This window comes from Hordeum vulgare, chromosome 4H (genome assembly GCF_904849725.1).
Source record: "Hordeum vulgare subsp. vulgare chromosome 4H, MorexV3_pseudomolecules_assembly, whole genome shotgun sequence".
In the NCBI taxonomy this organism is placed as follows: Eukaryota; Viridiplantae; Streptophyta; class Magnoliopsida; order Poales; family Poaceae; genus Hordeum; species Hordeum vulgare.
The window spans coordinates 413,225,914-413,298,002 of record NC_058521.1 but is presented as its reverse complement, the minus strand read 5'-3'; the positions used below and the strand labels follow the sequence as shown (position 1 = coordinate 413,298,002).

Sequence of the window (72,089 nt, the reverse complement as noted above, 5' to 3'; positions counted from 1 at the left end):
CCTATCAGATGGGGAGTTTCGGAACACTGGGTTAGAGAGATCAGAGGCACTGAACAAAGATCTGAAATGGTTCAGCGAACAGGGTCACACAATTCTGGAACCATCTGCTGCTGACACTAGATATGCTTCCTATTTGTAAGAGTTGTCTGAGAAGGACCAGCATGCATTTTCTGTCAGTTCTATAATATGTACTTTGGGCAATCTGCTGGAGGTCGATTTACAGGCAAAAAGGTACCACTTTTCAGCACAGAACCTTATACCAAAACTTTCATGTGAGGTCAAATAGTGTGTGTGTTCGAATGGCTTCCCATGTTGTTGTTAACAATCTGTTGTTGGCTCTGGTTCTTCTGATTGAAATTCGAAAAGAAGATAGCAGTATGTTATTACTGACTTATGCTATGCAGTCCGTAGAGGGTCACTTTATATACAGATATGTTTCATATCTCGTTCTTCTGCTATGCAAATACTTGTACATTCATTCTATTGCTGGCCATTTCGTTGTGGAGGATGAATCCTTATCTTTGCTTATCCAAAGTAAATCAGGCCGGCATCATCGGAGACTATAATCTGTGCTTGTGGTGTGAGCAAGAGTTACATGCTCCTCCATTGATAAATATTGTAATCATGTTCTCTATTCATTTTAGATTGCTGACAAGATTCTGTACAAAAAAGAGCTGGAATTCTACAAGTGGGAAGGTACCCTGTCCGATCTGCTGCAGAATGTCCGCGAAAAACATAACCAAGTTGCTTCTGTAAGTCCAAAAGATTTTTGTTGTTGTTGCAGTGGTTCAAAGGATACATGCCAGGCATTGGACGAATGAGTAGACCATCCTCGAGCAGAGCTCTCAGCAACATCCTTCCATGTGTGGACGCAACTACAACCAACCGAAGCATAGAAGCAAGTCCTCCTTTTGATTTGCTTCTAGCCAAGTGAAACATTGCATGTAGTAGTGTCAGTTTACTAGTTTATCAGCCATGCTGGTGTTGGTTCTAAAAGTCTGTATTTTGATTGTGCAAACTTGGGAGATGTATTATGTGATGTTATATGATGGATGATTTTAATTCAACTTGGAGTTTTCTTGATTTGAATATGAAATAGTGTTGGATTTAATATTGGACAAATAATTTGGTTGAAAATACCCAACAAATACAAATGAAACCAAGTTCTGGAACAAAAAGCTGCTGAATTCAAAAATGAAAAAGGCCAAAACTGAAATTGGATCAAATGTATTCGGGCACTAAAAGGCGAGTGCCCAAATTATAATGATAAAAAAATTCGAAAAAAATACTAAAGTGGCTGTAAATAGGCTAAGGCCCAAAAAGAAGCCCAATAAGAAAAGGCCAAAAAAATAAAACCAGCCCATGTGATCAATTGAAATGGGTTGGGCCGATTTCAACCATGACGTTTTGATTTCGTCGTAATTTTGCCACGTAGGACTGCCACGTAGGACTGAGTTTGATTGCCAACGATGATTTAGGATCGTCGTAAAGGTTACGACAACCCAGGAATCGTCGTAAAAGTAACGACGATTTTGATCAAAACGTCGCTGCTGTTCGTTAGACTGATACTTTCTGCATCTATTACTATTACTCCACACGTCGACCGCTATCCAACATGCATCTAGTGTATTAAGTCCAAAAGAACAGAGTAACGCCTTACGCAAGATGACATGATGTAGAGGGATAATATCAAACCAATGATGAAAACCCCATCTTTTCATGCATATAAGAAATTAGCAAAGACTCAAATATATATCATAGATAATCTGATCACAAATCCACAATTCATCGGATCTCGACAAACACACCGCCAAAGAAGATTACATCGGATAGATCTCCATGAAGATCATGGAGAACTTTGTATTGAAGATCCAAGAGAGAGAAGAAGCCATCTAGCTACTAACTACGGACCCGTAGGTCTGAAGTGAACTACTCACGAGTCATTGGAGGGGCGATGACGATGATGTAGAAGCCCTCCAACTCCAAAGTCCCCTCTGGCATGGTGCCGGGAAGGGTCTCCAGATGAGATCTCGCGGAAACGGAAGCTTGCGGCGGCGGAAAAGTACTTTCGAGGCTCCCCTGTTTTTTGCTGTATTTTAGGGAATATATAGGCCAAGGATCTAGGTCAGGGGGCGGCCAGGGAGGCCACAAGCCCTAACACTGCCGCCTCCCCCCTGGTGGCGGAGTGGGAGCTTCTGGGCTCCCTGGAGCCCACCTGGCTTGGCCCACAGGCCCCCTGATCTTCTTCCGTCAGGAAAAAATCATTTCGGGGATTTTATTCCGTTTGGACTCCTTTCCAAAATCAGATCTGAAAAGAGTCAAAAACACAAAAAATAGGAACTCACACTTGGCACTGGATTAATAAGTTAGTCCCAAAAAAGATATAAAAGGTGCATAAAACATCCAAAGATGACAAGATAATAGCGTGAAACCATCAAAAAGAATAGATACGTTTGAGACGTATCAGTCCCTCAAAATGTTTTAACAATCCTCTGGAGTCTTGGCGTCTGACTCCTCACATTCTGCATACTAACTCCTTTGGTGATGCTCTTCCGTTATATTCGTAACGTTTCCATCAAAACGAGGGTTCTTTTGTTGATATAAGCTTCTTCCGTCATTGGGTCTTCTTAACTGAAAAGTCTCGTGATCATCCTAAATAACATATCGATGATTCTCATGGTGGTCTACCATTTGTAGTTATCCTGCAGAGAGAAGGGGTCTTGGCTTCATCCTCACCGTACAATTTCCTACGCGTGACAATAGGTGCCATGTACATGGGTCTTCATTATACCATTATGAGGCTTAAACAAAAGCTTCAAAGAGCATCATCTCTCACTATGGGTAAGGCTCTCAGATTTCCATTCCGAATAGCAAGAGAATGATAAGAGTAAGTTGTCATGGTGACCAAGCCATGTCGCACTAAAATCATTACCTTGTATAAGGTTTATTAAATCTCGTATTCTAACACTTGGGCATCCTCACAGCGTTGCAGAATTTGTATTTTTCACGAACGAAGTTCGGATAAATCCAATGATTCTGCAAGCTGAACAAACATCTATCGTTTCTTCACAACTCTCGGGTTTCCGTATGCTCCTAAGAAAACGTTTGTTGATCCATCATAGCTTCTTCCAAGTTTCTTTCTTCATAAAGTTAGTGCTTGATCCTTATTAGTCCCGGGGTCAGTGGGTTGCAGGCGTACTTTAACTCATACTTGGAATTACCCCGCCTTTAAATCCTATAGTGTTTCGTTCCATCATACTCTTGGGGTAACCATCATATAATAATAATCCTCAGACTTATTTTTGGTGCACACTCCACTCTGTGTGATACTTTTTTTCCATTGGTGTGTTTACCATTAAAAGGTATTGGTTCATCCATAAATCATATTCATTTCATATTCAATCCTTTATTACATCCTTAATTTCTTCTCAAAACTCCAATTCAAAAGTACTTTATTACAAATGCTTCCATCCACATTGTTCGGTATGGTCAAGCATTTCTGCCAACTTTATTCATTCGTCTTCCTTGGAGATACTTTAGTGCCACTGGAACTTTCCGAGGTGTTCCTTGAAATCATCCATCTTTTGTTTTATCATGTTGGCCATGAGCTTCATCTCCATCATCTTCGCATGCACTTCACTCAGGTATTCCTGGGTATGACGGAGTCTTGCTTCAAGTATTTCTCCAATCTGACGTATGTCTTCCATGGCAGCTTCACGAACAACATCAAAGAAGGTTGCTCGTGGTACACGTGAAATGAAAAAGTATTGCCCCATAGTCTTTGGAGAAACTCCTTTCACATGGTGGACGTGTACTTCCACATACCAGAGTTCCACTCCACTATCCATGAATGGGTAGCCTTTGTAGACTGCATCTCCTTCAAGATGAATGTGCTTCATCATGTCCTTCAGGATTTTTGGGTAATCATGATCACTAGGTAGGGTCATGTTCGTTTCTGGGCCCTCAAGGAAGGACTCGTAGAGGGTTTTCATCTGCACGTGTGAGAAAATGAGTACTCAGAGGAATGTATGTGTCTCCTTGGTATGCATGGTACATTCATACTCATTGGATCCTGTGGGTTTACCGATTACTACCACACTTAAAATGAAATATACTCATGCCTGCATAGACCATATTTTCTCATATCCTCATAAATGTTCACAGATCTTTGTTTGTAGAGAAACAACGCATATAGTTTCAACATAGGCAATCATGACACAATAAATTTTATTGATTCATGAACTTATTACAATCTCAGAGACTTCCGTTACAAAATTTAACTCCATAAACTCATGATAACAAGAGGGCTTCATGTTACACTTATTGCCATTGTCAAAACTTAACTACTCCATCTTTAATTTTCTTCCCCTGTGGACAATTACTATCATAATGCCCTGCTTCCTTGCAATGAAAACAAATGAGTTCTGACAATTCCCGGGGACTCTTGGTGTTTTCTATTACTCCTTGGTTTTCCTGGTTCCTTCTTGGGCACATATTGTTGTAGTGTCCCAATTCCTTACTCTTAAAACATCTGATATGACTCAGGTCTTTATATGTCGGGATTTGACTCTGGCTGGTGTACTTTCTCTTCTTTCTGGACTGCTTCATGATGGTTAGTACTTCCATTTCATGTGGATCAAACTCTACTTTTTTCGTCAGGAAGTTTCCCAGATATTTATGGCTTTCCTTCGTGCAATCCTTTGAGAAATGTTCTTCTCCACATGAGTAACAGGCATTGGAGAAAAATCTGGTTGGGCCTTGTCAATCAGGGTCTTCCAGATTTTCCTTCATCACATGTTCTTCAAAAATCTTGTTCTTCAGCATTTCCCTCATTACTTGTTTCTGCTGCTTGACAACTTGTTGCACCTTGGGGTAAATTTGACACTGAGCGGGGTAGTGGGTGGTTCCTTCACACAAGAAGCAAGTCACCTGACTAGTTGGGCATTCCTCCGCTGGGTGATTTTCTTCACAATGGGTGCATCCATCCTTGTGTTCTTCCTGGGTGTGTCCTATTTCTCCACAGATCTTGCTTGCACAAGGCTTATTCATCGGGATTTCGTAGCACTTTCGAATAAGATGGGATCTTAACATAGTCTTCTTGAACTCGTCCCAGGTTTCTGCTCCACTAAATCCTTGTATGGCATGATGCATATTCCACCAGATAGCAACACCTTGGGTAAAGTACTGGAGAGCGTGTGCCACTTCATATTTCCTTGAAATCAAATTGCTCCCAAAGTGGTTCTCCATGTTCTGAATCCACATTTCAGCTTCCAGCTGGGTCATTGGTCCAGAGATTACAAGTCCATCTTCATACGCCATCTACTGGGTCCAAGGTTTTTGGGATGAGATGGGTAAGAGAGAGAGGGAAAGAGGGAGATACACACAATACAAACAATAGTTTTGAGAATAGGTTTTATTTGTGGCTGTCGGAAAACGCACACAAATTTCGCCTCACAAATCATCGTATCTAACGTGGGTATATAAAAGGGGTTTGGACTTCTAATTGCCATATAAATATCGGAACACTTCAGGGTCTTTGAATTTCTTCGGGTCTTCAGAATCTTCAATTGGTGCAGCTTCAATTCTTCAAATGCATGGTGAAGTCCTCTTTTCTTTGAAGTAGAACTCAGTTGATCCTTCATGTGGTCAAAGGGGAAAGGATATTGTCTAACTATTTGAGGTGAGAGAGAACATTTGATGAAATCAGAAGAGATGATAAGTAAAGGATGTTCTTGGAAATAAAAATTTAGAAAGATCTTTTCCTAAGAAATTTCCAGTTTCTAGGGTCACGTCCTACAGTCAACATGTGCTCTGATACCATATTTGTAGCGACCCGACTCAAAATGAGTCAAGCCTCTGTATCTGTGCCATCAATGTATATATCAAAGTGCAATCACATGTAAATAACGTAAAACAGATATATACCTCAAAATCTCAGCGGAAATAGTGAAAGGGAGTGGAGTGCCAATAAACACCAACGGCAAGTTGAGTGCAGACCGTAAACCTAAATCGTACTCTTACTCGTCGAAGAAAGTATCTGCAACATCAGACGTTGCAGCCGTGTAGGTCAGCATATTGAATATGCCGGCAAGTCACAAAAGAGAGAGGTGTAAATATCATCTATACTATATGCATATATGGCATGTGGGGATGTAGTTTAAGTTTTGCGTAGAAAATTTTCCTACAACAAGAGAGAGGGTTAAAACAAAATTTACTACATTGTTGGTTGTTAATGAGAAGGTTCCACTAAAAGTTTCTCATACCCAAGTTAATATTACCCACATCAATAATTAATGGTGTTGACAATTCCTGATAACTTCAGTTCCTTCGGCTCAAGTTGTCCATGACCGTGGACACGACTAGTCGATTAGGTTTGAGTACTCTACACAGTTTTGCACACGTTCCCCATGCTACGGCAACAAAAGTTCTTCTCCGGCAATGGTGCCAGAAATCCTTCTGTCGTCTCTTGAGCTTGCGTTGGTTTTTCCCTTGAAGAGGAAAGGGTGATGCAGCACAGGAGCAGTAAGTATTTCCCTCAATTTGAGAACCAAGGTATCAATCCAGTAGGAGAATATCATCAAGTCCAGAGTACCTGCACAAACACAAAGAGCTTGCACCCAACGCTATAAAGGGGTTTTAAATCCCTTCAAGATTGATTGCCAAGTGAGATCTGAAGGCGGAAACTGCAACGAAGAAAAAGTGTAAGGCTGAAAATATGGTGTGGAGTAGACCCGGGGCCATAGTGTTCACTAGAGGCTTCTCTCAAAATAGAAAATATTACGGTGGGTGAACAAATTACTGTTGAGCAATTGATAGAACCGCGCAAAGTCATGACGATATCTAAGGCAATGATCATACATATAGGCATCACGTCCGAGACAAGTAGACCGATACTTTCTGCATCTACTACTATTACTCCACACATCGACCGCTATCCAGCATGCATCTAGTGTATTGAGTTCATCACGAACAGAGTAACGCCTTAAGCAAGATGACATGATGTAGAGGGATAAACTCAAACCAATGATGAAAACCCCATTTTTTTACCCTTGATGGCAACAATACGATGCGTGCCTCGCTACCCCTTCTGTCACTGGGTGAGGTCACCGCACGGTATGAACCCAAAACCAAGCACTTCTCCCATTGCAAGAATTATAGATCTAGTTGGCCAAACAAAACCCACAACTCGAAGAGAATTACAAGGATATTAAATCATGCATAAGAGAGATCAAAAGAAACTCAAATAAGATTCAAAGATAATCTGATCATAAATCCACAATTCATCGAATCTCAACAAACACACCGCAAAAGAAGATTACATCGGATAGATCTCCATGAAGATCATGGAGAACTTTCTATTGAAGATCCAAGAGAGAGAAGAAGCCATCTAGTTACTAGCTATGGACCCGTAGGTCTATGGTGAACTACTCACGCATCATCGGAGAGGTCATGGTGTTGATGTAGAAGCCCTCCGTATCCGAATCCCCCCTTCGGCAGGGCACCAGAACGTGCCCCAGATGGGATCTTGCGGAGACAGAAGCTTGCGGCGACGGAAAAGTACTTTCGATGATCTCGTGATTTTTGATGGAATATTAGGGAATATATAGGCGCAAAACCTAGGGCAAAGGAGGCTCAGGGAACCCACAAGCCAGGGGGCACGGGCCCCCTGGCCGCGCCATGAGGGCTTGTGGGGTCCGTGGTGGGCCCTGCCCTGATTCTTCAGCTTTCCGATCTTTTTCTGTTCCGGAAAAAATCTTTTTGGCAGTTTCATTCCGTTTGGACTCCGTTCAAAATCCTCCTCTGAAAGGAGTCAAAAACATGGAAAAAACAGGAACTGGCACTTGGCACTGAGTTAATAAGTTAGTCCCAAAAAATGTATAAAAGGCATGCAAAACATCCAAAGTTTGACAAGATAATAGCATGAAACCATCAAAAATTATAGATACGTTGGAGACGTATCAAGCACCCCCAAGCTTAACTCCTGCTCGTCCTTGAGTAGGGAAGTGATAAAGACTGAATTTTTGATGTGGAATGCTACCTAGCATAATTTTTGATGTGAATTTTTGAAACTACTTTCACGTGACATGAATGTTCAGGTCCGTAAGATTCGAAACAATAGTTTGCTTTTGACATGAAAACAATAATACTTCAAGCAAACTAGCAAGGTAATCATGAACTTTAAAATAACAAGGCCAAGGAAAGTTATCCCTACAAAATTATATTGTCTGGCTATGCTCCATCATCCTCACACAACTAATGTAAATCATCCACAACCCCGGTATTGGCCAAGTAATTGTTTTCACACTCTTACTTTCTCAAACCTTTTATAACTATCACGCAATACCTGAGAGTGAGCCATGGATATAGCACTATAGGTGGAATAGAGTGTGGTGGTGGTTGTGAGACAAAAAGGAGGAGATGAAAACATTGACTCGGCGTATCAAAGGGCTACGGAGATGCCCATTAATAGATATCAATGTGAATGAGCAGGGATTGCCATACAAGGGATGCACTAGAGTTATAAGTATGTGAAAGCTCAAAAGGAAAACTAGCGCGTGTGCATCCAACTTGTTTGCTCACGAATACCTAGGGCATTTTGAGGAAGCCCATCATTGGAATATACAAGCCAAGTTATATAATGAAGATTCCCACTAGCATATGGTAGTGACACAGCAAGAAGCTCTCAATCATGAAGAACATGGTGCTATTATGAAGCACAAGTGTGGAAAAAGATAGTAGCATTGTCCCTTCTCTCTTTTTCTCTCTTTTTTTTATTTGGGCTCTTAGGCCTCTTCTTTTTTTTCTCTTCTTTTTTATTTTTGGGATCTTTGGCCTCTTTTTTTCCTCACATGGGACAATGCTCTAATAATGATGATCATCACACTTTTGTTTACTCACAGCTCAAAGCTTAGAAAGATGATGACTCTATAGGAAATGCCTCCGGCAGTGTACCGGGATGTGCAACGATCTACCTTGGCGTAGGACGTTGGAACATCTCTCTAGATATCTTACGATCATGCAATGGCAATATGAGAGTGACGGCACAAGTCATGAGACGGAACGGCGGGAGTTGCATGGCAATATATCTCGGAATGGCTATGAAAATGCCATAGTAGGTAGGTATGGTGGCTGGTTTGTGCACCGGCGAAAGTTGCGCGGCACTAGAGAGGCTAGCAAAGGTGGAAGGTGAAAGTGCATCTATACCATGGACTCACATTAGTCATGAAGAACTCACATACTTGTTGCGAAAGTTTTTATTAGTAATCGAAACAAAGTGCTAAACGCATACTCCTAGGGGAAGGGTTGGTAGTGTTAACCATCGCACGATCCCGACCTCAACACAAAGGATGACAATCAATAAATCAATTATGCTCCGACTTCCTAACATAGCGGTTCACCATACGTGCATGCTACGGGAATCACTAACTTCAACACAAGTATTTCTAGATTCACATTACCCTACTAACATAGCTCTTAATATTACCAAATCCACGTCTCAAAACTAATTGAGAGGAATCAAGACTTCTCTTTCTACTCAATGCACATGAAGATTGAGGTTTTTGTATCCTCTTTGGGTACCTATAATCTTTGGGACTACTTTCATAGCATAAGCCAACTACCAAGTCACGTATCGCCGTGCTCTAAAAGATATAAGTGAAGCACATAGAGCAAAATTATCTAGCTCAAAAGATATGAGTGAAGCACTATGAGCATTCTAGCAAAATCCCGATGATTGCATGTCTCCCTCTCTAAAAAAGGTGTGCAAAAAGGATGATTGTGACACAACAAAAATAAAATACGCCTACGATACAAGACGCTCCAAGCAAAACACATATCATGTGGTGAATAAAACTATTGCTCCAAGTAATATTACCGATGGATTGGAGATGAAAGAGGGGATGCCTTTGCGGGGCATCCCCAAGCTTAGGCTTTTTGGTGTCCTTGAATTTGGCTTGGGATGCCTTGGGAATCCCCAAGCTTGATCTATTTCCACTCCGTATCTCTTTGTCCATGAGAACATCACCCAAAGCTTGAAAACTTCACAACACAAAACTTAAACAGAAACTTGTGATAACATTAGCACAAGAAAGCAAACTACCACTTCTTTTGGTACTATAGAAACCTTGAATTCTATCTATATTGGTGTTGGTCTACTGTATTCTCACTTTTCCATGGCTAGTACCCCCCGATACTATCCATAGTTTCATCAAAACGAGCAACCAACTCAACAAAAACAGAATCTATCAAAAACTGACCAGTCTGTAGCAATCTGTATACTTTGTATACTTCTCGTACCTCAAAAATTCTGAAACATTACGACTGCGTGGGAAAAAGGCATATCAACCAGAAGAAAAAATAATCAACTCAAAATCTATTTCTGAATAAAAATTAAAAATCATCTCGTGAGCGAAAAGTTTTTGTCTTTTTCCAGCAAGATCAAACAACCATCACCAAGACTAGTCATAAAGGTTTTGCTTGGCTCAAACACAAAAAGAAACACAAAAAACACAATCACAACAGAATTATGATGGTGTGGATGCAAAAAATCAGAAAGAAAATGATAAATTCATTGGGTTGCCTCCCAACAAGCGCTATTGTTTAACGCCCTTAGCTAGGCATAAAAGCGATACAATCACGTATCGTCGTCTTTGGTGCTCAAACCATAAGTGGCCCTCACCATGGATTCATAAGGCAATCTTATATTCTTTCTTGGAAAGTGTTACATGCCCTTCTTTAAAGGAAATTGAAATCTAATATTCCCTTCCTTCATATCGATGATAGCACTCATAGTCCTTAGGAAAGGTATACCAAGAATACTAGGGCATGTAGGATTGCAATCAATGTCAAGCACAATGAAATCCACGGGTATATAGTTCCTATTTGCAATAATAAGAACATCATTGATCCTTGTCGTGGGTTTATTGACAGTAGAATCCACAAGATGCAAATTAAGAGAACACTCTTGAATCTCATTAAAACCCAGAACATCACATAAAGACTTTGGAATAGCAGAAACACTAGCACCCAAATCACACAAAGCTTTGCATTCATAGTTTTTGATTTTGATTTTGATGGTAGGTTCCCACTCATCATGAAGCTTTCTAGGGATAGATACTTACAATTCAAGTTTCTCTTCAAGAGATTTTATCATAGCTTCGACGATATGATCGGTAAAGGCCTTGTTTTGACTATAAGCGTGTGGAGAGTTTGACATGGATTGCATCAAGGAAATGCGTTCAATCAAGGAGCAGCTATCATAATTGAATTCCTTGAAATCCATGGTAGTAATTTCATTACTACTCAAAGTTTTAATATCTTCTACTCCACTTTCAATGCTTTTAGCATCAAGATAGATGGAGTCCGAATTATTGAGGCACTTTTCAACCAAAGTGGATTCATATCCAGCCCCATAATCATTAGGTTTGTCACAAGGAAAACAAAGATTCAATGGGAGTCACACCAAGAACTCTAAGATCTTCATGATTCTTATCACGAGAACACGCCTTTTTAAGCCATTTATGTCTAGCATGAATTTGGGCGGTTCTTTCTTTTCTCTCAATCATGGAAACACGCATAGCTTTCAAAGTTTCATCCATATTGATCTTGGGAGGAGCACATCTAACTTTCAAAGCATCAACATCATGAGACATTCTATCAACGCTCTTAGCCAAATCGTCAATTTTGAGTAGCTTTTCCTCTATGGACGCATTGAAAATATTTTGTGAATTGATGAACTCTTTGATATTACTCTCTAGATCAGAGGGTAATCTATTGTAATTTCCATGAGTATTGTTGTAGGAGTTGCCAAAGTTATTAGTGGAGTTACTAGGAAAAGGCCTAGGAACATAGTTTCTTCTAAAAGCATTGTTGTTGCCAAAATTATTCCTACCAACAAAACTAACGTCCAAGCTAGCGTTGCTACTCTCAATCAAGGAAGACAAAGGCATATCATTAGGATCTAAAGGAGCACTTCTACTAGCAACCAAATTCATTATCTCATCCATCTTAGCACTCAACGAGTTAATTTCTTCTATAGCGTGTACCTTCTTACTAGTAGGTGACCTTTCAGTGTGCCATTGAGAGTAGTTCGTCATGATGTTGTCTAGGAGCTTTGTGGCTTCCCCTAACGTGATTTCCATGAACGTTCCACCTGAGGCAGAGTCCAAGATATTTCTAGAAGCGAAATTCAAGCCAGCGTAGAAGATCTGTATAATCATCCAAAGACTCAAGCCATGAGCGGGACAATTTCTAATCATCAATTTGATTCTCTCCCAAGATTGTGCAAGATGTTCATGATCAAGTTGCTTGAAATTCATGATATCATTACGGAGAGAGATGATGTCTTAGCCGGCGGCAAATACTTGGATATATAAGCATCTTTGCACTTATCCCAAGAATCGATACTATTTTTGGGCAAAGGAGAAAACCAAGTTTTTGCGCGATCTCGCAAGGAGAAAGGAAAAAGCTTCAATTTAATCACATCATTATCCACATCTCTCTTCTTTCGCATATCGCAAAGCTCAATGATGGTATTGAGATGGGATGCGGCATCTTCACTAAGAAGGCCGGAGAATTGCTCTTTCATAACAAGATTCAGCAAAGCGGCATTGATTTCGTATGACTCCGCACTAGTGGCGGGAGCAATCGGAGTACTAATAAAATCATTATTATTAGTATTTGAGAAGTCACAAAGTTTGTTGTTTTCATCCATGGTGACTTCGGCAAGCAAGCAAGCACACAAGCGAACAAAGAGCAAGCGAGAAAAAGGGCGAACGAAAAGGCAAACGGAAAAGGCAAACGAAAAAGGCAAACGAAAAAGACAAATTGTGTAGTTGGGGAGAGGAAAATGAGAGGCAACTAGCAAACAAAGTAAATGCAAGAGATGAGTTTGCGACACCTACTTGGATGAGTTCTTGACTTGATCCTCCCCGGCAATGGCGCCAGAGATTCTTCTGCTACGGCAACAAAAGTTCTTCTCCAGCAATGGTGCCAGAAATCCTGTTGTCGTCTCTTGAGCTTGCGTTTGTTTTTTCCTTAAAGAGGAAAGGGTGATGCAGCATAGGAGCAGTAAGTATTTCCCTCAGTTTAAGAACCAAGGTATCAATCCAGTAGGAGAATCTCATCAAGTCCAGAGTACCTGCACAAACACAAAGAGCTTGCACCCAATGCTATAAAGGGGTTGTCAATACCTTCAAGATTGATTGCCATGTGAGATCTGAAGGCGGAAAGTGCAACGAAGAAAAAGTGTAAGGCTGAAAATATGGTGTGGACTAGACCCGGTGGCCATAGTGTTCACTAGAGGCTTCTCTCAATATAGCAAATATTACGGTGGGTGAACAAATTATTGTCGAGCAATTGATAGAACCGCGCAAAGTCATGATGATATCTAAGGCAATGATCATACATAGAGGTATCACGTCCGAGAAAAGTAGACTGGTACTTTCTGCATCTACTACTATTACTCCACACATCGACCGCTATCCAGCATGCATCTAGTGTATTGAGTTCATGACGAATAGAGTAACACCTTAAGCAAGATGACATGATGTAGAGGGATAAACTCAAACCAATGATGAAAACCCCATCCTTTTACCCTTGATGGAAATAACACGATGCGTGCCTCGCTACCCCTTCTGTCAGTGGGTGAGGCCACCGCACGGCATGAACCCAAAACCAAGCACTTCTCCCATTGCAAGAATCATAGATCTAGTTGGCCAAACAAAACCCACAGCTCGAAGAGAATTACAAGGATATGAAATCATGCAGAAGAGAGATCAGAAGAAACTCAAATAAGATTCAAAGATAATCTGATCATAAATCCACAATTCATCGGATCTCGACAAACACACCGCAAAAAAAAGATTACATCGGATAGATCTCCATGAAGATCATGGAGAACTTTTTATTGAAGATCCAAGAGAGAGAAGAAGCCATCTAGTTACTAGCCATGGACCCGTAGGTCTATAGTGAACTACTCACGCATCATTGGAGAGGTCATGGTGTTGATGAAGACGTCCTCCGTATCCGAATCCCCCCTCTGGTAGGGCACCAGAACGTGCCCCAGATTGGATCTTGCGGCGAGAGAAGCTTGCGGCGGCGGAAAAGTACTTTCGTGGCTCTTTTGATTTTTTCTGGGATTTTAGGGAATATATAGGTGCAAAACTTAGGGCAAAGGAGGCTCAGGGAACCGACAAGCTAGGGGGCGCGGCCCCCCTGGCCGCGCCATGAGGGCTTGTGGGGTCCCTGGTGGCCCCCTGCCCTGATTCTCCGGCTTCCCGATATTTTCGTGTTTCGGAAAAAAATCTTTTTGGCAGTTTCATTCCATTTGGACTCCGTTCAAAATCCTCCTATGAAAGGGGTCAAAAACATGGAAAAATATGAACTGGCACTTGGCACTGAGTTAATAAGTTAGTCCCAAAAAATATATAAAAGGCATGCAAAACATCCAAAGTTTGACAAGATAATAGCATGAAACCATCAAAAATTATAGATATGTTGGAGACGTATCACCCCACAAGATTTGATCTCCTCCGTTGGAGTCCTTGCACTTTAGGGTGTTTGAGAACTGGATGATCAAAACATGGTCTTTCAACGGGATCCTTTGAGCCTCTGTCGGTGCCCATCCAATCCTACCGTTCTTCTACATCTCGTAGCACCGCCCGTCCAGAGTCACCACGTTTTCCAACCAAGCGAGAGCCCATAATGACTTGTGGCTGTGCAGGTAAGCCTTGGGTCTTGAAATATCCATCCATCTCTTTGAGCCTGGGTGAAGCTTTCCACAAGATGTCATGGCGCTTCTCCATGCATCCCGGGTCCTCCGCTGGTTTATCCCAGGGAGCCCATCTGAACCGTCCTTCACCCAGAGGTATGTTGCATCACGAAGTCTCGAAAGTCTTGGAATATCCGGTCTTGATTATTATATTCTCATAACACTCGTGAATAACACTCAACCATAACCCCGTCTACTAAAAGCATAGCAAAATAAAATTCATCATCCCGGGCCAAGTAACAAGGGTGATGGGTGCCTACCACATGATACTACATCAAGATCCAAATTTCCAAGTACCTACTTTGCATGCAATTTGGGTGAAGAATGTAGAGCTACAATGCATATAAAACATAGGTAAAAATATGATCAACGTGACTTGCCTGGTAAGGTTGATGGAGATAGATATCGCTCTCAATAAATAACTTGATACAACTATTCATCGCTCTCCGTTGAAATCTATATGATCAAACATAGTATTCCTATAAGCAATCATACTAGCATTCATCTTAGCAATCAATATAACAAACAACAATAAAAATTGATGCAATAAAATCAATAAGAAAGATCAAGAAGAAATCCAAAGGAAAACTTCAAAGAAAACTATGGAGTCTTCTACTACAACAATCACTAAATAGCTTTTGTTCTAATTACACTTAACAGAAAAATAAACCACTAGAATAGTAAAATAACAGAAAATAAAATATAAAATTCACTAAGATAACCGAAAGTATTCTTCATAAAACTATATTATTTTGAAATTATTTTGAAATAGGACATCAAACTATCAACCAAATCAATTTGCAAGTTATTACCGAACTAGAATTGATTTCATGCTATCAAATAAAATAAAATTTTTTTGTCGTTGAAAACCTACTGTTAACTAACAGAAAACAAGAATATAACCTTTCACTAGTATAAAAGAAAATAGTTAAAAACAATTATAGCCAAAGAAATAGCAACAATCCTAGACAGAACTAAAACAAAATCTGTTTTACATGAAATATTGATTTAAAACATTCCAAAAATTATGAAATTTTACCTACTAATAAATAAGGTCACTAGTGATCAGTAGCAAAAAGAATTAATTAAACATATATTTTTAAACTCCAGTTATTAACAAAACAATATTTAAACAAAATTTGTTTAGATTCAAATTTAAATTCTCAAACATGGTCAACTTTTATATCTACAAAAACTACATAAAATTTGTGATCCAATGCAAAAAGAATCACCTAATTCGGAGTTATAGACTAATAGATATGAATTGTATAATTTGCTCTTTTTCTAAAAATAAAACTGTTACTGGATTTTTTTGAAGCTCACCGGAGTTAGTCGCTGGAGTTGGAGAAGATGACGGGAAGGTGGCTCCGTTGGTGTAGGGGGAGATGAAGGGGTGCGGCCGGTGGTGGGGATCTTTGGCGTCGCGTTGGTGGCATTAGGAGGCGCTAGGGCGTGGCAGGAAGTGCTCTTAGAGCTCGGTCGAACAGGGTCTTCGTCGAGGTGTGGGGCGGCGGTTAGAGGTGAGGAGAGGGGCGGTTCTTGGGGAAAATGGAGAGAGGATGGTGTGGGGATCATTTATAGGGCGACGGGAGGCGAGGGGAAGGAAAGCTCGAGCAGATCGTGGAAGAAATCGGCGCCATGGTGAGTTCCTGGAAGGAACCGTGGTGTGGAAGGAAAGCGACGAGAGGTAGGAGAAGGAGGAGTAACGGGCGAGATTGGTTTCCTATTGAGCCCATGATAGATTTCCAAATAAACACGATTTGTTTCCTTTTTATAAAAATAGGAAAGTAAAACGTACAAAAGGAAATAAATATAATTCCAAACATAGAAGTATTATATATCCAAATTCTCAGAAAAAAATTCCCACCACGTGGGTAATTTATTTTTCACAAAATAAAAAACTTTATAAAAAATTATTTTTTTTAAATCCAATAAAAATCCAAGTTTTGGTTTAAAATTTTTGGCATCTTTTCCTACTGACTTTTATTTATTTGGGGGTGTCATGTTACATCCTCTCTTTCTTGCTTGGCAAGTATATTGTGAGGAAAATTTTGTGGTTGGAATCTTGTGCCAAAAATAATTTTGAATCAAATACCGAAAGGAATTCAAATGCCACCTTGATCCAAATTCCTTATAGTAGAAGAAATCATGTTATCTTCTCTCACTGAATTTTTAAACGGATGAATTTGAATTCAGAGGAAGAAGGGAAAGTCATTTTATTCCCTCTCATTCAAAAGTGTTAAAAAGTTTCAAATTTCACTCAAGTTTCAGTCACGGAAACAAACAAACAATCAATCTAATAATTATATTAACATTCCAAAATTTGGGATGTTACAATTAGCAAGTTTTAACTCCTCTCTTCAAAGCCTATTTAAAAATATATGCTAATTAACACACAATTTAAAAACAACACATAAAGTTGTCTTAGAAAATTTTAAAATAAATACTAAAATAAACTAGGCAGAATTTGAAAGAGGTGAGAAAAAGAATCAACTCATTTGGTGTTTGCTATAAAACATTTATAGCTAGTCAAAGTTTTGGTCAAAATATGTTATAAAAAATCAAAAAGAAAAGAAAACGCTTCTGATGAAAATGCGCTAGCGCAAGAGAGAAAGCGTACTCGACAGAAGGCGCTTCCACTAGCGCGTGCTGTGGCTGGGACAGTAATGCTGACGTGGAGGGCCCACGCGCAGGTTTGACTCGGGGCTCCTTCTTCCTCTTGTGGCCGAAGGGAGAAGGGACTCCGGCGAGGCTCACCGGCGACAGGAGCCTCCAACCGGGAAGCTGAGGGCACCGGCGTCCACAGGGGGTTGCGGCGCATCGATTTCATGGTCTTGGGGCTGCGGCGGCTGCCGGAAGCGATCAGCCGTTCCTCCACGGCGGAGGAAGCTTCACCTTTGGCTAGGTGAGGTCCTAGGTGCACGGCGAGGGCTGGAGCAGCTCCGCTTGGTCCAGGAGTTTCGAGTGGTAGGCTCAAGCACGGGAAAGGCTCACTGACAGGACCGAATCAGCCCGAGGGGCTGCAGTAGCCGGAAGTCACCGGAGTTGGGAATGAAGAGGTCTTGGCCGTAAATTGGAGCTAGAGGTGCTCGCTACAGCTATCGGGGAGAACTTGTGATGCTCTGAGGCTGCCGGGGTCCTAGTTATAGGCTCGAAATGTCGGTATCGCGGCGGGGATGGATGAGATCATCGGGGACAACCACTGGCGACGGCACAGGCGTGGCTCGATGCAGGGAAGTAGCGACTCGTCGCAGGGAGGTGGTCCACGGGGCAGGTGGCGCTCGAGGAGGGCTTGGGTGGCACTGCATTGCTTTGCTGCTACTGCTGGTTGACGACGGTCGGCGCGGCTGTGGTGCTGCAGGGGCGGGAGGGGACGCAGGGGCAACAGGGGCGCACGAAGAGCTCGTGCGAGGGTGCCCACTGGCTGCAATACGCGCGCTCCAGAGCACACTCTAGCATGCCTGCCAGGTGCTCGACGAATTGCCACGGCTAGCTAGGGGCTTGGGCTGGTGGTGAAACACTCCCGGGTGACTAATGGCCTTACCATGGGTCTGCTAGACATGTTGGTTTAGTGTGGGGCTCAACTTCACCACACAAACAAACCTCCATGGCATTTCTCGTCACGGACATCAGGTGTTTGACAAAATGCTAATGGCATCTAGGGGCACTTGCTAGCCATGGTAATTTCCAGATATAAGCCTTACTGGATGGGCACAAAGATGGCAAGGTTTTATTTAGCAACTCGACAACTTCATAATGCAATTCTAGTAAAAAACCATTTCTGGACAGAAACAAAATGATAAAGCAACAGGAGTCAAAACAACTCCAATGGGGTTGAAAATTGATACTTAAGGGTTTCATTGGATGGACTATCAGCACAACAATTTCCATGAGCATTAGGGAAGGAAAAAGTGGGGTTGTAGTTCAAAAGGCTAATCTGGTCCACAACATAAAACAAGAAGTGGTGCTCAAATATTTCAAAAGAGCAATATATATTTTTGTAGAAAACTCATTCATATAAACATCTTGACCTCTACAAAATTTGACAGAGTTATTGAAGACTTTAATTCAGAGTTTGTAGTGCAAATCACTTATTTGGAACGGAACAGAAAAGATGGCAATGAGCAATATTATACCAAAGTACTCAGCTGTTTTTTTGCATAAAACTCATTTGTATGAACCCCTTGGCTACTACAAATTTTGGTAGAATTTTTGGAAACTTTATTTAGGGGGTTGTAGTTCAAATCTGCAATTGCACCAAAAAGAAAAATTAATTAAATTGCTTAATCCTACTAAAACACTTGACTATATTATTATATAAAATTGATCCAGAAACATAGTAGGTAATTGCCAAGCTTATTGTTGAATCATTAGAAGAAGTTAACAGGTGGCTGCAGTTCAAAACTGGACCCTTAGGGAAAATAAAAAGTAGTTTTGAATAAATAGAATTGGAAGATAATATTTATAGAGAAACCTTCTCTGCAATATTCAATGGAGGGAAAATATTTGAGTCAACACTCTAGTCACATAAAAGTTTTCAAACAAAACTCCAGCTCATAAAAGAGTTATTCACAAAACCAAGAATGAGAGAGGTTTTGAAATCAAGAGAAAACCCAGAAATAAAAATTTAAAACAATTTAGGCCAAATTTATTAAATAAAAAAATTGGCAAAAATTTGGGGTGTTACAAACTCTACCCCCCTTAATAAAAATCTCGTCCTGGAGATTTGTTAGAAACAAACCTCAAGTTGTATTTAAACAGAAGTAAGGGGATCATAGTAAAAAAAATTGGTGCACCTATAGTGTGGTACTGGTGATACAAACAAAAGCTACGGTTTGGCAAAATGAGGTGTTGCCACAAATGGCTACGAAAAAAATCAAAAAAGGAAAATTCTCAATTTCCAAATTTGCTTGCCGTACCCGAGTGCATAGTGTTCTCTCTCACTAACATGTGGGTCCAGGGCCCACGGTCACTATCTTCCTCTTCCTCCGTCTCTCCTCTTTCCTCTCTCTGTTGCGCGCTTTACGCTGCTTTCTCCACACGTGGCGTCTAGCTCGTAGATGTCTAGCACCGTACCGTGCTAGTGCGCGGCGTACTAGCTGTCGGCGCAGCGAGCACTCGTGTCGCGGGCCAGTGCTTTGTCGGCACTGCTCGTGGATTCATTTCCGAACACCGGTGATCGGGCGAAGAGCAGCGCTGGTGGACTGCGTCCATCGTGCACCGATCTCGGGTTATAAAATGGTCGCGTTGTTCTCTCCTCTACCTCACTCCCGGCCTCACTCTTCTTGTCTCCTCTCCTTTTTCTGCTTGTGGGAGCTCGAAGCGAGGCTCCAATGGCGGAGGAATACCCGGGGTGGCTGATCATCCTGCTAGTCGGAGGGGTGGCGGCGCTGATCGGGTTCTCGGCGCTGTTGTGCGCGATGATCCAAGATGATCGTCGTGACACTACTGCTCGAGTGGCGGCTCTCCGCAAGGGTGAGGAACACGAAGACTAGGTGCGAGAAAAAATGCAGGGGTGGCTGCCAGGGTGTTGGTAGCACTCTCGCGAAAATAAATTTCTCATAGTGTATTTCTTTTGGAGAAATTGTGGTGTTAGCGGGGTAGCTAACTAGGGTCCTGTGTGTGTGGTTCTGCTCTTAGTTGTAACGCCCAAGATGCAATCCTGTCCCTGACGGGGCCCTCGTGCCAAATTGAGGATATGATCGCATCTTGGGCGTTACAAGTTGGTATAAGAGCAGTACCGACCTGGGAGCCCCCTTGATTGATCGAAATTGGCCGAGTCGAGTCTCATGAAAAATTGCTTGAGTCTAGTTATATATCAAAGAGTAGGATTCTTTTTTCTCCTCTTCTATCCTCTGGTGAGGAATCTTGACGTAATAATTTAATTCTACTCCTCTTCTCACTCAAAAAAAAATTAGTATCACGCGGATATTTTTGGAATCTATATGATGTCGATGTGACGGAGTTCTGTCTTGGTGCCTCCTGTCTGACGTGATTTCTTCCGGGGAGTTGAGCTCCAGGGGATTCTCGAGCACATCGTTATCATTCAGATTTGTTAGTATCTCAGAACGAAGGATGTTCGTAATTGCTTCAATACTATTAGTGGCGAGATAACCCTGATGTCCCCAGTACTGGTGCAGATTGTTTGGGATTACTGCCATACTTTGTATCGTTGTGATCACGAGGGTCTGTAGTAGATGAAGGTCTGAGATTTTGGTTATGTGTTGACGGATGTGATACATTGGACGGGTTAGTATAGGAGTTGTGTGATATATTACTCCTTGTATCCGTGTACCAGATTGCATGACCAGAAATTTCGGGAGTTCTTAGGTGGGAATTCAAGTAGTTAATTATAGGACATTCTTCCAACAAATGCATGATGTTAGGTTGGGGTTCGACATCTAGTGGATTCGTTTGTTCACAGTCGTCTTACAGCGGTTCTCGTTGTGTCTTAAAGAGTCCTTGTAGCTTGCTACGACTCGGGGACGCTTCGTATGTCGTGTGCACTGCCTTGCACAGGATGGCTACTGTAAGAATCGAGCCCGTGCGATCCTGTCCACGAAAATATCGAACGGAAATCTCTCTCATGAATTTGTTCTGGCTTGTTTCATAAGTCACAACCTTTGTTTTTGTTGGAATATGGTAATTCGAGTTGCTTCGATGTCAAGTGGTGAATTCATATCTTTTCCGAGAAGTGTTCTCATATTTTTATGTGAATGCAAACTCCTTTGCTCAATCAATTGTCTTTCAATTCTTGTCAACCGGAGTTGTTATGTCAAGTCTTTTCAACCATTGCACTTCTCTTCAAGTGAACTCAATCCTTTCCAATAATTGCAAGATCATTCTCTCATGTCTTTCCGGAGTTTGTCTCATTTGTCCCAAGTTGTATTTGTTTTCCCGCCCTCCCACCCTTTTTCTTCAGTGATTGGATTTCATTCAAGTGCCTTTCTTTTCATCAATGCTTCTGCTATCTGTTCTTTCTCTCTTAGCCGGTGATTCATTGTGAACATTCTCAGGAGTTCTGAGTTCATCATTCTTGTTTTCTTCCCCGGTGGATTCTATTCATGCTTTTGGTGTCATCATATCCTTTTTCATCCTTGTAATTCTTTCCCATGTGAAAATTCTTCTCAGCCTATCTTGTTATTCAGTCCTCTCTTTTCTATCCGGTGCGTTGAGGATATCTCAGAGTTTCTTGTTTTCAGATCTTTCATTATTTCGAGGTTTTCAACCTCATCTAGTTCTCTTTATACCGGTGCTATATCTCTCTTTCTAAGAAATCTTTGCAAGGGTGATATCTTTGAGTGGGCCCATAACCCACAGGTTCTTTCCCAGGATCTTATCTGGCTCTTGTAATCTTTCCCGAAGGTCTCTAATTCTCTTGAACTATGACATAAGTATGAATTTCATCAGTCATATTCCTTCTTCAAGATCAATTCGAAGTAATTCTCATATTTGACTCAACCTTTCATTCTTCATTATTCCGGAGTGTCTCAGTTATCCTTGGTGTTGTTTGTCGTCATCATTTTCAGCTTTGAAGACCGAAGGAGTGGTTCTCTCAAATCTTGCTCCATTCTCTAGAAGATTCAGCATTTCAGCTTGGTGCCATCATCTTAATTGTTCCAATCATGAGTAATCCATTTCTTGCTATCTGATGCTTTTCTGAGTTGTTTTCATTCTCAATCCTCTGAAGGCCATCATCCAGAAGATTTTGTTCGTTCTCAGCTTGCAGCTTTCATTCTCAAATTCTTCTCCATTGTTGCCTCTTCGTTCGTCTCTCGTTTATCCGGTGCCTTGTTCTAGTTTTCTCTCAGGTGGTTCATTATCTCTTCATTCTCATGTATCTCCATTCATTCATGGTTGCCTCATTCATTTCAATTCTCACTGGTGTTTCTTTCAAGATTTCTTCTAGTTTGTGCTCATATCTCTCCTCAATCATTTCTAGAAGAATAAGGGGTATGCTAAATCCGTTGCTTGTCATCAATTAAACTTGATGAAGGATAAGCATAACATAATTCTTATTCTTGCTTCATCAAATGGTTCCAATTCTTCTTTCGGGGCGGCTCATGATATCAATTCATTCCCAAGGTGTTCTTCAAGATTCTTGTTGGAGAACCTCAAGTATCATTTCTCTTGCATTTCAAAGCGCAATTCTTCCTCCTTCATCCTTTGAGGTGGTATTATAGCGTTCTGTTAGTGTAGGAGTGTCGAAGGGAAGTTGTTTCCAGTAAATATGTAAACCCACCGATTCTATGGTCATGAGATTTTTTCCAAATCCATGGTTTGTTCATTGACCTATCTTGGTTGAGACTTCCCCTAAAGCTTTATCTAAGGATTGTCGCTATTATGGTGTTGCCATTAATCCTAGTTTCAATGTATCCTCTTGGCATAAGAAGTTTGCTTATCTTGTTTCCCGAAACAATCCTTGTTTCTGTTAGTGGCTGGTTGTCACTTCATTAGTTTGAAAAGGTTTCCATAAGCCCACTACTATCTTGTTCTTTTCGTTGTTGTTTTTCCAACAACTTCGTTCAATTCTTCTTGCAAGGATGCTTGCCAAGTTCATTTGCGATAATAGTTGTCATTCTTTTCTTCATTCTCTTCTTTCGTATAAGCTAGTTCCTATTCTATTGTTCCAGAGGCATTGTGATGTTGCTCTTTTGGGTCTATCATCTTGTTCTATCAAGATGATGGTGTTCCCTTGTTCTATTTAGTTGTTTGTTATGAATCTTGTCTAATTCTCCCATCTTATCGAATTTTTGTCCCCTTTTCCTACCGAAGTGGTGCCGAACTTTTTTGTGAATTCTTGCTAGTTCCTCATATCATTCCTCCTCTCTTTGCAACCTTCAAGGATCGTTGGTTTCACTCGTTTGTCAAATAAGCAACTAGGTTTTACCTCATGCACTTTCTCTTCCTCATCCCGTTTCATTCTTGGATCTCGGGTTGAGATCCTCTTGTAGTGTAGGAGAGTTGTGACAGCCCGATGCTGACGTTCCAGAAATTCCCCCTTATTCCGTTTTCGTCGGGTGTTTATTTTTATTTGTCGCATCATCATCGCATCATGCGCATCATTTGCATTGCATCGGTGTGCCGTTGCCGCCAGTTTTCAAAACTCACATTCGTTATTAGTTGTCGTTCTCTCCGAGTTCGTCGTTGCCTGTTCTGAGACCGACCGCACTCGCACGCGCCCGCGACATCGTTTAAATCTTGTTTCTAAAAGTGTGTATAAAACTTTCTCTGATTGGGTTGGAACTGGACGTGCGGTCTTATTTTAGTATAGGTAGGCCGCCTGTCGAATTTCGTCACAATCGGAGTCCGTCTAGTACCCGAACGGTCGACCATAGCAGCACCGTATTCGGTCTATCGTCGGACGTTTATCGGAGATTTAAAAATCGTGTTGCCGCGACACACCATTTCCCTCTCATCCTTGCAAAGCCCATCTACAGAGCCCATCAAACCCATCTAGCCACTTCCTTCGTTCCTGGTCGTCGGATCGCGATCGGACGGACGAGCACCACCACACCATACCCAACCCTATATAAGCTCCACCCCATGGAGAGACCTCTCTCACTCTACTAGGGTTTCCCCTAGCCATTTTTGCAGCCACACCCCCTCAAGAAAATCCCACCTGCAAGCCCAAGCCCTTCAATCCCACAGCCTAGCCATCCCAGTCTTTTACAGCCATCAGATATAAGATCTGGGGCTCAGATTGCCCTAATTCCCCACCTACCGAACATGTCCGTGGTCAAACCGGACACGTCCGGCGTCCACAGGGCAAAGGGAGGAGCCCCGAGCTCCCCTTCCCCGACCTCCATGGCCGCGCCTCCCATGGAGCGAAGCCTCGTGCCTCCCCACCGGCTCGTCGCCCTGCCGGAGCACCGGCGTGGCCGCCGCTTCGCCTCCCCGAGTTGTTGCCCGAGGAGATGCCGCCGCCAACACTTCCTCCGCCCGCCATGGATCCCGCTCCGTAGCTGCTCGCCGTCCCTCCGCCGTATTGAGTTGATGCCTCGACCCGGATCCGGACAGATCCGGCCGGCCCCGCCGGTCCCGCCGGTCATCCTCGTCGTGCCGCGCCCCACCGCCCTACGGCCTCCCACTCGCCTGCTCTGTGTTCGTGCCGCCAGCAGCTCCTATCGGGAGGAGAACGACGAACCGCCAACCTCCAGCGGCAGCTGGGCCCCATGCGAGCCGGCCCAGCCGCGCATCGCTCGCGTGGGCCCGATGCCGAGCCGGCCCAGCCGGTCAGCCGCTCGCCCGAGCGCGCTTGAGGCCAGCGCCTCCCGCTTCGCCCTTGGGCCGACCTCCCAACACCGACGCCAGCCAGCCCAGCTCCCGTCCGCCTCGCCCGGCCTGTCCCAGTTCCGCCTCGGCCCAGCTCCAATTTGGCCCATGGCTTTTTTTTATTTTTTTTCTCCCTATTATTTCTGCGATTAATATTTTTCAGGGTTATTAGATATATTAAAACGGTCGTAGATATTTAACCGGGCATCGGATCGAGATGATCTATATATGTAAATTTTGTAGTTTTGCGTGTAGATTACGTTTTTGTAACTTGCATGCGTGTTTGACGTAGTTTTGCTTGCCATATGCCTAGTTTTGCATGTTGTCCCAATATGATTTGTCCCATGTTATTTTTTTTCGTGCGTGTCCGGATAGTTAAACACCGTAGATAAAATGCTCATGTTTTAGGAACCCTCTTTCCATGTATTTTAGAGTAGTTGTTTGCATTTTAGCATGTAGGGTTTAGTCGCTAGTTATTATTCCGTGTTAGGACATAATCCCGCATATACGTGTGGCGTTGTTTTCATTTTGCAACCCCTCTTATTATATATGTTTTTGGGGTAGAAAAATCCATAGGGTTTAATTGTGCATTTAGTTTTAGCTTTTGAGCAAGTTAGTTCGCATGGTATTTTGCGTGATGCCCTCTTGTTTATTTTGTGGGATTTATTCCGTGCGTGATATGAAGGAGTTGTCAACTAGAGATTTGCCCTTGGATGTGTAGACTAGCCCCTGGTAATTTTGGTTGCAATAGAAATCCATGTTTAGGTGTGGTTTGCTTGCTCTCAACTTGCTAGGAAATAGTGATGATTTGGAGATGCTGAAATATTTCTAAGTCTGAAAACTGTTATATTTTGTTGCTGTCTTCGCATGAGTTTATCTGGTGATCTATAGGTCTTTTGAGGTTGGTGCAATGGAGTTAGTTGTAGACTTTGGGATTCTCTATCATGCTGTGAAATTTCATGCCATTTGGAGTCCTGTAGCTTACGGTCTTGTTGCTGTAAATATGCCTTCAGATTGAAAATTGCAGTTTTGTAAACTGTATTTTCACTAAGTCTGAAATAGTGTGTGAGATGCCATTTTGTGACTTCTTTTCCTAGTGATCCATGCTGCCATGCTAGATGTTGTTGGTTGTATGTTGTAGTGCAACTTGCCCTCTACCGCCTCATGCCTTGGTTGTGCATTTTAGATTTGTGTAGCTCGTAGTTGTGGGGTGTGGAAAATGCTATATGGCTGATTTTGGGCAGATTGTAGTGATTCCTTGTTTAGCTCGTAGTTGTTGAACCTTTGCTCCGCTTTGATCGTGTCCTATATGAAACTTGCTTAGAATCTCATGTAGTTTCATATTATCTTGCTGGTTGTGTGTTTTTAAATGTTGTGGCTGCATTTGCACACATATTGCATTCATGCCATCATATCTTGCGATGCTCGTATCTTTTGAACCGTAGCTCCGTTGGAGATGTTCTCTATGTGTAAATTTCTTGTAACGACGCGTAGATTCACGTGAACCTATTTGTTTTGCTGCTTAACAACTAATTAAAAGTTCAGATCTGGACAGAATTGATAATTAACATGTGAGGTCGTTTCGGAGATGCTATATGTCATTTCCGACCTCATTTAAAATGCCTAGATAGGTAGATTAATTGCGCTTCACCTCTTGCCTTGTTTAACAACATTTAATATTGCCGTGTACCTAATCGGGATAGAACTAAATAATCCGTATGTGGAGTTTCGTCAATATGCAACTCGTTGCATATTGAACTTCACTTAATGTGTAGTGTTTGATTGTGTGAATTGTCATGCCATATCTTGCATATATTCAGCCGCTCATGCATCATTATGTGTTGTGCACCATTTGGTGAATATCGTGGTTGATTCTTGTTTCCGGTTTCCTTCGTCTCGATAGAGTTCCGCAAGCATGTCGGAAAGTGAGGACCCGTTCGACTACGACGATTCGTCTGCTTCACGGAGTCGTTCTTCTTCCAAGCGGGATCTGATGCAAGATGACCATTTTCCCAGATACCATTACTATCATTGCCATGCTAGTATTATCGCTTCTATCGATTATGTCGTGTTGCCTACCACCTGTTAAATATGAGCCTCTCAACATTGCCATGAAACCTTCAACCTGTTCACAACCTAGCAAACCACGGTTTGGCTATGTTACCGCTTGCTTAACCATGTGTTAGCGTTGCTAGTTGCAGGTGCAGTTGCTACCATGTGATAACATGGGTTCCTTGTTATATCACCATATTAAATGTTATTTAATTTAATGGACCTATATACTTGGTAAAAGGTGGAAGGCTTGGCCTTTCTAGCCTGGTGTTTTGTTCCACCTTTGCTCCCTTAGTTTCGGCTACCGATGTTATGTTCCATAATTGAGCGCTCCTAACACGATCGGGGTTGTTATGGGGACCCCCATGATAATTCGTTTTAGATTAAGACTGGTGTGGCAAGGCCCAACTTTGGTACTACATTTGCCTAATAACTAATTAATGCATAGGGAACCGCCGGCACCCGGGGATAATTAATCAACCCCCCGAGCAAGTGCTCCGCATGAGTGTTGGTCCAAACTGACAGACTACGGGGCCACCGCGGGGCAACCCGAGGTTTGGTTTCTCCTAGTGTGACCCATCTGTCGTGTCCTGAGAACGAGATACGCGGCTCCTATCGGGTTCGTCGACACGTCGGGCGACCTTGCTGGATTAGTTTTACCTTTGACGAAATATCTTGTGCATCGGGATTCCGGTGATGCTTTGGGTAATCTCAGATTTGAGGTTTTCCACTAAGGAATCCGACGAGGTCGCGAGCTTCGTGATCAGGGATTTCTATGCGGCTTGTGGTAATTTGTGATGGACTAGTTGGAGCACCCCTGTAGGGTTAAATCTTTTCGGAAAGTCGTGCCCGCGGTTATGTGGCAACATGGAAACTTTGTTTAACACTGGTTGTAGATAACTTGAAGTTAACTAAATTAAAGCATACCAACTGTGTGCGTAACCCTGACTGTCTCTTTCGTGAGTTCCTTCTCCGATTGAGGACACGGTGGGGTTATGTCTGACGTAAGTAGGTGTTCAGGATCATTCATCTGATCATCATTAGTTCACATCCGTTATGCGTAGATCATCCCCCCTCTTTATTCTTGTACTCGTAAGTTAGCCACCTCATATTATGCTTAGTTGCTTGTTGCAGCCTCACCACTTAACCATACCTCACGCATTAAGCTTTGCTAGTCTTGATACCTTTGGAAATGAGATTGCTGAGTCCCCTATGGCTCACTGATTACTACAACACCAGTTGCAGGTACAGGTAAGGTGATTAAGACGCGAGCGCGTTGATTGTTCATTTGGAGTTGCTTCTTCTTCTTCGTCTTCGATCTAGGATGGGTTCTACGCCGGCAGCCTGGGATAGCAAGGATGGACGTCGTTCTTATTTTCTCGTTTGTTTTCGTCCGTAGACGGACCCTGCTCTTCTTCATGATGTTTATGTATTGTACTGATGTGAGTCTGATGTAGCTTGTGGCGAGTGTAAGCCAATTCTATGTATCTCATCTTTTCAATACATGTACTTGTAACGATATCCATTCTTGCGAAACGACGAGATGCGCTTGTATCCCTGACGAGGCCCTCGTGCTAAATTGAGGATAGTATCGCATCTTGGGCGTTACATTTGTGCACTGGCAGATGCATGCCGTTGTGAGCTATCTGCAATGTGAATAAAATATATGTTGAATGATCTATTTACTGCAATGGTTGTCTTAAGAAAAATTAATTACGCAAGGGTTATTGCAAGAAAAATAGCTTAAGGCAAGAATTTTTTTTTGCGATTACACAAATTAAACGACATGCATGCAGTAATATAAAATACAAGGCACAATCGTCTCATTACACAAACATGACTATACTAGTAGATACAACAAGGTATTTACAGCGCACGTAAAAGAAATCTAATGGTCATGGGGAAACATTCCTGGCAGGGGAACGTCCACTTCGTCTTCAGGGGCGAGAGGTTGGAGGACTCACAGAATGCGTCCTGCGGGGTCTGTCCTCAGGGGTTCGCCAATGGCGATTTGAGGGTTCTGGATGGCGGGGTGCTGGAGAAACTCCATCACGTGCTGTGGCAAACGCTCTTGAGCGATGACATATTGCACAAGCCTGACCAACACGGGGTCTCTCTCTGAACGGGTCCCCGGAAAAGATGCTGCTCCTCCGGGTTCTGCACAGCTCGGAAAATAACAGTACCCCATTTCACTGGCATATGGTACTGCATATCGAAGACGAGTAACCGCTTCGTAGGTAGCAACCTCTATGGCCATTTCTAGGGTAGGCATAGATTTCCCGCTGAAAAAGATTTCCGTGGGGTCTTGGTTAGGGTCTACTGGGAAAATGTGCACAACTGCCCAATATTTCGAGGTAGTGGGAGTGATGCTCGATTTGAACAACTCGTACCAGGGTGGAAAGGAAGAACCCATGGTACTGCGGGTAAAATCCCACAATAGTTTAACAAAACTGCGCGGAGTTGCATCCGGGGTTCTGAGGTAACTCCCTTGGTGTAGCATGGCAGAAGGCTGTGAAGGCAGTGCACAAGGTGAGGGTTGCTGGGAAGATCACTGGGTGACCCCTATATAGGCGGGGTTGGGATACAAGCCGTAGGTTTGGTTGATCTCGGTGGTTGGCTTCGTTCCAGTGGGGTTTGGTCAAGACCACAGATAAAATTTCACGAAATGTGACAACTTACTGTGATAGACTGTCGTGGTTACACCAAACTATTGTTATGAGGTCTAAAAGCATACACAGGTGATTACCTGCAGTGCTTAAAATAATGGAACAAAAACAGTTGTCCACACTAGCTCATACATTACATGCAAGCGAACTACACAACAGGGTCAAGGCTTAGTCTACTTCGTTTACATTTAGGTGAGCAGGTCTTGCGAACGTTGAGTTTACTGGAACTACGGTGTCACGGTTGCTCGGGGAAGGGGGTGGAGCTACATTTCCCCCAAACTCGCCCATTTGCCCCCCGAGCCCGTTCTCCTCGTCGTTGCCGCCGTCCCGAGCCCGTCGTCCTCCTCCTCATCGCCGCCGCCCCGAGCCTGTCCTCCTCATCGTTGTCGCCGCCGCCCCCGAGCCGGTCCTCCTCCTCGCCGTCGCCGTCACCCCAAGCCCGTCGTCGTCGCCAACCCACCTTATCCACCCCGTGCGCTCCCTCTCTCTTCCTCACTCCCGGCCCCTCACTCCCCCCTCACACTGTCGGCCCCTCCTCGCTCCGCCTTCCTCCTCCTTCCTTCAGTCACCCCTCCTTCTCCCTCCTCCCTCCTACCCGCCCCACGTCCTCCCTCCACTCCTCCATTCGACGTCGTCCGGCCCTTCCTCGCTCTGGCTTCCTCCTCCGTCCTCCTTCCTCCTCCCTCCTTCAGTCACTCCTCCTTCTCCCTCATCCCTCCTCCATCCACAACCCCTCCTCCCTGCTACATTTGATTTAGTAGGCTAGTTGATATGCAACATTTTGATTTACTTAATAGTTTGTAGTTGATATATAACAATTTTGATTTAGTATGATTAATTGATTAGTAAAAATTTAGACATAGTTGATAGTTTTTAGTTCATATAAGCCTTTGTTCATATATAACACTTTGATTTAGGATAGTTTCTAGGGTTTAGTTGATAGTTTCTAGTTAACTGAATTATTACTAGGGTTTTAGTATATTATTTTTAGACATAGTTGATAGTTTCTAGTGATCTTGAAACTATTTACTCATTTGCTAGAATGAACATGTCATATTTTTTTATATTTTGTTTATGCAGAAATCAAGTATTTTCCCCTGCTTCATCCTCGCTGTCGTCCCCATCGCCGACCCCCTAAGACCTCTAGGTGAGAATAGTCAAATCCCCGTGTTGTTGATATAGATGATAATGTGTTGTAAATGTCGATAATGAAAATGCTAATGCTAGTTTCCATGTCATTGATGTCGATGATGATGCATTCTGAATATACACGATGTCTTGGTGTTCTTGTTTGCAATGTACCTCCGAGTGGCCTATGTTTTCCCGGAATGTTGATTCATTTCCGTTCCGGAAAATTTCAGGCGCTCCATATGTCCACTTTTTAGCAAAGGTCATGCCCAAATTTTCCATGAATATCGACATGACTAGTGCTAGAAACTAGGACATATGAAGTGCCCTGTAATTGCCGGAAATGGGAATGAAGAGGAGAAGTAGAGGAAAAATAGAAGAAGAGGAGAAGTAGAAGAAAAAGTGGAGAAGTAGAAGAGGAAGGAGAGGAAGGAGAGGAGGAAGGAGAGGGAATTATATTTTTAGGTTAATTCTCTTTTAGGTCAATTCTGTTTTAGAATTATTTAGGTTAATTCTGTTTTAGTATTATTAGAGGAAGAGGAAGAGAGGAAGAAGTGGAGGAAAAGAAGAAAGGAAGAATTATTTAGGTTAATTCTATTTTAGAATTAATAGTGATCTGTCATATAAGTTTCCTAGTAGTTGCCTTCGATTGATTTTAAATGTTTCAACTATGAACATAGGAAATGTCTGACGACGAAAGGGAATTCGTCATGTGCGAATATTGCGAAGATGAGCGCGGCCTGTGCGACACGCCACACCTAGTTGGTGGTAGGCGCTTCAGCATCATGCTGGATGAGAACTTCAAAGTGGATACAGTAAGTCACAACGACAAGTCTTTTTTCGTAATTAAGCATGACTTCTTTTGCTTCAACTTATAATTTTTATTTTTTACTATTCTACTAGCGTATCCCCTGCCATGCAAGAATTTATGTCTTGGATAATATTGGTTTCAGTACTAAAAAAACTATGGAGGTAAAGAGAGTTCACTTGAGGACCGAACATGATTATACTTTTGCCGTAAAGTTGTACAATGCAGACAATTACTCCTATCTTGAATGCACAAATTGGCAAGCACTATGCAAGGTTTATGCATTTGAGCCTAATATGCTTATCACCTTTCATATTCGTCCGGAAGATGAAATTGAAGGTAATATCGACATCTGGGTCGATGTGCAGACGCCTCCAGTTCTACCATTATGTGAGTTTCTCAACCATATTTATTAAGTAATTTATATTGTTTATTTAAAAATAGTTGACAACTTATTTCCATTGACAGCTTATTTTCATTCTTCAAAAAATATACGGAAGATGGTAGACAGAACCTACTACTACAATGATGAAGCAAAATTAACTTATAAGGAGAAAACTCATCTTATCGCATTTATTAATTATCTTGAGAATTACAATAGCTATTATCAAACTCCTCCACATTATGGTCAATACGTGTCACTAGTGCACGTGGTGAACTACGATAACATCCATGGAGATTGCATGGCAAGATTTTCTACTATTACGACATTCGTGCATCTTTTGCATAAATTCTTATAAAACTAAACTACATTGCTAACTACAAAGTTATTACTATGTCTATCAACAGAAAATCCTGAATGATTGTGTGCCTCATCTGATGTTTCCGAGAGGTCATGTTGTTGTTATGAGCTTAGGGCCAGCACGGCCAGGTCAGCCTATGCATCACTCCTGTCCATACCGGATTTCTAAAACCGATGAAGTCATGACAATCGAAGATTGGAAAAAATGTATGGCCAACCGTAGAGAGCTACTTGGAAGCAACATTGTGCGTAGGTCAAAAATTGGAGATAGGATGATCTCCGTTCTTCATAATGGAGAGTCAGGGCCTATCATGTTTTATGATGTTATACCTAAAAGAGGGTAGAGTAGGTCCTATGAGAGAGGAGTAGGTCCTAGGTACAATGTGTTATTATGTGCTACAATGTGTTAGAGTTGCCGATGATGATGAGGAGGAGTTGTGATTATGATTAGTGACCAACTTGTTATACGATGTCTCATTGACGAAAATGATGATTAAATAGTGTTGGTGGTAATGACTATGATGATTATTAGCTATAGTGATGCAAGAGTTTTTATATTAATATGATGATGATGTTGATCATGATTATCATGATGATTTCTTATTATGATCATGATTGGTTATTATATCATTGGGGTAAGGAAAGCGGATTAGATTCATGTGGATGGATCAAAAGTGACCAAAAGTTGAATTAGTAGGATCGTCGTCCTACTAATTCAACTTTTGATCACGTTTGATTCATTTGGATGAATAAAATTCATGTTTCTTCCTCACAATGATATAGTAATTCATCATGAACATAATGATACAACAACCTCTTAATTGGTATTGTATCAAAATTTGTATAACGACGTATAAATACACTAAAAATTAAAAATAATGAAAAACAGATTACTAGTAGCGCGGGTTTGCAAGAACGCTACTAATAGTTGTCTTATCAGTACCGCTGGTATGATACACACTACAGCTATATGTCTTAGCAGTAGCGCGTCTTACACGCTGCTCGTAAGTAATAGTTGTAGCGCCTTACTAGTAGCGCGGTAACCCGCGCTACTAGTAGGCACTAAATCCGCGCTACTACTAGACTTTTTCCTAGTAGTGGACACTTCTCTCTATTAGGTAGCTAACACAATATGAAACCACTAAATTAATCCTTCAAAACCCCCCAACCCCCGTTCAAAAAAAAATCAGCTCCGGCCAGATGCTGACGCGTGGATGCCATTTGGTCCCGGTTGATGTGACCAGCCGAAACTAAAGTTCCTCCTCCCTGGATTCCCCGCAACGACCACGTGAAGCTTCTTTGGGTCCGGTTCGTAAGCCAACCGGGACTAAAGGTTTGGGCCTTTAGTCTCGACCCTTTAGTCCTGGTTCCAAAACCGGGGCTAATGGGCCTCTGAAACTGGGACAAATGGGCATTTTTCAACTAGTATTAGCACATTTATCCAACGAATAACACGACTGAGACTTCACTAAATCTTAGTTGATGAGTTTTAGCAATTCTGTAAAAAAAGAATGTCACGGTTCCACGGTAGTGCCTGCTGGACTATGTATCGAGTGGCAAGAACAAAACACAGTCTCTTATCCCTAGATCTCAAAATAAAGCTTTCCATCACCTTGCTAGTTTTGGTAGGATCGAAGGCAGAACTATGACTTGGGTTGGTTCTGCTTAGGATGTCTTGAAGTTGGTCTTGGATGATTGTAGAGACCCTCGTATTGAGTAATACAAGTATTATTCTTAAAAAAAAGAAACAGGCAGATTGAACAACCGAAGTTGAAGCAGCGAGTGCAACCGGCGAGGAGACCAAAGAGCACCTGGAACATTCATATTAGCACAGTTCGCTGCATTCCTACACTGCTAATGCGTGCTCTACTCGTAGTACTCACACTTGCATACAGCATGACTACATCTCTAATCATCTCCCACTACTCTACAACGACCAAAGGGAGGAGCAATACATCAACAGGCCAGTCGCAACGGCGCCTTCATCATGCTGCATCATGATGCTTATACGGAGCATAGAGCTTCAATTTCGATCAAGTCACCTAGTTCTTGTCGTACATGACGTTGGACGAGTCCAGCGTTGGGAAGCACGGCTGCTCCGCCGCCGGCGCCGCCGGAAGGGCGTACGCGGCGACTTGGGCCGCGGCCGCAGCAGGGTCTAACGGTAGCAAGTGATCAAAGTCGAAGGGTGACAGGAGGACACCGAGGCTGGCGTCAGCGTCGACCTGCGGCTCGGCCTCGGCGCCCGTGACGTGCTGCACCATGAGACGGAAGGTGGCCGCGTCGGTGCTTATGTACGTGGTGGGCACGCGCTTGGACGGTCGCGGCCGCCTCTTCCCGGCGCGGCCGCCCGCAGGTCCCAGCCTGCAACGCGCTGCCGCTGCCGCCGGGGGAAGCATCGCCATATTGCTGCAGGAGGAGGTCGGGGCCGTCATGGCTTCCGCGCAGCAGGCGCCGAGATCTGCGATGATGGACGGCTCGGGGAGGAAGGAGGAGCCGGCCGAGAGGGAAAAGTGGAGCGCGCGCGCGATGGCCGCGTCCGCAAACGAACGGGAGAGCAGCGCAGGCGGCGCAAAGCAGGAGACGGCGTCCATACTTGAGTGAGTTTCCTTCGGGCAACGCAGGAGCCTGAGATGCGCAAACCGGAGAATAGGGTTGGCTTGTCGGGGATGCGAATGGAATGGGAATTGCAATGGATGAGGAGGCGGTAGGCGTTATAAAAGGAGGCGGCTGGCCCGGCTGGGCAAAGGCGCAACCCGGGTGGTGGCGGGTGCGAGTGGGGGCAGACGGCCACGGGAAAACGCGTGGGGTTACCTTGGATTCGGGTGGATGGGTGATGGTGTGGGGGCGTGGAGGTGTCGGCGCGTGGGCACGAGGGGGGCAGCGCGCCGGTCTTGCCCTGCGCCATAGCCAGCATCCAAGTTAACCAAACAGGCTGAGAACTGAGACGAGTGTGTGGATGCCTGGTGCTCGTGCATGGCGTGGCCGTCCACATGGCGGCACGGGCTTTCATGTGCTTTCCCATCGATTGGTGCACGCAGCCGCACCGTACTGCGCCCACGTCTAGAACAGTCAACCCAAGTGGACTCTGGCCGAACTGTTGTCTTACCGATCAATCGAGGTAGGTGTAACCCTAAAAAATATCAAGGTAGGTGTGTGCATTTGACCTTGCGGCCACAATCAAGTAATACAAGTTTTTCTTTAGGGAATTCAAAGTCCAGTCACTGCGGTGACGGTCGGGCTGCCGTTCCGAGCCGCACGACGGGTGGCCGCGCGACGGGTGGACTAGGCCGTCCCGAGTCCAATCACTGCTGAACGGGTGGACTGGACTGGCTAGGGCGGCAACACTGGGCCGCCCCACGTCTGGTCGCCCGACCTGGCCACACACCCCTGGCGGCCCATGTTGACGTCTAGGGCCCAACCGATGCTGGGGGAGGCAGATCGGGCCTGGGCCTTCACCTTAGCGGACCTGACCAGTTGGTTGTGGATGCCCCATGGCGCTAACGGGTCGGGCGACAGGCATCCGGCTTTGCGGGCTGACGTCGATCGTTTCAGTGTCAATATACGGCTCTTGACCCATTCGGGCTCCATTCCATGCCTTAACCCTCGCCCCCGCTCTACCTATCTCACAGCATCGTCATCATCCCCGACCCCTTCCCTTCCTGCTCCCTCACGAGGCCAACCTCGTTGCCGACTAGCCGCCCCCCGCACCTACAACACCGCGTTGATGATGTCGCGGATCGGTGGCGCCCCCCCCCCCCCCCGAAGCGCCACCTCTAGCAACCGGAGTCCTCCCGACCGCCGCGTGGTCCACTTGTCCCGAACGGCGACGACGCTCGCCAGGGCTCCGACGCCCGTCGGCTGACCTCCCGCGAGGACTGAAGCGTCTCACGCCGCCCCCCTCGTACCCCCACGGCTCTGTACCGCCCTCCATCGGCTCGTGCTCTTGTGCATGATGCAGGGATCAGCCTTCCCACCGGCCTGCAGGGACGCGACCCTCGTCTCCTCATCCTTGGCTCTACGGGTGCACGCCGACGGGAGGCTGCAGACCGACAACGCGAGGAAGACATTCGACGCGAGGCTATGCTCCGTGAAGAGCTCCGCAACCGTCCCGCGCCGGCCGCCGCCGCTATCGGTCATGCCACTCGTGATAAGTATGACCGGGAATATGACCGGCGTCCGCGTGAGACGGGTCGACGCCCGACGGTCGTGGTCGCCCGCAGCTGGGTGGGCAGTTCGGCCCCAGACCATGGCGACTCGCGCGACTGGCACGCCGTGGGTCTAGCTCGCCCTGGGCATCCTCACCGCCCCGCTTCGCCGAGGGCCCAGAGTTTTCGGCTCTATCAATCCGTTGAAATAATAATAATAATAATAATAATAATAATGATAATAATAATAATAATAATAATAAGAAGAGATCGAGGGATCTTCGTGGCGAGGGGCGGGTGTGCCGGCGACAGTCGCACCACTCGTCGGGGGCCCGCAGCAGGAGATTCCCCCCGGATTGGGGTGCTCGGCCCCGGACCCACGAGGAGACTATGTGCTTCAACTACGTATTCGTGGGCCACTTCCGATCGGAGTGTGAGGCCCCTCCCTCGTACCCTTTCATGCTCGCCTCCCTCAGGTACGAGATGTCAGGGGAGGGTGGGTTCTACTACGTGGACGCTACCTTGGAGGACTGGACGGCCAAGCCGCATCTCGCCACGATCTCCCTCGTCCCCGGATAGGAGCCCCCACCGTCCGTGCTGGTTACCCCCAAGGTCATTCGGGCCGAGCTATCTGCCTACATCGGCGACTACAACGGGAGTTTCTTCTCGTGGGAGGTCTCGGAGACTGCCCCATTGGCCTTCTCTGTGTCCTTCCCTTCCACGAAGATGCTTAACGTGTGCACCCTCGATGTTGTCAAGTTCCCCATCAATAAGTTCCTGGTCTTTATCAAGAAGGCCGAGGCGATACTTGACCCGGTGCCCTCCTTAAGCAGGTGTGGATTTACATCTTTGGTCTCCCTGAGGGGGTAAGCGTGACCACACCCTCAAGGCGGTTTCAGAGCCGGTTGGCAAACTTTTGACGATTGATGTGGACTCCCTGGCGGGGGATGGGCCGGCCAGAGTCGAGATCTTGTGTCAGTCCTCGACTGAGGTCGAGGGACTCTTGTTGGTCTTCTACTTCGGGAGGACCAAGGGGGTCCGCCTCACCTACAAGCTGGAACTGGAAGACTGGGAGGCAAGGATGGCGGTCGGTCCCCCTCCCATGCCGCCATCAACGGAGCGCAGGTGATAAGTCCCAAACATATCTATAATTTCTTCTTGTTCCATGATCTTTTGGGTGACATTGTTATATGTTTTGCTACACTTTCATACCTTTTTACACATATTTGGACTAACCTACTAACTCAGTGCACCGAGTGCTAGTTTCTGTCTGTTGATGTCTTTTTTGCAGAGACTTTTAACCAAATTTACATAGACCCAAAAATCACGAGAAAAATATATAAAAATCAGTGTGACGGAAGCTTCACGAGCACCAAAGGTCGGCTAGAGGGGAGCCAGGGCCTGCCCAGGCGGCCCCCTCCTGTCGGCGCCACCACGTCTCTTGGGTGGGTCCCGCGCCCTCTGATGCCCTCTCTGATAGGAAACCCTTCCAGAATATCCAGAATCGCGAATTTCTCCATCGTTCTGCCGCTACAGCGCTCCCGAGATCGGGAGCGCCAAAAAACCTCCTCCCGGCACCCTGCCGGAGGGAGAATTGACCTCCGGGAGCTTCTCCACCACCATGGACGCTTCCTGGACGTGCCGTGAGTAGTCCTTCTTGGACCATGAGTCCATGACCAGTAGGTATGTGATGTCTTCTCTCCAATCTTGTGCTTCAATGTTTAGCCTTTGTGAGCTGCCCTACACGATCAAGGCATCTATGTAATTTTCCTGCTGTTGCTATGCTTGGTTTGCTGGGATCCGAAGGATTATGAGATAATGTTCAGATTGTGATGAGTTATATATCTGATTATCTTTTTATGTTATGTTCTTGGGTAATTCATGCATGTTCTCCGTTGCTTTTTATTGCTTTGGCTGAGTAGTAGATTGTAACTCAAGAGGGAGCGTTATGCATGATTGTCGGTTCATGCCCCCTGATGTCTAGCTTGAGTGACAGAAACATGAGACTAGGGGATGTCATGTTGCCACCAGGGAGAAAATAACGGTGCTTGTGACCACGGTTGGAAGGATTGTTTACCTTACGCAAAGTTCGTTAATGCAGTTGTTCGTTGCTTTGAGTTTACACTTTGGGTGGGGCTCGCAACTTAATACCAGCGAGATGTTCTGGATAGATTTCTCAAGGTGGATGATTAGTAAGTAGATGTTGATGAATAAATGGACTACTTGTCTTGGCGTACTGCCCATTACTTTTGTGCCTCTAACTTTCTAGTAGCATGATTAGTATTGCGGTGCGTTTATAATTCTGTCAATTGCCCAGCTGTAATTTGTTTACCCAGCATAGTTGTTTATCGTCTTTCGAGAGAGAGACATTGATACGTCTCAAACGTATCTATAATTTTTGATGGTTTCACGCTGTTATCTTGTCTTCTTTGGTTGTTTTATGTACCTTTTATATCTTTTTTGGGACTAAGTTATTAATTCAGTGCCAAGTGCCACTTCTTGTTTTTTCCCTGTTTTTGACTCTTTTCAGATCTGATTTTGGAACGGAGTCCAAACGGAAGAAAAACCCCAAAATGATTTTTTCCCGAACGGAAGAAGACCAGGGGGCTTTTGGGCCAAGCCAGGTGGGATCCAGGGAGCCCACAAGCCCCCACTCCGCCACCAGGGGGGAGACGGCGGTGGGCAGGCTTGTGGCCTCCCTGGCCGCCCCCCTGACCTAGGTCTTTGGCCTATAAATTCCCAAATATTCCGCAAAAAATCAGGGGGATCCTTGAAAATACTTTTCCGCCGCCGCAAGCTTCCGTTTCCGCGAGATCTCATCTGGAGACCCTTCCCGGCGCCCTGCCGGAGGGGACTTTGGAGTTGGAGGGCTTCTTCATCATCATCATCGCCCCTCCAATGACTCGTGAGTAGTTCAGTTTAGACCTACGGGTCCGTAGTTAGTAGCTAGATGGCTTCTTCTCTCTCTTGGATCTTCAATACAAAGTTCTCCATGATCTTCATGGAGATCTATCCGATGTAGTCTTCCTTGGCGGTGTGTTTGTCGAGATCCGGTGAATGGTGGATTTGTGATCAGATTATCTATGATATATATTTGAGTCTTTGATGATTTCTTATATGCATGATTGATATCCTTGTAAGTCTCTCCGAGTCTTGGGTTTTGTTTGGCCAACTAGATCTATGATTCTTGCAATGGGAGAAGTGCTTGGTTTTGGGTTTTGCCATGTGGTGAACTTTCCCAGTGACAGTAGGGGCAGCAAGGCACACATCAAGTAGTTGCGGTCAAGGGTAAAAAGATGGGGTTTTTATCATTGGTTTGAGATTATCCCTCTACATCATGTCATCTTTCTTAAGGCGTTACTCTGTTCTTATGGACTTAATACACTAGATGCATGTTGGATAGCGGTCGACGTATGGAGTAATAGTAGTAGATGCAGAAAGTATCGGTTTACTTGTTTTGGACGAAATGCCTATAGATATAATCATTGCATAGATATCATCACGACTTTGCGCGGTTCTGTCAGTTGCTCGACAGTAATTTTTTCACCCACCGTCTACTTGCTTTCATGAGAGAAGCCACTAGTAAACACTACGGCCCCCGGGTCTATTCACATCCATCGTTTACACCTCCGCTTTAACTTTGCTTTGTTACTTTGTTTCTTTCAGTTCTCACTTGGCAAACAATCAATAAGGGATTGACAACCCCTTCATAGCGTTGGGAGCAAGCTTTTGTGTTTGTGCAGGATCTTGAGATACTCCTGCACCGGATTGATACCTTAGTTCTCAAATTGAGGGAAATACTTACCACCGCTGTGCTACATCACCCTTTCCGCTTCGAGGGAACACCAACGCAAGGCTCCAAGGGCACGGGGGAAATCCTTTGCATACTTGCCTAGGAAGTCCCTTAAGGCGTAGCCGCAGCTGAAGGATTCCTGGTGCCGTCGACACGACTATTTCTGGCGTCGTTGCAAGGGATATACAACAAACATCAGAAGTATTTCTGGCGCCGTTGCCGGGAGGAGAAATCAAGATCTATCCAAGTAGGTATCACAAACTCTTCTCTTGCATTTACTTTTGTTGCCAGTTGCCTCTCGTTTTCCTCTCCCCCACTTCACATTTGCCGTTTTCATTCGCCTTTCGCCTTTGCCGTTTTCTTTTGCCTTTGTCGTTTTCTTGCTTGCTTGTGTGCTTGTTTGTTTGTTGAAGACATCATGTCTAAAAACACCAAATTTTGCGACTTCTCGAGCACTAATAATAATGATTTTATTAGTACCCTGATTGCTCCCGCCACTAGTGCGGAATCGTATGAAATCAACGCAGCTTTGCTGAATCTTGTTATGAAAGAGCAATTATCTGGCCTTCCTAGTGAAGATGTCGCATCCCATCTCAATACCTTCATTGAACTTTGTGATATGCAAAAGAAAAGAGATGTGGATAATGACGTGATTAAGTTGAAACCTTTTCCTTTCTCGTTGCGAGATCGCGCAAAAACTTAGTTTTCTTCTTTGCCTAAAAATAGTATCGTTTCTTGGAATAAGTGCAAAGATGCTTACATATCCAAGTATTTTCTGCCAGCTAAGATCATCTCCTTATGTAACGATATCATGAATTTCAAGCAACTTGATCATGAACACGTTGCACAATCTTGGGAGTGGATGAAGCTTATGATTAGAAATTGTCCCGCTCATGGCTTGAGTTTGTGGATGATTATACAAATCTTTTATGCTGGCTTGAATTTCGCTTCTCGCAATATCTTGGACTCCTCCTCAGGTGGAACGTTCATGGAAATCACATTAGGAGACGCTACAAAACTCCTAGACAATATCATGACCAACTACTCTCAGTGGCACACTGAAAGGTCGCCTGCTAGCAAAAAGGTGCACGCTATAGAAGAGATTAACTCGCTTAGTGCTAAGATGGACGAGTTGATGAATTTGGTTGCTAGTAGAAATGCCACCGTAGATCCTAATGACATGCCACTATCTTCTTTGATTGAGAGTAGCAACGCTAGTTTGGACGTGAATTTTGTTGGTAGGAACAATTTTGGCAGCAACAATGCTTTTAGAGGAAACTATGTTCCTAGGCCTTTTCCTAGTAACTCCTCTAACAATTATGGCAATTCCTACGGCAACACTTATGGAAATCAAAACAAATTACCCTCTGATCTAGAGAGTAATATCAAAGAGTTCATCAACTCTCAAAAGATTTTCAATTCGTCCATAGAGGAAAAACTACTCAAAATAGAAGATTTGGCTAAGAGCGTTGATAGGATGTCTTGTGATATTGATGCTTTGAAAGTTAGATGCGCTCCTCCCAAGATCAACTTGGATGAAACTTTGAAAGCTATGCGTATCTCCATGAATGAGAGGAAAGAAAGAACCGCCCAAATTCGCGCTAGACATGAATGGTTTAAAAGGGTGCGTTCTAGTGATGCAAATCACGAAGATCTTAAAGTGCTTGGTGTGTCTCCTCTTGAATCTTTGTTTTCGCGTGTCAAACCTACTTATGGAGGGGCTGGGTATGAATCCACTTTGGTTGAAAAACGCCCCAATGATTCGGAGTCCACCTATCTTGATGATAAAGGTGTGGAGAGTGGAGTAGAAGAAGTCAAAATTTTGGGTAGTAATGAAACTCCCACTTTGGATTTCAAGGAATTCAATTATGATAATTGCTCCTTCTTTGAATGCATTTCTTTGATGCAATCCATTGCAAACTCTCCACATGCTTATAGCCAAAGCAAAGCCTTTACTGCGCATATCGTAGATGCTATGATGAAATCTCTTGAAGAGAAGCTCGAACTAGAAGTCTCTATACCTAGCAAACTTCATGATGAGTGGGAACCTACTACCTTGGTTTTCATGAGATCAAAAACTATGAGTGCAATGCTTTGTGTGATTTGGGTGCTAGTGTTTCCGCGATTCCAAAGTCTTTATGTGATATTCTTGGTTTTCATGAGATTGAAGAGTGTTCTCTTAATTTGCATCTTGCGGATTTTACTGTCAAGAAACCCATGGGGAGGATCGATGATGTTCTTATTGTTGCAAATAAGAACTATGTACCCGTGGATTTCATTATACTTGACATAGATTGCAATCCTTCATGTCCCATTCTTCTTGGTAGACCTTTCCTAAGGACTATTGGTGCTATCATCGATATGAAGGAAGGGAATATTAGATTTCAGTTTACTTTAAAGAAGGGCATGGAGCACTTTCCTAGAAACAAAATAAGATTGCCTTATGAATCTATCATGAGGGCTACCTATGGTTTGACCACCAAAGATGACTATACGTGATTCCATCACTTTCGCCTAGCTAAGGGCGTTAAACAAAAGCGCTTGTTGGGAGGCAACCCAACAAATCTATACTTTATGTTTTGTGGTTTCCACACTTTCATAATTCTGTGATGATTGTGTTTTTTGTGGTTCTTTTAGCGTTTGTGCCAAGCAAAACCGTTATGATTAGTCTTGGGGATAATCGTTTGGTCATGCTGGAAAAGACAGAAACTTTCTGCTCAAGAAAAGAATTTTCATTTTTTTCTGTAAGAGATTTGGAGTTGATTCTTTTTGCTGCTGATTTCTACGCAAATTCTCCAGACTTCCGTAATTGTACAGAATTCTTGAAGTACCAGAGGTATATGAAATATACAGATTACTACAGACTGGTCTGCTGTTAACAGATTCTGTTTTTGTTGTGTTGGTTGCTTATTTTGATGAAACTATGGATAGTATCGGGGGGTATTAGCCATGGGATATTGAAAGTACAATAACCCAACATCAGCACAAGTATAATTTAAGTTTGGTACCTAAGGAAGTGGTGGTTTGCTTTCTTGTACTAATGATATCACGAGTTTCTGTTTAAGTTTCGTGTTGTGAAGTTTTCAAGTTTTGGGTGAAGTTCTTATGGACAAAGAGATAAAGAGTGGCAATAGCTCAAGATTGCGGATGCCCAAGGCACCCCAAGAGATTCAAGGATGCCTTAAAAGCCTAAGCTTGGGGATGCCCCGGGAAGGCATCCCCTCTCTCGTCTTCAATCCATTAGTAACGTTACTTGGGGCTATATTTTTATTCACCACATGTTATGTGTTTTTGCTTGGAGCGTCTTGTATCGTAGGAGTCTTTTATTTTTGTTGTGTCACAATCATCCTTGCTGCACACCTAGAGAGAGACATGCACACACCGTGATTTTGTCGAGCTTCACTTATATCTTTTGGTAGACAATTCAGCTCACATGTGCTTCACTTATATCTTTTGAGCTAGATACTTTTTCTCTATGTGCTTCACTTATATATTTTAGAGCACAACGATGCGTGGCTTGGTAGTTGATCTATGCTTTGGAAGTATTCTCAAAAGGGGTAGTTATCCAAAGGGATACGAAAACTTCCACCTTCATGTGCATTGAATAGTTAGAGAAGTTTGATTCATCTCAGTTAGTTTTGAGTTGTGGTTATGGTAATATTGAAGTCATGCTAGTAAGGTGTTGTGGTTCTAGAAATACTTGTGTTGAAGTTAGTGATTCCCGTAGCATGCACGTATGGTGAACCGCTATGTGATGAAAACTGAGCACGATTAGTATATTGATTGTCATCCTTTGCGTGGCGGTCGGGATCGCGCGATGGTTTATACCTACCAACCCTTCCCCTAGGAGTATGCGTTGACTGCGTTGTTTCGATTACTAATAAAACTTTTGCAACAAGTATATGAGTTCTTCATGACTAATGTTGAGTCCATGGTTTAGATGCACTTTCACCTTCCACCATCACTATCTTCTTAGTGCCGTGCAAACTTTCGCCGGTGCACAAAACCCACCATTAGCCTCCCTCAAAACAGCCACCATACCTACCTACTATGGCTTTTTCAAAGTCATTCCGAGATATATTTCCATGCAACTACCACCATGACATGTGCCACCACGTCTACATTGCCATTGCATGATCGTAAAATAGCTAGCACGATGTTTCCATTGATGTCTATGCCATGCTAGATCATTGCCACGATACACTACCGAAGGCATTCCATATAAAGTCATAGTTGCTCTAAGTTTTGAGTTGAAAGTGTGATGATCATCATTAATGGAGCATCGTCCCATGTGAGTAAATAAAAGAGGCCAAAGAAGCCCACAAAAAAACAGGCCAAAGAGCCCACCAAATAAATAAAAAAATGAGAGAAAAAGAGAGAAGGGACAATGCTTCCACTTTTTCCACACTTGTGCATATTAAGCACCATGATCCTCATGATTGAGAGTCTCTCGTTTTCTCACCACCATATAGCTAGTGGGAAATTTTCATTATATAACTTGGCTTGTATATTCCAATGATAGGCTTCCTCAAAATTGTCTTAGGTCTTTGTGAGCAAGCAAGTTGGATGCACACCCACTAGTTTTCTTTAAGAGCTTTCACATACTCGTAGCTCTAGTGCATCATTTGTATGGAAATCCCTACTCATTCACATTGATATATATTGATGAGCATCTCCACAGATCATTGATATGCCTAGTTAATGTGACTATCTTCTCCTTTTTTGTCTTGCAACCTCCACCACATTCCACGCCATCTATAGTGCTATAACCATGGCTCACACTCATGTATTGCGTGAGAGTTGAAAAGGTTTGAGAAAGTAAAGGTGTGAAACAATTACTTGACCAATACTGGGGTTGTGCATGATTTAAATTCATTGTGCAATGATGATAGAGCATAGCCAGACGATATGCTTTTGTAGGGATAACTTTCTTTTGGCCTTGTTCTTTTGAAAGTTCATGATTACTTTGCTAGTTTGCTTGAATTATTATTGTTTCCACATCAATAGCGAACTATTGTTTTGAATCTAATGGATCTGAACATTCACGTCACATAAGAGGAATTACAAAGGACACCTATGCTAGGTAGCATGAAAGCATCAAAAATTCATTCTTATTACTTCCCTACTCGAGCACGAGGAGGAGTTAAGGTTGGGGATGCTTGATATGTCTCAAACGTATCTATAATTTTTGATGGTTTCACGCTGTTATCTTGTCTTCTTTGGTTGTTTTATGTACCTTTTATATATTTTTTGGGACTAACTTATTAATTCTGTGCCAAGTGTCAGTTCCTGTTTTTTCTGTGTTTTTGACACTTTTTCAGATCTGATTTTTTCCCGAACGAAGTCCAAACGGAAGAAAAACCCCGAAATGATTTTTTCCCGAACGGAAGAAGACCATGGGGCTTTTGGGCCAAGCCAGGTGGGCTCCAGGGAGCCCACAAGCCCCCACTCCGCCACCAGGGGGGAGGCAGCGGTGGGCAGGCTTGTGGCCTCCCTGGCCGCCTGATGTCTACTACGCAACCTTCTCCTTGTAGACGTTGTTGGGCCTCCAAGTGCAGAGGGTTGTAGGACAGTACCAATTTACCCTCAAGTGGGTGACCTAAGGTTTATCAATCCGCGGGATGCGTAGGATGAAGATGGTCTCTCTCAAGCAACCCTGCAACCAAATAACAAAGAGTCTCTTGTGTCCCCAACACACCCAATACAATGGTAAGTTGTATAGGTGCACTAGTTCGGCGAAGAGATGGTGAAACAAGTGCAATATGGATGGTAGATATAGGTTTTTGTAGTCTCAAATTACAAAAACAGCAAGGTAACAAATGGTAAAAGTGAGCACGAACGGTATTGCAATGCATGGAAACAAGGCCTAGGGTTCATACTTTCACTAGTGAAGTTCTCTCAACAATGATAACATAATTGGATCATATAACTAGCCATCAACATGTAACAAAGAGTCACTCCAAAGTCACTAATAGCGGGGAACAAACGAAGAGATTATTGTCGGGTACGAAACCACCACAAAGTTATTCTTTCTGATCGATGTATCATAGAGTTCGTACTAGAATAACACCTTAAGATACATATCAACCAAGACCCTAATGTCACCTAGATACTCCATTGTCACCTCAAGTATCCGTGGGCATGATTATACGATATGCATCACACAATCTCGGCATCATCTATTCAACCAACACATAGAACTTCAAAGAGTGCCCCAAAGTTTCTACCAGAGAGTCAAAACGTGTGCCAACCCCTGTGCATAGGTTCCCAATGTCACGAACCCGCAAGTTGATCACCAAAACATACATCAAGTACTCACATGAATCCACGTGTGCCAACCCGTATGCATAGGTTCCCAATTGTCACAAACCCGCAAGTTGATCACAGCAGATAGACACGTGCAAGACATACATCAAGTGTTCTCAAAGACTCAATCCGATAAGATAACTCCAAAGGGGAAACTCAATTCATTACAAGAAGGAGAGGGGGAAGAACATCATAAGATCCAACTATAGTAGCAAAGCCCATGGTACATCGAGATCAAGACATCTCAAGAACACGAGAGAGAGAGAGATCAAACACATAGATACTGGTACATACCCTCAGCCCCGAGGGAGAACTACTCCCTCCTCGTCATGGAGATCGCCGGGATGATGAAGATGGCCAACGGAGATGGATTCCCCCTCCGGCAGGGTGCCGGAACAGGCTCCAGATTGGGTTTTGGTGGGTACAGAGGCTTGCGGCGGTGGAACACCCGATCTAGGTTTCTTTTTGGGGGTTTCTGAATTTATAGGAATTTATGGCGGTGGAATTGCGTCAGTTGGGCCCACGAGGAGGTCACAAGCCTGCGCGCCACCACCAGGGGGGGGGGGTTGGCGGCGTGAGGGCTTGTGACTCTCTCGTGGCCCATCTGGCCTTCTCCCAAAGCTTCGGGGGTCTCTTTTGGTCCAAAAAAATCATCGTAAAGTTTCATTCCATTTGGACTCCGTCTGAAAATGGGCCAAAAACATGAAAAAAACAGAAACTGGCACTTGGCACTGAGTTAATAGGTTAGTCCCAAAAAAGATATAAAATAGCATATTCATGCATATAAAACATCCAAAGTTAACAAGATAATAGCATGGAACCATAAAAAATTATAGATACGTTGGAGACGTATCACCGCCCCTAACCTAGGTCTTTGGCCTATAAATTCCCAAATATTCCGCAAAAGAACAAGGGAGCCTCAAAAATACTTTTCCGCCGCCGCAAGCTTCCGTTTCCGCGAGATCTCATCTGGAGACCCTTCCCGGCGCCCTGCCGGAGGGGACTTTGGAGTTGGAGGGCTTCTTCATCATCATCATCGCCCCTCCGATGACTCGTGAGTAGTTCACTTCAGACCTACGGGTCCGTAGTTAGTAGCTAGATGGCTTCTTCTCTCTCTTGTATCTTCAATACAAAGTTCTCCATGATCTTCATGGAGATCTATCCGATGTAATCTTCTTTGGCGGTGTGTTTTTCAAGATCCGATGAATTGTGGATTTGTGATCAGATTATCTATGATATATATTTGAGTCTTTGCTGATTTCTTATATGCATGATTTGATATCCTTGTAAGTCTCTCAGAGTCTTGGGTTTTGTTTGTCCAACTAGATCTATGATTCTTGCAATGGGAGAAGTGCTTGGTTTTAGGTTCTGCCATGTGGTGACCTTTCCGAGTGACAGTAGGGTTAGCAAGGCACACATCAAGTAGTTGCCATCAAGGGTAAAAAGATGGGGTTTTTATCATTGGTTTGAGATTATCCCTCTACATCATGTCATCTTTCTTAAGGCGTTACTCTGTTCTTATGGACTTAATACACTAGATGCATGCTGGATAGCGGTCGACGTGTGGAGTAATAGTAGTAGATGCAGAAAGTATCGGTCTACTTGTTTTGGACGTGATGCCTATAGATATAATCATTACATAGATATCGTCAGGACTTTGTGCGATTCTATCAGTCGCTCGACAGTAATTTGTTCACCCACCGTCTACTTGCTTTCATGAGAGAAGCCACTAGTAAACACTATGTCCCCCGGGTCTATTCACATCCATCGTTTACACCTCCGCTTTCACTTTGCTTTGTTACTTGTTGCTTTCAGTTCTCACTTGGCAAACAATCTATAAGGGATTGACAACCCCTTCATAGCGTTGGGAGCAAGCTTTTGAGTTTGTGCAGGATCTTGAGATACTCCTACAGTGGATTGATACCTTGGTTCTCAAACTGAGGGAAATACTTACCGTCACTGTGCTACATCACCCTTTCCGCTTCAAGGGAACACCAACACAAGGCTCCAAGGCCACGGGGGAAATCCTTTGCATACTTGCCTAGGAAGTCCCTTAAGGCGTAGCCGCAGCTGAAGGATTCCTGGTGCCATCGACACACATGTTTCTGGCGCCGTTGGAAGGACTTTTGTGCATTAGCATAGTTGACATCAATGCCCCCGTGCATCCCCTTCTCCATCAACAATCATCAGTTCGTCCTTCTCCATGCTATATTTTTATCACTTCATATGTTATGTGCTATGCTTGGAGCGTCCCGCTCTTTACTTTTTAGTTTGATTTAGTTTTGCTTGCTGTTCATAACAAGTTGGAACCTAGACTTCTTTGTTTTGGAGGAAAACATACCCCACTCCACCCTAGAACACAACATAGGTTTTCATGCTTATCTTTTTGTGTGTTCTTTATCTTTTCATAGTTGTCGTCGTGCTTAGCTCTTAGTTGTCATGCTCTATCTTTTTAAGAGATTTTATTTAGGTTGCTTTTGGGACTCTCTTGAGTTATCATGCTTATCTTGTTTAGAGAGTTGGCTTGTTGCATTGAATTGTGTGTCTTGCATGAGTAGGTAATTGAGGTTGCTATTTAAGTATAGTAGTAACTTGCAATAGTTTTGAGGTATTGATTTGAGTAATGTTTGGACTATTGGTGCCAAGAGCTTGATCCTATTAGTGTTAGGTGTCGTATTTTGGGAAATCCGTGTGTTTTTAAAAACAAAACAAATTAGTTGATAACTCTAGCTACTAGATGGATCGCTAACCTCTGGAGGGGTTGGAATATATAGAGTACCCTCATGTTACCATGGGTCGAGGATGCGCAAGGATAACCAAACCCCCAAACACTCCTCCTCGGGGTACTTGTCTCTTTGTGAATCTCCTAACTAGATAGAGAGTTACCGATAATAAGTGCATGAGTTCTTCAGACTAATGTGAGTATTCGGTTGTTGGCACTTCCACCATCCATGTTTTACTAGACTCTTCGATACCGTGCATTGCCCTTTCTCATCTTGAGAGTTGGTGCAAACTTCGCCGGTGCATCCAAACCCTTGGCATGATACGCTCTGTCATCATAAGCCTCATTATATCTTTCCTCAAAACAGCCACCATACCTACCTAGGCATTTCCATAGCCTTTCTGAGATAAATTGTCATGCAACATCCACCATCTCATGACTTGATCTTCATTTCATACATGCTTTTGCTTGATCGAGGAGCCGCATGCTAGTTGGGCCTTGCCCTTATTATTGCTACATGATGCGCTAGTTTCATTGCATACCCTGCTACACTGGCAGAGGCATACATTTGCATACATCATGATAGTTTTCATTTGTCTTTATGGTTGATTACTTCTTATAAAGTGTGAAGATCTTATTTTTATTCTTGTAAAACATAGTGTTGCCCTTAAGTGAGGAAAAGATCCCAAAGAGGATAAATTAAAATATCCCAAAGAGGACAAATGAAAAGATCCCAAAGACGACAAATGAGAGATAAATAGAAAGAGCCAAAGAGGCCTCAAAAAATAAAAAAAAGGAAAAAAGAAAAAAAGAAATAAAAAGAGAGAAGGGGGCAACACTACTATTCCTTTTGAAATATCCACACTTATACTCCATTGTTATATTTGTACTCCATAGAGATTATCATTCATGCATAACTATGTGGGGACCCTTCACTATAGAACTTGGCTTGTATATTCCAATGATGAGCTTCCTCAAATGAGCTCTAGGTCTTCATGAGCAAGCAAGTTGGATGCACCCCCACTAGTTCCATTGGAGATCTTACCTTAGCTCATATGTGCATCCGTTGCATGGAAATCCCTACTCCTCACATCATATCTATCATTTGGCTTTCTCTCGCCCATGGATGTCCTCATTGATGTGAACCTTTCACACCTTTTTTTTCTTCCTTCCCCATTATTATTCTCTTTGCCATCCTAAGTGCCAACATATCTTGCTTGCGCTCATCCATTGCATGAGTGCTCAAAGTCGAAAGGGAGAGGATCATTTTGACCTGTGCCTGACTAGTGGTCTAGGGACGAGTCAAAATAAAATACCGAAGGAGACCAAGTGTGAAGTTTTAGTAGATTGAGTCCTCAATTAAACTACAAAATATTTGTATACTCTACACCCATCTCCCACTTCTTGCATGCAAACACCATTCGGAGACATTCGAGTCACGGACAACGAGAGCTCTTGCACCTTTATGTTATTACTTTGCTATTTTCAATACTAAATATAGACTCTTGCTTGTTATTGTCTTGGCTTGAATTGCATATCTTACTTGCTTTACTTTGAAGTTCTTATATGTGTGTTAGCATGTCACAATAAATATTATTTGTGTTATCATTTACCTACTCGAGGACGAGCAGAAATTAAGCTTGGGGATGTTGATACGTCCCAAACGTATCTATAATTTTTCCTTGTTCCATGATCTTTTGGGTGACATTGCTATATGTTTTGCTACTCTTTCATATCTTTTAACACATATTTGGACTAACCTACTAACTCAGTGCACCTAGTGCCAGTTTTTGTCTGCTAATGTCTTTTTTGCAGGGACTTTTACTCAAATTTACAGAGTCCCAAAAATCCCGAGAAAAATATATAAAAATCAGCGTGACAGAAGCTTCACGAGCACCAAAGGTGGGCCACAGGGGAGCTAGAGCCTGCCCAGGCGGCCTCCCTACGTGGCCCCCCTCATGGCCACGCCACCAGGTCGCCTGGGTGGGTCCCACACCCTCTGGTGCCCTCCTTCGGCCTATATTTACCTCTGTGATAGGAAACCATTCCAGTGTAACATCCCAAAATTATAAATTTTGGAATGTTAATATAATCATTAAATTGATTGTTTGTTTGTTTGCTGAGTGACTGAAACTTGTGTGAAATTTGAAACTTTTCGAAACTTTTGGATGAGAGGAAATAAAATGACTTTCCCCTTCTCCGGTGAATTCAAATTCAAGCTTTTAAAAGCAAAGAGAGAAGATGACATGACTTCTTCAACTATAAAGAATTTGAACGAAGATATTTGCATTGAATTCTTTTGCATTTCCATTCGTTTTCTTCGTGCAAGAAATGCCGGGTAATACATTCTAAAGAGCAGAGGAACATGACCCTCAAATACCCGGGCATTTTGAATGTTATTTCACCCTAAAACTTAGAGGGTCATTTGAAAATTATTTGCAAAAGAAAATAAACCTTTTAGGGAATTTTGGAAAAATAATTTTTCTGAAGTTTTTATTTTGGCTTTAAAAAAATGTTATTCGGGTAGAGATTGTTTTTCTGATTTTTTTGGTATATAATACCATATATAGATATTTTGATTTATTTTCTTTTTTTAGCTTTTATATTTTCTGTTTTGGAAAAGTTAGAATTAGGAAGGGTTCTTTTTTTTCTTTAGCCGCCGCCGTGGGCGCTAGATAGCTAGGCCGAAATCCCCCCACAGCCGGGATCTGTTTCCCCTATCCATCGGCCGACCGAGCCACTTCTCCCCGCCCCCTGCCACTTACCTGCGGGCCCCCCCAACCGAGCCAAACCCCCACGTTGGCCACCTTCCTTCTCCTACCTCCCTCCTCCTTCCTTCTTCCACCAGTACCGAACCGAGTCGCACCACCGCCACAATTTCTTCCCGTTTCTTCCTCTCCCTTTCCTTCCCCACTCCCTCCCATGGCCTATATAAAGCCCCATCCCGAGCCACCCCCGTTCCCACCCTAACCTAGCCGCCGCCGCCCGAAGCCGCCTCGCCACCGCTGCCGCCGGTGCAAGCTACTGCACCTTCGGCCTCGCCCCTGGAGGAGCCACCACAGCGCCCCCCTCTCCCCCGAGCGCCTCTCCCCGAGGAGGAGGAGCCCCACCGTCGCCGCCCATCTCCTCCAACCCCGCCCCGGAGTCTCCCTCCCCCCTCGCCGGCCATCCTCCCCCGCGCCGGAGCAGCGAGCTGCACCACGTCTACCCCGCCTCCAGGACTCGCCGCCCGAGCCCCCTCTCCCCGAGCGCCTCCCCCCGAGGAGGAGGAGTACTGCCCCGCCGCCGCCTCCCCATTTTTCACCGCCCCCGGAGCTCTCCCTCGCCGCCCGAGCCACCCCGCCGGAGTAGCTGCTGCACCACGTCTACCCCACAGGAGCGCCCGCCCCCGAGCCCCTCTCCGCCCCCGAGCCCCACCCCGCGGAGGAGGAGCCCCGCCGCCGCCGCCCCGACACTCCACCGCCCCCGGAGCACCCCCAACCTCGCCGGCAACCATCCCTCGCCGGAGCTGCACCCTCTCACCCACGGTATTTCTTTCCTCCCCTCTCTGTTGTTCTTTTGTTGCTTCTTAGCCATTAGATCTCAGGCGTATGGTCTTGATTAGATCACTAGATACCTGTTCGGTTCATCTTAGAAAACCAGTGGGTTTTATTTTCACTTATGAATTAACCAGCGAACTTGCTTAGCCTAGGACGTTTGACCGAAGCCATACATCAAACACCCCCGCAGCCAATAGCATAAGGACACGTGTACCTCTCTTTTTAGCACTAGTAGTTTTATAGTTTTCTGCCTGATTTCAAAAAACAGAAAGTTTCAATTTTGTTTTGGCCACAACTTTTGATCCCTAAGTCCAATGACATTGATTCTTTTTCCAGTAGCTCACAAATGTCCTGTAGTTTTTAAAAAACATATAATTTGTCTATGTTCGAAATTTCAAATATAAGTTAGAGCAGATTTAGTTTAAACACTGTTTTGCCTATTCGAGGAGTTTGAAAAATGATTTTGAGTTGATTCTTTTTGCTACTGCTTTCTAGTGATAAAATCTTACTGTGGTAGAAGTTTCAGAATTTGTAAAGTATTTTTACTGGTGTTTTCAATAGAAACAAGTTTCTGCCATACCGGCACGTGATAAATTCTTTTGCTTAGGCTTTCGCAAATCTTTACTTGCGATGTTATTTTTACTTGTGGCATGATTGAAGTGCTTATGGTGTGCTTTGTGTTTGTATCGGTAGATCATCCGGAGTGCGAAGCGAGTTACTTAGAGACGCTCGAGCAGGACAACTATCATCAAGGCAAGTCACTTTGATCATACTATCACCGAGGTTTTATGCATTGTAGTTCTACCATCCTATGCCCAATTGCATGCTGCCTAGGTACTTGGAAACTTTAGTATAAGTTGTAGTATCATGTGGTAGGGACACAACAACCCCGATACTTGGCCCCGAGATGACAATTTCTTAATGCTATGCTTGAGTAGACGGGTCATCGGTTGAGTGTATACCACGAGTGATGCGAGGTTGATATAATAATCAAGACCGGTTAAGACAATATCTTCAAGACCTCGGACGCAATGCAACACTGGGTGAAGGACGGTTGATCGGCTCCCTGGGAAACCCAGTGGATGCCCGGGATGCTGGAGAGGCCATGTCATCCTGCGGAAAGCTTCACCCAGGCTTAAAGAGACGGACGGATATTTTCAAGACCCAAGGCTTACCTGCACAACCACAAGTCATTATGGGCTCTGGCTTGGTTGGACAACGCGGCGACTCTGGACAGGCGGTGCTAGCAGATGTAGACGAACGGTAGGAATGGATGGGCACCGATAGGGATTCAGAGGGACCCGTTGAAAGACCATGTTTTCATCATCCGGTCTTCAAACACCCTGAAGTGCGAGGACATACTCGGAGGCGATCAAATCTTGTGGGGAATGTGTGCAAAACTCTGTAGAGTACTCAAACCTAATCGATTAGCCGTGTCCACGGTCATGGACAACTTGAGCCAAAGGAACTGAAGTTATCTGGATTTCTCAACACCATTAAATATATTTGATGAGGGTAAATATTGACAACTCGGGTACGAGAACTGGTTGGCGGAACCATCTCGTTAACAACCAACAATGTAGTAACATTTTGCTTTTAGCCCTCTCTTGATGTAGGAGAAAACTTGCTTTTTCGCTAAAAACTTATAGCCCCACCTGCCATATATGCATATAGTATAGATGATTACTTTTCACCCCTCTCTTATGTGACTTGCCGGCATATTCAATATGCTGACCTACACGGCTGCAACGTCTTATGTTGCAGATATTTTTCATCGACGAGTAAGAGTACGATCCAGGGTTACGGTCTACACTCAACTTGTCGTTGGTGTTTATTGGGACTCCACTCCCTTGACCGCTTCCGCTGAGATATTTAAGGTATATATCAGTTTTACGCTATTTACATGTGATTGCACTTTGATATATACATTGATGCACTGTGTGTGCCAGCATACTGATCCAGGGATGGCACAGATACACACAGGCTTGACTCGTTTTGAGTCGGGTCGCTACAGAGATGGTATCAGAGCACATGTTGACTGTAGGACGTGACCCCTAGAAACTGGAAATTTTATAGGAAAGGATCTCTCAAGAATTTCTATTTTTCAAGAACACCTTTCACTTCTCATCTCTTCTGATTTCATCAAACGTTCTCTCTCACCTCCAATAGTTAGACAATACACTTACCCCTTCGACCTCATGAAGAAACAACGGAGTTCTACTTCAAAGTAAAGAGGATTTCATCATGGAAATTGAAGCTACACCAATTGAAGACTCTTAAGACCCGAAGAACTCGAAGACCCCGAAACGTTCGAATATTTATATGACCATTAGAAGTCCAAACCCCTGTTATATACCCACGTTAGTTACGATGATTTGTGAGCCGTCATTGGTGTGTGTTTTTCGACAGCCACAAATAAAACCTATTCTCAAAAATACGTTTTGTATTGTGTGTATCTCCCTCCCTCTCTTACCCGTCTCATCCCCAAAACCACAACCCTACCAGATGGAGTATGACGCTGGACTTGTAGTCTCTGGACCAATGACCCAGGTGGAAGCTGAGATATGGATTCAGAACATGGAGAACCACTTCGGGAGCAACTTGATCTCAAGGAAGTATGAAGTGGAACACGCTCTCCAGTACTTTACACAAGGTGCTGCAATCTAGTGGAAAATGCATCATGCCATACAAGGATTTAGTGGAGCAAAAACTTGGGACGAATTCAAGAACACTGTGTTAAGATCCCGACTCATTCGGAAGTGTATGATTATCCGAAGGAGAAGACTTGTGCATGCAAGATCTGTGGAGAAATAGGACACACCCAGGAAGAACACAAGGATGGATGCACTCATTGTGAAGAAAATCACCCAGCTGAGGAGTGCCCAAGCAGTTAGGTGACTTGTTTCCTTTGTGAAGGAACCAACCACTACCCAGCTCAATGTCACATTTACCCCAAGGTAGAACAAGTTGTCCAGCAGCAGAAAGAAGCAATGAAGGAAACACTCAAGAAGAAGATTCTAGAAGAACCGGTGATGAACGAAAGTATTGAAGACCCTGATGGACAAGGTCTGACCAGATTTTTCTCCAATGCATGCTACTCATGTGGAGAAGAAGGACATTATTCACAGGATTGCACGAAGAGAAGCCAAGAGTATCTGGGAAACTTCCCGACGGAAGAAGTGGAGTTTGATCCACTTGAAATAGAAGAACTAGCCAAAATGAAGGAGTCCAGAAAGAAGAAAAAGTACCCTCGGAAGAGCCAAATCTCTGCAGATATAGACCTGAGTCATGTCAAATGTTACAAGTGTATGGAATTTGGCCACCACAAATACATGTGCTCAGGAAGGAAGCCGGAAATCCAAGGAGCAAAAGCAAAAGCTAAGAAGCCTCGAGACTTGTCAGAACTCATTTGCTTTCGTTGCAAGGAAGCAGGACATTTTGCTAGCGATTGTCCGCAAAGGAAGAAAGATAGAATGGAGTAGTTAAGTTTTGACCGCGGCAATTAGTGTAATCTAAAGAACTCTTGTTTTTCATGAGATCATGGAGTGAAATTTTTGTAACAGAAGTCCCTGAGATTGTAATAACATCATGAATAAATGGAATTTATTGTGTCATGATTGCCTATGTTGAAAATGTATGAGTTGTTTCTCTACGAGCAAAGATCTCTGAACATTATGAGGATATGAGAAAATATGGTCTATGCAGACATGAGTATAATTCATTTTAAGTGTGGTAGTAATCGGTAAACCCACAGGATCCACTGAGTAGGAATGTACCATAACTAAGGAGACATATACATTCCTCTGAGTACCTATTTACTGACACCTGCAGATGACAACTCTCTACGAGTCCTTCCTCAAGGGTCCAGAAACGATCATGACCCTGACCAGTGATCATGATTACCCGAAAATCCTGAAGGACATGATGAAGCACATTCATCTTGAAGGAGATGCAGTCTACAAAGGCTACCCATTCATGGAAAATGGAGTGGAACTTTGGTATGTGGAAGTACACCTCCATCATGTGAAAGGAGTTTGTCCAAAGACTATGGGGAAATACTTTTTCATTTCACGTGTACCACGAGCAACCTTCTTTCATGTTGTTCGTGAAGCTGCCATGGAAGCCATACGTCAGATTGGAGAAATACTTGAAGCAAGACTCCGTCATACCCAGGAATACCTGAGTGAGGTACGTGTGGAGATGATGGAGATGAAGCTCATGACCACCATGATGAAGGAAAAGATGGATGATTTCAAGGAGCACCTCGGAAAGTTCGAGTGGAACTAAAGTACCTCAAAGAGAGGCAGATGAATAAAGTTGGCAGAAATGCTCGACCATACCGAACAATGTGGATGGCAGCATTTGTAATAGAGTACTTTTGAATTGGAGTTTTTTAGGAGAAATTAAGGATGTAACAAAGGATTGATTATGAAATGTATATGATTTATGGAAGAAGCTATGATGGATCAGCAAAACGTTTTCTTAGGAGCATACGAAAACCTGAGAGTTGTGAAGATACGATAGATGTTTCGTTCAGCTTGCAGAACCAATGGATTATCCGAACTTCGTTCGTGCACAAGAGAAATTCTGCAACGCTTGCGAGGATGCCCAAGTGTCAGAATGCGAGATTCGCTAAACCTTATACAGAGAAATGATTTGGGTGCGGAATGGATTGATCACCATGACGACTTACTCTTATCATTCTCTTGCTATTCGGAATGGTAAATCTGAGAGACTTACCCATATAGAGAGACGACGTTCTTTGAAGCTTTTGTTTAAGCCTTAGAATGGTATGATGAACACCCCATGTACATGACACTTGTTGTCACGCGTAAGAAATTTTATGATGAGGATGAAGCCAAGACCCTTCTCTCTGCAGGATAACCACAAATGGTAGACCACCATGAGAACCATCGATATGTTATTTAGAATTGACCACGAGACTGTCAGTTAAGAAGACCCAGTAACGGAAGAAGCTTATATCAACGGGAGAGCATCACCAAAGGATTTAATATTAAGACTGTGTGATGTCAGTTGCCAAAACCCCAAAGGATCGTTAAATCATTTTGAGGGACCAGTACCTCTCATTTTAAGTGTGGTAGCATCCCACCTTGCCGAAGTTTGGATTGCTAGAAGACCCCAAACCCTAACCTTTCTTTCTAGCCTCTTAGAATCTCGAGGACGAGATTCATTTTAAGTGTGGTAGTTTGTAACATCCCAAAATTATAAATTTTGGAATGTTAATATAATCATTAAATTGATTGTTTGTTTGTTTGTTTGCTGAGTGACTGAAACTTGTGTGAAATTTGAAACTTTTCGAAACTTTTGGATGAGAGGGAATAAAATGTCTTTCCCCTTCTCCGATGAATTCAAATTCAAGCTTTTAAAAGAAAAGAGAGAAGATGACATGACTTCTTCAACTATAAAGAATTTGAACGGAGATATTTGCATTGAATTCTTTTGCATTTCCATTCGTTTTCTTCGTGGAAGAAATGCCGGGTAATACATTCTAAAGACCAGAGGAACATGACCCTCAAATACCCGGGCATTTTGAATGTTATTTGCACCCTAAAACTTAGAGGGTCATTTGAAAATTATTTGCAAAAGAAAATAAACCTTTTAGGGAATTTTGGAAAAATAATTTTTTCTGAAGTTTTCATTCTGGCTTTAAAAAAATGTTATTCGGGTAGATATTGTTTTTCTGATTTTTTTGGTATATAATACCATATATAGATATTTTGATTTATTTTATTTTTTTAGCTTTTATATTTTCTATTTTGGAAAAGTTAAAATTAGGAAGGGTTCTTTTTTTTTCTTTTCCCGCCGCCCTGGGCGCTAGATAGCTGGGCTGAAATCCCCCCCACAGCCGGGATCTGTTTCCCCTATCCATCGGCCGACCGAGCCACTTCTCCCCGCCCCCTGCCACTTACCTGCGGGCCCCCCCAACCGAGCCAAACCCCCACGTCGGCCACCTTCCTTCTCCTACCTCCCTCCTCCTTCCTTCCTCCACCAGTACCGAACCGAGCCGCACCACCGCCACGATTTCTTCCCGTTTCTCCCTCTCCCTTTCCTTCCCCACTCCCTCCCATGGCCTATATAAAGCCCCATCCCAAGCCACCCCCGTTCCCACCCTAACCTAGCCGCCGCCGCCGCCCGAAGCCGCCTCGCCACCGCTGCCGCCAGTGCAAGCTAGTGCACCTTCGGCCTCGCCCCTGGAGGAGCCACCCCAGCGCCCCCTCTCCCCCGAGCGCCTCTCCCCGAGGAGGAGGAGCCCCACCGCCGCCGCCCATCTCCTCCAACCCCGCCCCGGAGTCCCCCTCCCCCCTCGCCGGCCATCCTCCCCCTCGCCGGAGCAGCGAGCTGCACCACGTCTACCCCGCCTCCAGGAGTCGCCGCCCAAGCCCCCTCTCCCCGAGCGCCTCCCCCCGAGGAGGAGGAGTACTGCCCCGCCGCCGCCTCCCCATTTTTCACCGCCCCCGAGCTCTCCCTCGCCGCCCGAGCCACCCCGCCGGAGTAGCTGCTGCACCACGTCTACCCCACAGGAGCGCCCGCCCCCGAGCCCCTCTCCGCCCCCGAGCCCCACCCCGCGGAGGAGGAGCCCCGCCGTCGCCGCCCCGACACTCCACCGCCCCCGGAGCTCCCCCAACCTCGCCGGCAACCATCCCTCGTCGGAGCTGCACCCTCTCACCCACGGTATTTCTTCCCTCCCCTCTCTGTTGTTCTTTTGTTGCTTCTTAGCCGTTAGATCTCAGGCGTATGGTCTAGATTAGATCACTAGATACCTGTTCGGTTCATCTTAGAAAACAAGTGGGTTTTATTTTCACTTATGAATTAACCAGCGAACTTGCTTAGCCTAGGACGTTTGCCCGAAGCCATACATCAAACACCCCCGCAGCCAATAGCATCAGGACACGTGTACCTCTCTTTTTAGCACTAGTAGTTTTATAGTTTTGTGCCTGATTTCAAAAAACAGAAAGTTTCAATTTTGTTTTGGCCACAACTTTTGATCCCAAATTCCAATGACATTGATTCTTTTTCCAGTATCTCACAAATGTCCTGTAGTTTTTAAAAAACATATAATATGTCTATGTTTGAAATTTCAAGTATAAGTTAGAGCAGATTTAGTTTAAACACTGTTTTGCCTATTCCAGGAGTTTGAAAAATGATTTTGAGTTGATTCTTTTTGTTACTGCTTTCTAGTGATAAAATCTTACTGTGGTAGAAGTTTCAGAATTTTTAAAGTAATTTTACTGGTGTCTTCAATAGAAACAAGTTTCTGCCATACCGGCACGTGATAAATTCTTTTGCTTAGGCTTTCGCAAATCTTTACTTGCGATGTTATTTTTACTTGTGGCATGATTGAAGTGCTTATGGTGTGCTTTGTGTTTGTATCGGTAGATCATCCGGAGTGCGAAGCGAGTTACTTAGAGACGCTCGAGCAGGACAACTATCATCAAGGCAAGTCACTTTGATCATACTATCACCGAGGTTTTATGCATTGTAGTTCTACCATCCTATGCCCAATTGCATGCTGCCTAGGTACTTGGAAACTTTAGTATAAGTTGTAGTATCATGTGGTAGGGACACAACAACCCCGATACTTGGCCCCGAGATGACAATTTCTTAATGCTATGCTTGAGTAGACGGGTCATCGGTTGAGTGTATACCACGAGTGATGCGAGGTTGATATAATAATCAAGACCGGTTAAGACAATATCTTCAAGACCTCGGACGCAATGCAACACTGGGTGAAGGACGGTTGATCGGCTCCCTGGGAAACCCAGTGGATGCCCGGGATGCTGGAGAGGCCATGTCATCCTGCGGAAAGCTTCACCCAGGCTTAAAGAGACGGACGGATATTTTCAAGACCCAAGGCTTACCTGCACAACCACAAGTCATTATGGGCTCTGGCTTGGTTGGACAACGCGGCGACTCTGGACAGGCGGTGCTAGCAGATGTAGACGAACGGTAGGAATGGATGGGCACCGATAGGGATTCAGAGGGACCCGTTGAAAGACCATGTTTTCATCATCCGGTCTTCAAACACCCTGAAGTGCGAGGACATACTCGGACGCGATCAAATCTTGTGGGGAACGTGTGCAAAACTCTGCAGAGTACTCAAACTTAATCGATTAGCCGTGTCCATCGTCATGGACAACTTGAGCCAAAGGAACTGAAGTTATCTGGATTTCTCAACACCATTAAATATATTTGATGAGGGTAAATATTGACAACTCGGGTACGAGAACTAGTTGGCGGAACCATCTCGTTAACAACCAACAATGTAGTAACATTTTGCTTTTAGCCCTCTCTTGATGTAGGATAAAACTTGCTTTTTCACTAAAAACTTATAGCCCCACCTGCCATATATGCATATAGTATAGATGATTACTTTTCACCCCTCTCTTATGTGACTTGCCGGCATATTCAATATGCTGACCTACACGGCTGCAACGTCTTATGTTGCAAATATTTTTCTTCGACGAGTAAGAGTATGATCCAGGGTTACGGTCTACACTCAACTTGCCGTTGGTGTTTATTGGGACTCCACTCCCTTGACCGCTTCCGCTGAGATATTTAAGGTATATATATCAGTTTTACGCTATTTACATGTGATTGCACTTTGATATATACATTGATGTACTGTGTGTGCCAGCATACTGATCCAGGGATGGCACAGATATACAGAGGCTTGACTCGTTTTGAGTCGGGTCGCTACATCCAGAATATCCACATTCGCGAATTTCTCCATCGTTCCGCCGCCGCAGCGCTCCCGATCTCGGGACCGCCCGAAGACCTCTTACCGACACCCTGCCGGAGGGAGGATTGACCTCCGGGAGCTTCTCCACCACCATGGACACTTCCCGGACGTGCCGTGTGTAGTCCTCCTTGGACCATGAGTCCATGACCAGTAGCTATGTGATGTCTTCTCTCCAATCTTGTTCTTCAATGTTTAGCCGTTGTGAGTTGCCCTACATGATCGAGGCATCTATGTAATTTTCCTGCTGTTGCTATGCTTCGTTTGCTGGGATCCGATGGATTATGAGATTATGTTGAAATTGTGATGAGTTATATATTTGATTATCCTTTTATATTATGTTCTTGGGTAATTCATGCATGTTCTCCGTTGCTTTTTATTGCTTTGGCCGAGTGGTAGATTGTGACTCCAAGAAGGAGCATTATGCATGATTGTGGGTTCATGCCCCCTGATGTCTAGCTTGAGTGACAGAAACATGAGACTAGGGGATGTGCTGTTGCCACCAGGGAGAAAACAACGGTGCTTGTGACCACGGTTGCAAGGATTGTTTACCTTACGCAAAGTTCGTTAATGCAGTTGTCCGTTGCTTTGAGTTTACACTTCAGGTGGGGCTCGCAACTTAATACCAGCGAGATGTTCTGGATAGATATCTCAAGGTGGATGATTAGTAAGTAGATACTGATAAATAAACGGTCTACTTGTCTTGGCGTACTACCCATTACTTTTGAGCCTCTAACTCTCTAGTAGCATGATTGGCATTGTGGTGCGTTTATAATTCTGTCAATTGCCCAGCTGTAATTTGTTTACCCAGCATAGTTGTTTATCGTCTTTCGGGAGAGAGACATCACTAGTGAACATCATGGGCCTCTGTGAACTACATGGCTTATGTTTTTATCATCTATCGCCTAAAATAGTTGTTTACAGTTTTTATTTACTTTTCCGTTGCAACCACTATCACTATTTCGGCTTGTGTTTTGATCCTTTGCAAACTACAAGGCCAGAGAGATTGACAACCTCTCTGAAATCGTTGGGAGCAAAGTTATTTGTTGTGTGTGTAGGTCCACGTCTTCTGCTAGCGCCAGAGCAGCGGACACCTACTTGCTGATCCTCAGAGTCCTCCTGGTTAGATAAACCTTACATTCCCCGTGTAAGGAAATATACTGCTGACTACATCTCCGCCTTCCACTTGGGGTAACCAACGAGGGGCGAGAAGTATATCCATCAACTCGTCATCAGCGGGTCCGGAGAGGATGGGGATCAGTCTGAGGACAAGTCCTCTAACTTGGGGCTAGTGATTCCCCTCCCCCGGGGTCAACCCCTCTCCTAGTAGGTTCGCGGACGTATGGGGGGGGAGGGGGCGCTTGCCCTGACGGGCTCTCTGCCCTCTCTGTCCCCGTTTATGCTCAAGGGAGGCTCGAGGAGCCCTCGGTTAGATGTACGCCCTCCGTCTTCACCACGTTGCCCTAGGGCGGTCTGCTACACCCTTTTGACTGGGACCCCACATGCTCCAGCCTTGGGGGTCCCCGGTGTTGGTTCCTGCCATTGCAACAACAGACCTTCCCTGGCACGGCGCCAGGAATCCTGCTTCTATGGCTACGCCTATAGGGACTTCCTTGGCAAATATGCAAAGGATTTCCCCGCGGCCTTGGAGCCTTGCGTTGGTGTTCCCTTGAAGAGGAAAGGGTGATGTGGCATAGCGGCGGTAAGTATTTCCCTCAGTTTGAGAACCAAGGTATCAATCCAGTAGGAGGAGCGTTCACAAGTACGTGCACAAACACAAAGAGCTTGCACCCAACGCTATGAAGGGGTTGTCAATCCCTTATAGATTGTTTGCAAAGTGAGAACTGAAAGCAACAAGTAAACCAAGCGAAGTAAAAGTGAAAGTGGAAACGATAGTTGTGAATAGACGAGAGGGTGCGTAGTGTTCACTAGTGGCTTCTCTCATGAAAGCAAGTAGACGATGGGTGAACGAATTACTGTCGAGTAATTGATAGAACCGCGCAAAGTCGTGACGTTATCTAAGGCAATGATTATATCTATAGGCATCACGTCCAAAACAAGTAGACCGATACTTTCTGCATGTACTACTATTACTCCACACGTCGACCGCTATCCAGCATGCATCTAGTGTATTAAGTCCAAAAGAACAAAGTAACGCCTTAAGCTAGATGACATGATGTAGATGGACAATCTCATATCTACGATAAAAGCCCATCTTGTTACCCTTGATGGCAACAACACGATGTGTGCCTTGCTGCCCCTTCTCTCACTGGGAAAAGTCAACACACAGTATGAACCCAAAATCAAGCACTTCTCCCATTGCAAGAATCATAGATCTAGTTGGCCAAACAAAACCCAAGACTCGGAGAGACTTACAAGGATATCAAATCATGCATATAAGAAATCAGCAAAGACTCAAATATAATTCATAGATAATCTGATCACAAATCCACAATTCATCGGATCTCGACAAACACACCGCCAAAGAGGATTACATCGGATAGATCTCCATGAAGACTATGGAGAACTTTGTATTGAAGATCCAAGAGAGAGAAGAAGCCATCTAGCTACTAATTATGGACCCGTAGGTCTGAAGTGGACTACTCACGAGTCATTGGAGAGGCGATGATGTTGATGTAGAAGCCCTCCAACTCCAAAGTCCCCTCCGGTAGGGCACCGGAAAGGTCTCCAGATGAGATCTCGCGGAAACGGAAGCTTGCGGCGGCGGAAAAGTGTTTTCGTAGATGCCCTGATGTTTTCTCGATTTTTAGGGAATTTATAGGCCAAAGAGCTAGGGCAGGGGAGCGCCAGGGAGGCCACAAACTGGTTGCCGCGGGCCCCGCTGGCCGCGGCCACAGGGCTTGTGGGCTCCCTGTGGGCCCCCTGCCTTGGCCCTCAAGCCTCACGATCTTGTTTCCTTCTGGAAAAATTTATTTCTGGGATTTTATTCCGTTTGGACTCCGTTCAAAATCATATCTGAAAAGAGTCAAAAACATAGAAAAAACAGGAACTGGCACTTGGCACTGAATTAATAAGTTAGTCCCAAAAAATATATAAAAGGTATATAAAACATCCAAAGTTGACAAGATAACAGCATGAAACCATAAAAAAATTATAGATACGTTTGAGATGTATCAAGCATCCCCAAGCTTAACTCCTCCTCGTCCTCGAGTAGGGAAGTGATAAAGAATGAATTTTTGATGCTTTCATGGTACCTAGCATAGATGTCCTTTGTAACTCCTCTTATGTGACGTGAATGTTCAGATCCATTAGATTCAAAACAATAGTTTGCTATTGACGTGGAGACAATAATAATTCAAGCAAACTAGCAAGGTAATCATGAAGTTTCAAAATAACTAGGCCAAAAGAAAGTTATCCCTACAAAATCATATAGTCTCGCTATGCTCTATCATCCTTGCACAACGAATTTAAATCATGCACAACCTCGGTATTGGCCAAGTAAACTTCCTCAAACTTTTTCAACTCTCACGCAATACATGAGCGTGAGCCATGGTTTTAGCACTAAGTGGAATGGAGTGTGGTGGAGGTTGCAAGGTAAACAAGGAGAAGATGGTCACATTGACTAGGTATATCAACGAGTTATGGAGATGCTCATCAATAGATATCAACGTGAATGAGTAGGGACTGCCATACAAATGATGCACTAGAGCTAAGAGTATGTGAAATCTCTTAAAGAAAACTAGTGGGTGTGCATCCAACTTGCTTGCTCACGAAGACCTAAGGCAATTTTGAGGAAGCCTATCATTGGAATATACAAGCCAAGTTATATAATGAAAATTTCCCACTAGCTATATGGTGCTGACAAAACGAGAGAATCTCAATCATGAAGATCACGGTGCTTAATATGCACAAGTGTGGAAAGGTGGTAGCATTGTCCCTTCTCTCTTTTTCTATCATTTTTTTGGTGGGCTCTTTCGCCTATTTTTTTGGTGGGCATCTTTGGCCTCTTTTTGCAAATGGGCTTCGTTGGCCTCTTTTATTTCCTCACATGGGACAATGCTCCATCAATGATGATCATCACACTTACAACTCAAAACTTAGAGCAATGATGACTCTATATGGAATGCCTTCGGTAGTGTACCGTGACAATGATCTAGCATGGCATAGACATCAATGGAAACATCATGCTAGCTATCTTATGATCATCCAATGGCAATATAGAAGTGGTGGCACATGTCATGGTGGTAGTCGTATGGCAATATATCTCGGAATAGCTTTGAAAAAGCCATAGTAGGTACGTATGGTGGCTGTTTTGGGGGAGGCTATATGGGTGGTTTTGTGCACCGATGAAAATTGCACGGCACTAAAGAAGATAGTGATGGTGGAAGGTGAAAGTGCATCTAAACCATGGACTCAACATTAGTCATCAAGAACTCATATACTTGTTGCAAAAAATTTAGTAGTAATCGAAACAAAGCATTCAACACATACTCCTAGGGGAAGGGTTGGTAGGTATAAACCATCGCGCGATCCCGACCACCACACAAAGGACGACAATCAATAGACTAATCATGCCCAGACTTCATCACATATCGGTTCACCATACGTGCATGCCATGGGAATCACTAACTTCAACACAAGTATTTCTAGATCCACAACACCTTACTAATATAACTTCAATATTACCACAACCACAACTCAAAACTAATTGAGATGAATCAAACTTCTCTAACTATTCAATGCACATGAAGGTGGAAGTTTACATATCCCTTTGGATAACTACCCCTTTTGAGACTAATTTCATAGAATAGATCAACTAGCAAGCCACGCATCTCTGTGCTCTAAAAGATATAAGTGAAGCACATAGAGCAAAATCAACTAGCTCAAAAGATATAAGTGAAGCACATGTGAGCTGAATTGTCTAACCAAAGGATATAAGTGAAGCTCGACAAAATCACGGTGAGTGCATGTCTCTCTCTAGGTCTGCAGCAAGGATGCTTGTGACACAACAAAAATAAAAGATTCCTACGATACAAGAAGCTCCAAGCAAAACACATAAAATGTGGTGAATAAAAATATAGCCCCAAGTAACGTTACCGATGAATAGAAGACAAAAGAGAGGATGCCTTCCCGGGGCATCCCCAAGCTTAGGCTTTTACGGCATCCTTGAATCAACTTGGGGTGCCTTGGGCATCCCCAAGCTTGAGATCTTGCCACTCTTTATCTCTTTGTCCATAAGAACTTCACCCAAAACTTGAAAACTTCACAACACGAAACTTAAACAGAAACTCGTGATAACATTAGTATAAGAAAGCAAACCACCACTTCCTTAGGTACTGTAGAAAACTTAAATTCTACTCATGTTGATGTTGGGTTAATGTATTTTCAATCTTCCATGGCTAATACCCCCCGATACTATCCATAGTTTCATCAAAATAAGCAACCAACTCAACAAAAACATAATCTGTTAACAGCAGGCTAGTCTGTAGCAATCTGTATACTTCGTATACTTCTCTTACTTCAAAAATTCTGAAAAAATACGATAGTCTGAAGAATTTGCATAGCAATCAGAAGCAAAAAGAATCAAGTCAAAAGCTCTTGCAGAAAAAAGTAAAATTCTTTGCGTGAGCAGAAAGTTTCTGCCTTTTCAAGCATGACCAAACGATCATCCCCAATACTAATCATAACGGTTTTGCTTGGCACAAATGCAAAATAAACACAAAAAACACAATCATAACAGAATTATGAAAGTGTGGAAAACACAAAACAGAAAGAAAAAGGATAGATTCGTTGGGTTGCCTCCGAACAAGCGCTATTGTTTAACGCCCTTAGCTAGGCATAAGGTGATTCAATGATGCTCACACAAAAGACAAGAATTGAAGCACAACGAGAGCATCATAAAGCATGTGAAAATCACATCTAAGTCTAACATACTTCCTATGCATAGGCATTTTATAGGAAAACAAATTGGCAAGACAACCAATAGTTACCAAATGCAAGGAAGAAGAAAGAGACAATAGCAATCTCAACATAACGAGAGGTAACTTGGTAACATGAAAGTTTCTACCACAATATCTTCCTCTCTCAAAGCAATTACATGTGGGATCATAATCAAATTCAACAATATAGCTATCACAAAGAATATTCTTTTCATGATCCACATGCGTGCAAAGTTGACGCTCTTCGAAAATAGTGGGATTATCATCAACTAAAGTCATGACTTCTCCAAAGCCACTTTTAATAATATTGCAAATATCATTGCAACAAGTAGTGGACACAACACAACTAGCATCCCCAAGCTTAGGGTTTTGCATATTTTTAGCATGATTGTCATTAATAGAATTTATAATGAAATCATTGCAATCATGCTTTTCATTCAAGGAGCCCTCGTGAATCATTTCATAAATTTCTTCATCACGATTTTAGGATTCACGCATCTCAAGCAAAACTCCATAGAGGAAGTCAAGTGCACTCAACTCACAAGCAATTGGTTCCACATAAGTGGATCTCGAAAAGAGATTAGCAAGTGGGTGAGGTTCCATATCACTAGATTTTCAGCAAGCGAAGATGCAAGCATATTGAAGGCACATGGCACACAAGCGAATTGAAAGCAAGTGAGAGAAAAGGGCAAACGAAAAAAAGACAAACGAAAAAGGCAAATTGGTGAAGTGGGGGAGAGGAAAACGAGAGGCAACTGGCAAAAAAAGGTAAATGCAAGAGATGAGTTTGTGAAACCTACTTGGATAGATCTCTCCTCCCCGGCAACGGCGCCATAAATCCTTCTGCTACTGTGACAACAGACCTTCCCAAGCACGGCGCCAGGAATCCTGCTGCTACGGCTACGCCTATAGGGACTTCCTTGGCAAATATGCAAAGGATTTCCCGGCGGCCTTGGAGCCTTGCGTTAGTGTTCCCTTGAAGAGGAAAGGGTGATGTAGCACAGCGGCAGTAAGTATTTCCCTCAGTTTGAGAACCAAGGTATCAATCCAGTAGGAGGAGCGTTCACAAGTACCTGCACAAACACAAAGAGCTCGCAGCCAACGCTATGATGGAGTTGTCAATCCCTTATAGATTGTTTGCAAACTGAGAACTAAAAGCAACAAAGTAAACCAAGCGAAGTAAAAGTGAAAGTGGAAACGATAGTTGTGAATAGACTCGGGGGCCGTAGTGTTCACTAGTGGTTTCTCTCATGAAAGCAAGTAGACGGTAGGTGAACGAATTAGTGTCGAGCAATTGATAGAACCGCGCAAAGTCGTGACGTTATCTAAGGCAATGATTATATCTATAGGCATCACGTCCAAAACAAGTAGACCGATACTTTCCGCATCTACTACTATTACTCTACACGTCGACCGCTATCCAGCATGCATCTAGTGTATTAAGTCCAAAAGAATAGAGTAACACCTTAAGCAAGATGACATGATGGAGATGGACAATCTCATATCTATGATAAAAGCCCATCTTGTTACCCTTGATGGCAACAACACGATGCGTGCCTTGCTGCCCCTTCTGTCACTGGGAAAGGTCACCACACGGTATGAACCCAAAACCAAGCACTTCTCCCATTGCAAGAATCATAGATCTAGTTGGCCAAACAAAACCCAAGACTCGGAGAGACTTACAAGGATATCAAATCATGCATATAAGAAATGAGAAAAGACTCAAATATAATTCATAGATAACCTGATCACAAATCCAGAATTCATCGGATCTCGACAAACACACCGTCAAAGAGGATTACATCGGATAGATCTCCATGAAGATCATGGAGAACTTTGTATTGAAGATCCAAGAGAGAGAAGAAGCCATCTAGCTACTAACTATAGACCCGTAGGTCTGAAGTGGACTACTCACGAGTCATTGGAGAGGCGATGATGTTGATGTAGAAGCCCCCCAACTCCAAATTTCCCTCCGGCAGGGCACCGGGAAGGGTCTCCAGATGAGATCTCGCAGAAACGGAAGCTTGCGGCGGCGGAAAGTGTTTTCGTGGATGCCCTGATTTTTTCTGGATTTTTAGGGAATTTCTAGGCCAAAGAGCTAGGGCAGGGGAGCGCCAGGGAGGCCACAAGCCTGGTTGCCGCGGGCCCCCTGGCCGCGGCAACAGGGCTTGTGGGATCCATGTGGGCCCCCTGCCTTGGCCCTCAAGCCTCCCAATCTTCTTTCGTTCTAGAAAAAATTATTTCGGGGATTTTATTCCGTTTGGACTCCATTCAAAAATCCGATCTGAAAAGAGTCAAAAACACACAAAAAAACAGGAACTAGCACTTGGCACTGAATTAATAAGTTAGTCCCAAAAAAGATATAAAAGGTATATAAAACATCCAAAGTTGACAAGATAACAGCGTGAAACCATCAAAAGTTATAGATACGTTTGAGACGTATCAGTTCCCACCACTTCACCATCGCCGAGGATGGGACTGGCCTTGCCTGAAAGTGCCTCCCCCTTGGCTGGCCTCAGATCTCGACCTATTTCCTCTCCATCGATGGCATCCACGCACAGCGCGCGGCTCTCCGGCTCCAGGATGTTGCCAGACGGCCCGGTTCCGACCATCGTGGAGAAGGTTGACATCTATGTGGCTTCTCGGGATTTCTCCCAAGGTATGAATCCTCCCAGCCCTAGTCCTTCTTTTTCTGGTTCCCGGTTTGTGATCCTTGGTTCTGTTCTGCTATCACACATTGGTGATGTGGACTCCGACTGTGACATTGTTTTTCGCAGTGAGAAGGGTCCTTTCCTAGAACAAATCTTGGCTATTTGTGTGAAGGAGCGACCAAATGGGGCTCTGGCCAAGGCTTGTGCTCAGGTTGAGCAGCGGTCCGACAACGGCCGAAACGTCAACGCTGTTGGGCATAGTGATCCTTTGGTGAACCCTTCCTATGATCACTGTGCGCATAAAGAGTCGAGGGTCGTCGATAGGTCGTGTAACACGGGTGTGTCACATGTTGCCTATGGCGACCCTGCATTAGGCAGGGTGCTGCGGGGAAGGCCCCCCACGTGCCTACATCCCACTAAGTAGAGGGTGGAGGGTGTGGCGCTGGTGTGAGCCTCCCATCTCAGAACTTTGACATAATGACTTCCCGTGCTAAGAAGAGGTGGCACGGGCCACCGACCAACTAGGTCCCCCGATCCGAAGTTGGCGATCGGGCTAGCTTGCCCCCCCCCCCTGAGGGGCCTTCTAGTCCCCCGACAATGGTTACATCATGAAGATCCTATGTTGGAACATACGGGGCTTCGGGCACCTAGGCCGGAAGGGGCAATTGATCGATTACATTAGAAAAGAGGGGATTGATATTGTTGGACTGCATGAGACAATTCGCAAGGACTTCTCTATCAACGAACTCCAGGGGCTCTCCCACTACCCGTGTGCCTCACAATGGCTGCCCTCAGTTGGTCTCTCGGGGGGCATCCTACTTGAGGTTTGAAAGGGCACGTTCTTGATCGAGGACATGGATCGAGGGGAGTTCTTCCTTAGTATGTGCATCATAGACCGACGTGTGAACCTCAGCTGGGAGGTGATCATCGTCTAAGGTCCTACTGACCATGGTAGGTCGGTGGAGCTTCTGGCCGAGCTCAGGGACAAAGTTAAAAGTTGCACTAGTCCTGTAGTAGTGGCTAGAGACTTCAACCTTATTCGGCATGTGACTGATAACAGTTCCACGAACGTGGGTCTGTTGCATATTGATAATTGTGATCTGCATTTGGTTTTCCGTGAAGAGGAACGTGTGATGCACCACAATCTACGTAAGTATTTTCCTCAATAGTGAACCGAGGTTTATCGAACCTATAGGAGTAACAACCAACCACCGTCTTGAGTGACTTCACACAAAGAACCAAACAATTGCTCCCAACATGGGCAAGAGGGTTGTCAATCCCCTTGTCTCATTATTTGCAAGCAAGTAAGTAGTGTGGTTGGAAGCTGCAAAGTGAAAAGTAAATAAATGCAGCGAGGAATTTTAGCATTTGTAAACTTATAAGTGAATAGACCCGGGGGTCATAGTTTTCCCTAGTGGCATCTCTCATGAAAATAAGCATACGGTGGGCAAACAAATTACTATTGTGCAATTGACAGAAAAGCGCATAGTTATGTGATATTCACGGCAATGATCATGTGTATATAGGCATCACGCCCATAAGAAAATAGGCCGAGTCCTGCCTGGACCTATTACTATTACTCCATCGATCGACCGCTAACTAACATGCATCTAGAGTATTAAGTAAATCAGAGTAGTTCTTGGAGAACGATGTCATGATATAGACAAACATAATTCAATTAATATGAACTAACCCCATCGTTTTATCCTTAGTGGCAACATATAAAGATGTATATTGTTCCCTTCTGTCGGTGGGATATAGAAATCTGTCAGATTGAACCCACTACAACACACCCCTCTCACTTAAGAAAGATCAATCTACTTGGACAAAG

At 43.9% G+C, this 72,089-nt stretch overlaps 1 protein-coding gene across 1 annotated transcript; it reads right to left on the bottom strand.

The window, feature by feature from the left end:
• Positions 1–34,237: 34,237 nt before the first annotated feature.
• On the bottom strand, positions 34,238–35,126 carry LOC123446531 (calmodulin-binding protein 25-like). The gene has a single exon (XM_045123106.1). It carries the CDS (start codon positions 35,033–35,035, stop codon positions 34,484–34,486), a length of 552 nt encoding a protein of 183 aa, XP_044979041.1. The 5' UTR covers positions 35,036–35,126; the 3' UTR covers positions 34,238–34,483.
• Between the last annotated feature and the right edge of the window lie 36,963 nt (positions 35,127–72,089).

Coding starts and splice junctions, on each gene's coding strand:
- LOC123446531 (XM_045123106.1), bottom strand. CDS start 35,035: ATGGACGCCGTCTCCTGCTTTGCGCCGCCTGCGCTGCTCTCCCGTTCG.